This window comes from Mytilus trossulus, chromosome 11, assembly GCF_036588685.1.
Source record: "Mytilus trossulus isolate FHL-02 chromosome 11, PNRI_Mtr1.1.1.hap1, whole genome shotgun sequence".
In the NCBI taxonomy this organism is placed as follows: domain Eukaryota; kingdom Metazoa; phylum Mollusca; class Bivalvia; order Mytilida; family Mytilidae; genus Mytilus; species Mytilus trossulus.
In genome coordinates this window covers 28750968-28823056 of record NC_086383.1, presented here as the reverse complement: position 1 = coordinate 28823056, position 72089 = coordinate 28750968, and the positions used below count along the sequence as shown (strand labels likewise).

Here is a 72089-nt window from a genome sequence, read left to right as displayed (position 1 = left end):
AAACAATACGGTTGCTTTTTGAAATTACCCGTCTGTGTTTATTTAGTTCTTTAACATAATCAATACTTACTGTTGACCATATGTATATTAACAAAAATGAAGGAAACGAATAGTTGTGTCCCATAAAATAGTAAACATGCTGCCAATTTTACTCCCCTCATTCTGATGATCATAACAGAAATCGAATGAATCTTCAACACTCCTCCTAAAGTCGAACTAAAATTACAGAACTAATAAGGGTTGACATCAATTTCAATAAATTATGAAACGATGCATTTTAATTAGAATGACACGAGATATCAATACCTTTGAATGTCAAAGAGTTAGTTTGTTCAAATTCAGCAAATAAATTATTTACAGATAGACTCAAAAATGCATGGACATCAGCAATTATAATTTTTCCTGTTAAAACATTAAGACCAAACAGAGAGTGATATATATATATATGTATATATAATCGAATGTATTTAAAAAGCCAATGTGCAAAAGCAAAGGTAAAAAAACAAAAAACATGTTTCAATAAACAAGACTAACAAAGGTCAGAGGCTCCTGACTTGGGACAGGCGCAAAAATGCGGCGGGGTTAAACATGAAACTATTCAGTATTAAATGGGAGTAAATGTGATATTATTTGGTTTTTAAAAATGCATGGAAATTAGTAGTAATCCTGTTAAAAAGAATAAGGCCAAATAAAAAGAGATATAAAATCGAATGTATTAAGGCCTATTTGCTAAAGCAAAGAGAAACAAAAACAGAGCATCAATAAACGTTGTACAGGTTCGTACCACTTCAGAAAGTGTTGTTTTTTTTTCGATCCTTATTCGGCTTACTATACTAAGTAAACGATATGTATCATACTTAAGACATCGAAAATACTGGAATTTAAAAAAAAAAGATTTTTTTTTTCTCATTTTCAGGGTAATTTAGAATTGTCTATTTTAATGAATTTTAGTATAATCCGGGAAAGTAAAAAGATATTTGTAAAATGATTAAGTATATGTTATTCAAGTTTATTTTCAATTTCTGAGAAAAGACTTGATTATCTCAATCCAATGACATAAGGATATTCACACATTAATGGAAACACAAATTTCTTATTCTTGATACAACAGGCAAGTTAAGTCGTCACTTCCTGATTAATAAAACATTATCGAATGGTTCTTTGGACTGCTAATAAAATAATTCACAAGTGGAGACATCGATTTCATGGAAATAACTATGAGACACAAATATATAATTCATATAAAGTTTGTTCTAAATTTCTATACATTTTGAAAATAATTATAGTTTTCTAGCATTTTGTCTCAAAGGATTTACGTTGCATGATAAACTGTTAACCGACAATTAAATGTTGTGCGATAAAATCTGCAAATCATCGAAATCATCAATTTGGAATTATCTGTCAAAAAAAGCAAAGGCATAGTTAATTATCGGGCCAATTTTAGAAGATAACTAGTAATAAAAAAGAAATGTTTTGTACAATTTACTACTATTTCTTTACTTTAGAATTATTTATACTCGTATTTTTCAGTACTTGATTTGTACTCAAAATATTGGTACAAAAATGATTCTAACAATGATCACAGTATTCCATATTTGAACATTATAACTTCATGAGATTTGAAAAAGACAAACGTTCAAAATGCTGAAAATGGATCAGGGCAACCAAAAATATGTTGTACTTAAATCCGCCTTTTGTATAGTATAGCAGATGCGAGAGCTGTTTTCCCCCAATATTCAACATGCTTCTTCTTACTAAGCGCTATGCTTTGAAAGTCATAGAATCGATCGGTCGACTACTTAGAGTCAGAACAAATATACCAGTAACCACATTATACTATACATTAATATACAAAAGAAAAAGTGGTATGATTACCAATGAGACAACTATCCACAAAAGACTAAAATGACACAGACATTAACAATTATAGGTCACTGTATGGCCTTCAAAAATTAGCAAAGCCCATACCGCATAGTCAGCTATAAAAGCCCCGATAAGACAATGTAAAACAATTAAAACGGGAAAACAAATGGCCTCATTTATGTAAAAAAAATGAACGAAAAACAAATATGTAACACATAAACAAACGACAACCACTGAATTTAGAAGCTCCTGACTTGGGACAGGCACATACATAAATAATGTGGCGGGGTTAAATATGTTAGCGGGATCCCAACCCTCCCCTAACCTGTGACAGTGGTATAATAGAACAACATAAGAACGAACTATAAAAATCAGTTGAAAAAGGCTTAACTCACCAGCTGGACAAAATTAAGACGGTTTGCACGGGGAATTTTACCTTATTTGATATTTCCTTGATAATTTAAGTCGACGTGTCAGTTAATTTTGTACTCAGAAAGACATGTCTTTCTCATTCATAGTTTGTTAAATCATCGGAATTTACTAAACTTTTAAAGGAAATATAATTCTCACTTATGTCACATTGTAGTCTATTGTTTACACAAGAAGACATTCATTGTTTGTCAAATAATCGGAATTTATTAAAATTTATGAAAGAAATATTTTACCCACTTATGATTCGGTATTTTAAAAAATAGCATATCACATATTCTATGAATTACATCATTATATTCTTGTTTTAAAATTGTGTCCACGTTTCATCTACAAAGGACTCATCAGTGACACTCGATTAAGTAAAGGCGAAGGGCCAAATACAGTACAAACATAAAAATCAGTGAGGACACATACCTTACAGTCATTTCTTACACAAATGGGGGAGTTATTACAGTCAAAGGAGGAAAGGGTTGAACTCTTATTAAAAATTTATTGAATTATTTTCAAACAAAGGCCGGAAACTATGGTCACATTGACCACCTTCCCTAACCCCAAACCTCCGCCCATACAGAAAGGGTGGGGGTAATGAATTATATTTTAATTGCTTATGCTCAGTCATAATATTTTCTTTTCATGGTGATATAAAATGTAGTTTAGACGTTTCATGCAATGATATCTTTGAAAAAAGATAGTCGTCAGTATGATATATGAGTGGATGTGATAACAACTGGTTTTAAAAAATGAAAAGATACGAAAGCGGTAATAAAACCTATGTCAAACAAAGTATTTCCCTTAAAACTTTCGCGTTTTAAATTGTCTACCATGATATAAGCTACTATATTTTACTTTATTATCAAAACATAGTATGTTTGACATATTGAAGTTGAGGTTTATATTTTGATATAATTTGCAACAGACGACGGACTATATAGATGGACAGATCTATACAAAATATGATTTGAGCTATTTACTGTCCCTGTTTTATAACACATTATTTAAAATCCCGAATATCATGATGTCCTTAAATTTAGTTCAGGGTCTGATGAAAATTTTACACATCCAGTATATAAAGTAGTGCTTCTGTGCCACTTCTTTGATTTTTCAAACCAAAAATGATTTTGAAATGGTATTAAACAGGTTTAAAAGAACTCAACACACTTTTTAGCTGGACAAATATCTCTTCATTGAAAATTCCGCTGTTTCACGTTGTGATAATAATGCACAGCTACAATGCATAGCAATGGAAATAAAACCGGTTAAACTACTTTTACAAAGCGAAAAGAAAGTCGAATAGCGAAGCTAGTAAACATTTTTTTTAATCTGCGTATGCAAATTAAAGACTCTGTTATATTATTTACATTTAACCTATTCGCAGAACAAAATCATTTATTATGAGAGTCCCAGACACTATATTAGATGACAGTTTTCCGACTATTTCCACGTGTTCTCAAATTGTAGTAATCTCTTAGAAGCCCACCATGCACTGTAGTTCATTGAGTCGATTGGTCAGTTTTCAAGTCCATGTTGACCTTGTGTTTGGGAAATTACTTTGCAAACATATTTTGACGTCAAGAAATCTAGAGTTCCCGACCTGTATGACTATAAAAAGTAAATATTGAAGCAAATTGTTGAAACACTTAGTATTTTAGAAAATTAATTTTTATCTTTTGACATTGCGCGTATATACAGCAAAGGTAGACTCTTTTTTAAAATATAAATAGCGCTAAAAAGGACTGTTCTAGAAAAGATATCGTCGACACTAGATGAATTTCCAAGTCTCGTATGGTCTTGTTGGGTAGTCACTTGATGGACTTTTAACCTTGCCGTTGCAATATTTTCTCCGTCGTTTAGTGACGTCATATACTTTAAAGGGTGTTAACTCTAGATCAATGAGTACGACAAGTGTTATTCGCTGGTGAATAATAGGATTGTTTAATGGAAGATTCAATTTGTCTGGGTAATTAGAAAAAAATAGGGTTGTTCTATAGAGGCTTCAATTTGTGAGGTATTTTATCGCTGCTGCTAATTTTGGATGATGCAGAGTGAAATTATTGTCTGAGAATTTTTTATTTAACATAACAACGTTTTTAAAATTTGTCTGTTTTAATTCTGGATCAATTATCATTTCCTATTTAAACATGCAGTACTCTTTTCTTATGTACATTAACATGATGAGTGTTAGTCTGAAATTGTCATTTTGAACTTAAAGTAATCTAACCATGATACATCTTACAGTCATTTACAGTGTTTCGGTTATTTTCAGACATATCCACTGCTGCAAATTTATAATAATTGGGTTACAGGCAATGAAGAAGTGTTTTGAAGCTTTTAGATACTTCAGTATGTTGTTGATGTCTACATGTTAGAATAACTATTAAATGAAGGCAACAGTAGTATACCGCTGTTCCAAATTAATAAATCGATAGAAAAAAAACAAATCCTGGTTACAAATTAAAACTGAGAGAAACGTATCAAATATAAATAAACTACGACACAACAAAGACATAACACCGAAATGTGACACACAAAATTAAACAATCTGAACATAGACAAACCATATTTTGATTGACGGAATCTACTGAATAGTATTGAGTTAACGACAGTGTTAAACGTTTAAACATCAATAAATAAAACATAGGTCAAAAGGTTTGGAGATGTACAAGAACAATATGAAGTGGATTGGTCTCAAATGTATACAATATATCTAATTTTGAAATTTCAAAAATAGTATATCATTAAAAATAGTGAAATATAGGGTATCAGTCTATAAATGCATGTTTTAAAATTTGTTCAGTTATTGTAAAAAAAAAAGAGTGCAAAGCAATTGTCTTATTTTGGAAAATACATGTCACAGATATAAGCTAGTTGTTAATACCCTTCAAATTGTTCATAATGTTCTGGCTTGCCTTTAATTATTTTTAGAATGTTAAATTGTTATATTGATACATAATATATGAGTGCCAATGGGACAATTTCACATCCAAGTAACAATTCGTGAAAAGTTTACAATTAAAGGTAGGTGTACATCCTTCAACACGGAACATTGGCTAATACCGAACAGCAAGCTTATATATTTTTCTCCCTTTCAGTTATGTTTGGTCTTTTATCTTAATCTTTGGTGTTGATTACTGGTTCGTAAGGTGACATTACCCTGTAAGCGAGTACGGTCGATTAAACCATGCATGTTTTATTTTCTGGATTCTAGTTTTATCTTTGGTTTCAATTACGGGAAATAAACATATTAGTGCGTGTGTATCAATTTCAGCGCTCGACTGATACCCTGTATCTTATTCGCTCCTAATTCGTTCCTTGTTACTTTTCATACGTTGCATCCTTTAAATAGTTTCTTTTCTTTTCTTGTCAATGAAGTAGGCTCTGGTTTCGTTAACTGAAAATAAAAATCTTAGTGCGTATCTACCCGTATTAGCGCTCTCCTGAAACCATGATAATCATTAGCTCCTTATTCGCTGCATGTACATGTTTGATACAGTTTAATGCTTGATTTTCTTTTATTTTCTTGTCTCAGGTGTTAGCTGTGGGTTAGAAGATAGGAAATAACATTTTTAAGTGTGAATATACATGTTCTGCGATTGACTGATACTATTACTTATTTGAATTACTCGTTTACTATACACTTGTCATACATTGCACCTTTAAGACACAATCCTTTTATTTTCTTGTCTCTGGTGTAAGCTTTATATTTGTAGATGTGAGATCTAACATTGTTGGGTTGATGTTTAGACGAGTTGTATATACATTATGTACACAGCCATGTATCACCATCATTGATGGCGATCCGATGGATACATCTGTTGTAGGGTTGTCACTGACTCAGACGTACTTATGAATATAATTATTTTCTGTGACTGTATCTTACATTAATTTGTAGGATCCTTTACTATAGATAATTTAGCTGATCTGTAACAATAACATCTTCATGCCTTATATATCATGTACTGTAGTACGCCGCTAGATTAAAACTGATGTGGAAAGGTAACATATGGCCACCGAAAGCTCTTTTTTTGAGAGCCCAGGTGGTCGTGTGGTCTAGCCGGACGGCTGCAGTGCAGGCGATTTGGTGTCAAGATATCACAGTAGCATGGGTTCGAATCCCGGCGAGGGAAGAACCAAAAATTTGCGAAAGCAAATTTACAGATCTAACATTGTTGGGTTGATGTTTAGACGAGTTGTATATACATTATGTACACAGCCATGTATCACCATCATTGATGGCGATCCGATGGATACATCTGTTGTAGGGTGGTCACTGACTCAGACGTACTTATGAATATAATTATTTTCTGTGACTGTATCTTACATTAATTTGTAGGATCCTTTACTATAGATAATTTAGCTGATCTGTAACAATAACATCTTCATGCCTTATATATCATGTACTGTAGTACGCCGCTAGATTAAAACTGATGTGGAAAGGTAACATATGGCCACCGAAAGCTCTTTTTTTGAGAGCCCAGGTGGTCGTGTGGTCTAGCGGGACGGCTGCAGTGCAGGCGATTTGGTGTCAGGATATCACAGTAGCATGGGTTCGAATCCCGGCGAGGGAAGAACCAAAAATTTGCGACAGCAAATTTACAGATCTAACATTGTTGGGTTGATGTTTAGACGAGTTGTATATACATTATGTACACAGCCATGTATCACCATCATTGATGGCGATCCGATGGATACATCTGTTGTAGGGTTGTCACTGACTCAGACGTACTTATGAATATAATTATTTTCTGTGACTGTATCTTACATTAATTTGTAGGATCCTTTACTATAGATAATTTAGCTGATCTGTAACAATAACATCTTCATGCCTTATATATCATGTACTGTAGTACGCCGCTAGATTAAAACTGATGTGGAAAGGTAACATATGGCCACCGAAAGCTCTTTTTTTGAGAGCCCAGGTGGTCGTGTGGTCTAGCGGGACGGCTGCAGTGCAGGCGATTTGGTGTCAAGATATCACAGTAGCATGGGTTCGAATCCCGGCGAGGGAAGAACCAAAAATTTGCGAAAGCAAATTTACAGATCTAACATTGTTGGGTTGATGTTTAGACGAGTTGTATATACATTATGTACACAGCCATATATCACCATCATTGATGGCGATCCGATGGATACATCTGTTGTAGGGTTGTCACTGACTCAGACGTACTTATATAATACCGTTTCGATCCCTAACATCACTGAAGAGACATTTATTGTCGAAATCCGGATATGGTGTACTAAAGAAATATTGACACCGAATGTTTGTGGCACAACATCCTGTCCACAAGTTAACAATTTTTTTTTCTTTCTGTGACGTATTAAATTTATAATAAGATCCATTTTGTTACAACCTGTGATCAATTTTATTTGGCAATCGCCAATGGCAGTCAGCAGGGTTAAAGAACATCAGTTGTTCGACCTGTTAGTCAAATGCGTTTTGTTTAAATATACTTTTTCACTCTTTTGGTCTTTTGGAAAATGTTGTTTGTGCTGTTTTTAGACCTTCTACAACGAAATTTGTTTGACATGCACACGTATAAAAATTGCGGTTTTTATCCAACGCAGTCATAGGTTTGAACGTAGTTTTCAATTTAGACTCGTTTATATTTTTTGTTTGGGCATGTATCATATTTTCCCTCCGGTTTATATGATCCGTTCATCCTATATATTGACTCTTAAAATTCAAGAGTTAATCTAAAAATGAGGGTACTTTCTCTAAAAATGAGGGTGCTTTTTATATGGCCTTCCAAATACCGTTTCGATCCCTAACATCACTGAAGAGACATTTATTGTCGAAATCCGGATATGGTGTACTAAAGAAATATTGACACCGAATGTTTGTGGCACAACATCCTGTCCACAAGTTAACAATTTTTTTTTCTTTCTGTGACGTATTAAATTTATAATAAGATCCATTTTGTTACAACCTGTGATCAATTTTATTTGGCAATCGCCAATGGCAGTCAGCAGGGTTAAAGAACATCAGTTGTTCGACCTGTTAGTCAAATGCGTTTTGTTTAAATATACTTTTTCACTCTTTTGGTCTTTTGGAAAATGTTGTTTGTGCTGTTTTTAGACCTTCTACAACGAAATTTGTTTGACATGCACACGTATAAAAATTGCGGTTTTTATCCAACGCAGTCATAGGTTTGAACGTAGTTTTCAATTTAGACTCGTTTATATTTTTTGTTTGGGCATGTATCATATTTTCCCTCCGGTTTATATGATCCGTTCATCCTATATATTGACTCTTAAAATTCAAGAGTTAATCTAAAAATGAGGGTACTTTCTCTAAAAATGAGGGTGCTTTTTATATGGCCTTCCAAATACCGTTTCGATCCCTAACATCACTGAAGAGACATTTATTGTCGAAATCCGGATATGGTGTACTAAAGAAATATTGACACCGAATGTTTGTGGCACAACATCCTGTCCACAAGTTAACAATTTTTTTTTCTTTCTGTGACGTATTAAATTTATAATAAGATCCATTTTGTTACAACCTGTGATCAATTTTATTTGGCAATCGCCAATGGCAGTCAGCAGGGTTAAAGAACATCAGTTGTTCGACCTGTTAGTCAAATGCGTTTTGTTTAAATATACATTTTCACTCTTTTGGTCTTTTGGAAAATGTTGTTTGTGCTGTTTTTAGACCTTCTACAACGAAATTTGTTTGACATGCACACGTATAAAAATTGCGGTTTTTATCCAACGCAGTCATAGGTTTGAACGTAGTTTTCAATTTAGACTCGTTTATATTTTTTGTTTGGGCATGTATCATATTTTCCCTCCGGTTTATATGATCCGTTCATCCTATATATTGACTCTTAAAATTCAAGAGTTAATCTAAAAATGAGGGTACTTTCTCTAAAAATGAGGGTGCTTTTTATATGGCCTTCCAAATACCGTTTCGATCCCTAACATCACTGAAGAGACATTTATTGTCGAAATCCGGATATGGTGTACTAAAGAAATATTGACACCGAATGTTTGTGGCACAACATCCTGTCCACAAGTTAACAATTTTTTTTTCTTTCTGTGACGTATTAAATTTATAATAAGATCCATTTTGTTACAACCTGTGATCAATTTTATTTGGCAATCGCCAATGGCAGTCAGCAGGGTTAAAGAACATCAGTTGTTCGACCTGTTAGTCAAATGCGTTTTGTTTAAATATACTTTTTCACTCTTTTGGTCTTTTGGAAAATGTTGTTTGTGCTGTTTTTAGACCTTCTACAACGAAATTTGTTTGACATGCACACGTATAAAAATTGCGGTTTTTATCCAACGCAGTCATAGGTTTGAACGTAGTTTTCAATTTAGACTCGTTTATATTTTTTGTTTGGGCATGTATCATATTTTCCCTCCGGTTTATATGATCCGTTCATCCTATATATTGACTCTTAAAATTCAAGAGTTAATCTAAAAATGAGGGTACTTTCTCTAAAAATGAGGGTGCTTTTTATATGGCCTTCCAAATACCGTTTCGATCCCTAACATCACTGAAGAGACATTTATTGTCGAAATCCGGATATGGTGTACTAAAGAAATATTGACACCGAATGTTTGTGGCACAACATCCTGTCCACAAGTTAACAATTTTTTTTTCTTTCTGTGACGTATTAAATTTATAATAAGATCCATTTTGTTACAACCTGTGATCAATTTTATTTGGCAATCGCCAATGGCAGTCAGCAGGGTTAAAGAACATCAGTTGTTCGACCTGTTAGTCAAATGCGTTTTGTTTAAATATACTTTTTCACTCTTTTGGTCTTTTGGAAAATGTTGTTTGTGCTGTTTTTAGACCTTCTACAACGAAATTTGTTTGACATGCACACGTATAAAAATTGCGGTTTTTATCCAACGCAGTCATAGGTTTGAACGTAGTTTTCAATTTAGACTCGTTTATATTTTTTGTTTGGGCATGTATCATATTTTCCCTCCGGTTTATATGATCCGTTCATCCTATATATTGACTCTTAAAATTCAAGAGTTAATCTAAAAATGAGGGTACTTTCTCTAAAAATGAGGGTGCTTTTTATATGGCCTTCCAAATACCGTTTCGATCCCTAACATCACTGAAGAGACATTTATTGTCGAAATCCGGATATGGTGTACTAAAGAAATATTGACACCGAATGTTTGTGGCACAACATCCTGTCCACAAGTTAACAATTTTTTTTTCTTTCTGTGACGTATTAAATTTATAATAAGATCCATTTTGTTACAACCTGTGATCAATTTTATTTGGCAATCGCCAATGGCAGTCAGCAGGGTTAAAGAACATCAGTTGTTCGACCTGTTAGTCAAATGCGTTTTGTTTAAATATACTTTTTCACTCTTTTGGTCTTTTGGAAAATGTTGTTTGTGCTGTTTTTAGACCTTCTACAACGAAATTTGTTTGACATGCACACGTATAAAAATTGCGGTTTTTATCCAACGCAGTCATAGGTTTGAACGTAGTTTTCAATTTAGACTCGTTTATATTTTTTGTTTGGGCATGTATCATATTTTCCCTCCGGTTTATATGATCCGTTCATCCTATATATTGACTCTTAAAATTCAAGAGTTAATCTAAAAATGAGGGTACTTTCTCTAAAAATGAGGGTGCTTTTTATATGGCCTTCCAAATACCGTTTCGATCCCTAACATCACTGAAGAGACATTTATTGTCGAAATCCGGATATGGTGTACTAAAGAAATATTGACACCGAATGTTTGTGGCACAACATCCTGTCCACAAGTTAACAATTTTTTTTTCTTTCTGTGACGTATTAAATTTATAATAAGATCCATTTTGTTACAACCTGTGATCAATTTTATTTGGCAATCGCCAATGGCAGTCAGCAGGGTTAAAGAACATCAGTTGTTCGACCTGTTAGTCAAATGCGTTTTGTTTAAATATACTTTTTCACTCTTTTGGTCTTTTGGAAAATGTTGTTTGTGCTGTTTTTAGACCTTCTACAACGAAATTTGTTTGACATGCACACGTATAAAAATTGCGGTTTTTATCCAACGCAGTCATAGGTTTGAACGTAGTTTTCAATTTAGACTCGTTTATATTTTTTGTTTGGGCATGTATCATATTTTCCCTCCGGTTTATATGATCCGTTCATCCTATATATTGACTCTTAAAATTCAAGAGTTAATCTAAAAATGAGGGTACTTTCTCTAAAAATGAGGGTGCTTTTTATATGGCCTTCCAAATACCGTTTCGATCCCTAACATCACTGAAGAGACATTTATTGTCGAAATCCGGATATGGTGTACTAAAGAAATATTGACACCGAATGTTTGTGGCACAACATCCTGTCCACAAGTTAACAATTTTTTTTTTCTTTCTGTGACGTATTAAATTTATAATAAGATCCATTTTGTTACAACCTGTGATCAATTTTATTTGGCAATCGCCAATGGCAGTCAGCAGGGTTAAAGAACATCAGTTGTTCGACCTGTTAGTCAAATGCGTTTTGTTTAAATATACTTTTTCACTCTTTTGGTCTTTTGGAAAATGTTGTTTGTGCTGTTTTTAGACCTTCTACAACGAAATTTGTTTGACATGCACACGTATAAAAATTGCGGTTTTTATCCAACGCAGTCATAGGTTTGAACGTAGTTTTCAATTTAGACTCGTTTATATTTTTTGTTTGGGCATGTATCATATTTTCCCTCCGGTTTATATGATCCGTTCATCCTATATATTGACTCTTAAAATTCAAGAGTTAATCTAAAAATGAGGGTACTTTCTCTAAAAATGAGGGTGCTTTTTATATGGCCTTCCAAATACCGTTTCGATCCCTAACATCACTGAAGAGACATTTATTGTCGAAATCCGGATATGGTGTACTAAAGAAATATTGACACCGAATGTTTGTGGCACAACATCCTGTCCACAAGTTAACAATTTTTTTTTCTTTCTGTGACGTATTAAATTTATAATAAAATCCATTTTGTTACAACCTGTGATCAATTTTATTTGGCAATCGCCAATGGCAGTCAGCAGGGTTAAAGAACATCAGTTGTTCGACCTGTTAGTCAAATGCGTTTTGTTTAAATATACTTTTTCACTCTTTTGGTCTTTTGGAAAATGTTGTTTGTGCTGTTTTTAGACCTTCTACAACAAAATTTGTTTGACATGCACACGTATAAAAATTGCGGTTTTTATCCAACGCAGTCATAGGTTTGAACGTAGTTTTCAATTTAGACTCGTTTATATTTTTTGTTTGGGCATGTATCATATTTTCCCTCCGGTTTATATGATCCGTTCATCCTATATATTGACTCTTAAAATTCAAGAGTTAATCTAAAAATGAGGGTACTTTCTCTAAAAATGAGGGTGCTTTTTATATGGCCTTCCAAATACCGTTTCGATCCCTAACATCACTGAAGAGACATTTATTGTCGAAATCCGGATATGGTGTACTAAAGAAATATTGACACCGAATGTTTGTGGCACAACATCCTGTCCACAAGTTAACAATTTTTTTTTCTTTCTGTGACGTATTAAATTTATAATAAGATCCATTTTGTTACAACCTGTGATCAATTTTATTTGGCAATCGCCAATGGCAGTCAGCAGGGTTAAAGAACATCAGTTGTTCGACCTGTTAGTCAAATGCGTTTTGTTTAAATATACTTTTTCACTCTTTTGGTCTTTTGGAAAATGTTGTTTGTGCTGTTTTTAGACCTTCTACAACGAAATTTGTTTGACATGCACACGTATAAAAATTGCGGTTTTTATCCAACGCAGTCATAGGTTTGAACGTAGTTTTCAATTTAGACTCGTATATATATATATATATATAGTAAACACTTAATGTTTGGACTTTTGTTTTTAGTGAAAATCCTAAATAAGACAAAACAAAAACATATGTCTCTGACACATGCGTTCATCAACAAACAAATGATATGCGTATAACTATTTAATATGTATTTTTACTAATTTTAATGGAACTCTTCGATTGATAGTTTTGAAACAGTTTAAAAGTCATTTAATTGGAAACTCTTAATATTCCCAAAGGAAAATATAATCATGACATACATTCTATTTGATTTTAATTTATTAATAAATTGAAACTGCACGTGCGTATAAAATATTATCACGACTTGTTTTAAGTATATAACCTAGTTAAATCTATGCAATGAATACTGTTGACAAGCTTGCATGCAATGCTTGTCGAAAAAAGAAAGAAACATAACTACTTTTCGTCATGGTTCAGTTAAAAGAAATGTATCCATTGAAATTTTTATTAGTTATCATTTTTTCTTGGACTTTATGCGAAATTGTAGTGATCAAGAAAGAAGAAAATAAAATATATAAAGGTCATGTGCTGTTTGAAGTAGAAATGCCGATGTGGTCAATATGTGCTCAGTACTGTTCGAGAGTAAAAGTTTGCAAATCTATCAACTTTATAGCATGGAATAAAACTTGCCAGATAAATGATGCTGAACCCGGGATTAGTGAGTGTGAACTCCGTGAGAGTTTCGGAAACAGCTTTATTGCAGCGTCTAGTTTTCCACAGGTGAATACAATAAAATATGTTTAAGGAGGCTAGAGGGTACAAACATATCTTGTTTAACTCATCGGTGACCTATATTCTTTATTGCTTTCTGTAAATAAGATGTACTCAAACTAAACTATTTTAAAATTTAATGATTTCGGTACTTTTTTTTTCTCTTTTTTTACCTCTATTTCTCTAACAACAACAAAATACGTGTTCAAAAATGTATTTTTTATTCGAAGGCAGATTGTGAGCTTCAATGAATGGTGACCCCATTTTTTTTATTTTATGTTTCTTTTAAGTATATGATCAAGTTCATTTAAAGAAAAATGGAGCGAAATCCTATATATAAAAAAAAGATTTATACCTGCAAGCCTCTTTAAAATAATGTAGCAGAAATGTCGCCAAACATAACATCTGATAACAGCGGTATCCTATTGCTAGCCTTTAGTTGATTTCCAAAAGTTTCCAAAAAGTATGTTTTACTATCGATTGTACAGAGCTATACAAAAAATAATTTGTGATTTGTTTTGTATTTGGCACATCATTCGGACAAAAACAAATATGTTATTATCGCTGGCAAATATTAAAATATAAACCAAAAAACAATGCGAGTGTATGGCATATCTTTTTTAAAGGGAAACTTCGCAAAAAAATCAAAAATGGATATTATGTTTATTCTGTATAAAAATGCTCAAATTCATAGATATTAAAATTTTATTCTGCTAGATAAAAGATCACCATCGATTTTAAATTTAGAGTATCAATTCTCTGCGGTCAGCCATTTTGTTACCTTCTCCGATTTGCAGTCCCGATATGTCTAAGGACCAAAACTACAGTAACCCGACGTAGTCGTAATTTCGTGTCGAAATCTCGTCAATCGTACGGTTGTTTTATCCGACTAGTTAACTAGTTAACTAAGTTGATACGGAAAATGTTCTTCTTTTTTTTTAAATAACCATGATCTGTTATTTTAGACTGATAATATAGGAAATAGTGAAAAAGTCAAAATTTCAAATCATAAATAAGTCTTCCCTGAAACTTGAATTGTTTTCGGAAATCTAATTAGTTCATAATTCTTTTATGTAATAAACTGTATTCAAATAAATTAGGATATTCGCTCAACTGATCACCCGAATGGCTAAAGGTATTACTCCAAAAGGGATTGTAGGGGGTGTGAGGTGACAAGTCCAGGTATTTAAGCGATTTCCTGTCGAGTTTGCAAATTCATGCATCGTTTCACTTCTTAGTGTATTGATAAGTGTACACGGCCGATTACTTATAATTTTCCATTTTGAACTATTAGATGTATAATATACATCTCTATCTTGCGTGTCCGAAAGTGATATTACAAAACTCATACGTTTGTTTATGAATAACATTTCGGGTGGAAAACAAAATATTTATAAAAATAAAAATAATACCAAAAAAAAACCAAACAGATTTGATGAAATAAAAATCTATATACGTAATTTTTCCAAGGGTAAATTTGGTAAAATGTAATATATGCTCATTGTCAATGTTGAAGGCCAGACATATTGATTTAAAAAAAATGTACGCACTTGTCGACCATTCGTATATACGCCTGGATTATAAGTTACGGAACTATAGCGCAAATTAAAATATATACATGTATACATAGAACATAAGAAAGAAACATACATTTTGCGTAAATTGGGGTAAAAGTTTTGTAAAATGACAAGTCCACGTATGCCAACAGTATGTAATCATGAAATGTCGATAGACTATAGTATACAAAAAAGAAGAAGAAGAAGAGATTCAAATACAGGTTGATATATAACTTTATTTGGCTCATCGAAGTTATTTACATTTATATATCAATTAGATTGTTCTCGAAAAAAGGAAGACATTCGCCATTATCACAATTGCTCCGACATGCATGTAATAAATACTCAACTGGAAGTACACTAATACCGAGGGATGTGAATATTTTCCAGGAAAACTATAGAGTATCAAAGTTTCAAATCAATTTCGGGATTTATTTTCTCTTTTGATATTCAATGACAGCAATTTTAAGGATAAACTGCTTGTCCGAATTTTAGTGGTATTCTTGTCAGTTGAAGCAAACTTATAATTACATTAAAAAATAGGGAAAGATGACATTTAATTCGTTCATTTTTTTGTTAATACATCGTTGGTCAAATAGCTAAAGTAGTATATATATAGTTACGGTGTGAGACGAAGAGTATTTTAAGAAGGACATTCCCGATTATGTATACATTTTGTTGATGTTTTTCACACTGTTCGTAATTTGTTGATTCCATTCCAATTAATTTCCTGTCAATTTTTTTTAAACAACTTTTTTTCAAATATCTGAAGTATTCGTGTGTTGTGAGATTTAAAATATTTTGATGAGCAGTTTAATTCCTAAATAGGTAATTAAAGATCACTTTGCATGGACTAAATTATATAATTGCAATTGTTAATGATCTGTTGAAATATTTAAGGCTACCGTTCCTAATTTGAAATAGTACAATTTTTAGTTCATAAACTCGCGTTTTACAGGCTATTTTTATTTATAAATTCTTCAATTAAAATAATTCAGTATTTTATCGTTACTTAAGTAATCAAAAGTCATAATTCATTAAAAGTGGTCTTATGCAAAATATGAAAATTTACAACAGCTATCCAGTTATTGTGCGATCTTATTATTCCCGTTAATTTTATTTTTTTTACACTCATGTTTCTGAAACTTTGTCTGACTCCCGTTTACAGTTGATACGGAATGTTGTTCACACCTGAAATGCCAGTAAACCGTGACGCCTAGATTTCACTGAATGAGGATCAAAAGATTAGAATTACATAATGCTAATCTTTTAATTACCTTGAGTTAAACTACGCATTCCACATTCCTTAGGTGTCACAAAACAATACACATTTTATTGTTTCCACCGTACAAGCAAGTGAAAATGATAGCTGGAGTGAAGCAAAAAGGTCAGAATACAAACATGTATTTTTAATACACTATCGATCATGTCAGTTTCGTATGTTTGTTTAAAATATTTTTAGAAAAAAAATCATAAAAATGTTATATTGTATGATTTACTTTTATTATTAAAATTCGTTTTAAAAATCCACACGATCTTATTTTAAAAGTTGCATGGCTATCACTTATTTTTCGCTGATTAATAGCTACACCAAAAGTCGTCGATGCGCTTTAAATCGCGTTATTAGATGGTTAACGAACAAGACTTAAATGTTATATTTTCACTCCCGGCATGCATCAAAGACTAAAACTACGTCACATAAGTCAGGAAGTTTAAAAAAATAAAATCAATAATTCCCAATGTTCTTCTTTATTAGATTTCATATCAAAATAAAACTTGGTGAATATGTTTTTTTATGGTATTATGAACATAATAAGATAAAAAGTGAAAAATCGCGAATTATCCCTTTAATACCTAATAAAGAATATTTTACAGTTTCATTGATATTTCTATGTCATAAGCTAATTCTCTGTCATTTTTTTGTTCCATGGTCTATTGCACTGGAAATTATCGTTCTATTGCACCTGTGTGCAGTCTTTTGCACTGTCCTGTATTGGCCTCTCATTCTGAAATCTGATTAGTTGAAAGGTATTCATGTTGTCCTATCAAATTGGGTCTGTAAAATGTTCTTGGATTTATTGTTTTGAAAAGACTTAATGTTTCCAATAATCTGGTGTTTCATAATGTGAAAAAATTACGCATTAATTACCATTAAATGTGTATAGTCGTTAAACTTTTAAGAATATTTAATATGTTGACTTTACTGATTTCTTGTCATTTAAATTACTCTGATATTATGTCCGTTTTATTAAATTTCTTAAGTATTGGTTGTACATGCATGCTACTTAAATATTATAATTGATACAGTTGTTACTTTCATGTGTTTTATTTCTAAGGATTTGTTACAACTGACCCAGCATGTATTAGATAATAATAGTTATCAAAGGTACCAGGATTATAAAACAGTTATTGAATGTGTAACAGGGCAATATATCAAAATATTGTTCCCTCGGTATGAAGATCAGCTCATTGGTCTATTGCACTCATCCGTTGGGAGATATGTTTTGATCTATTAACATATTGAATAACTGTATATTTTTTTTTTACTTTTTATTTTAAACATATTGCATTAATAAATACCTGTTAAATCAACCCTAAGTTGTCTAGGGAAGCAACTAAGGGGCCTCCGATTTTTACAGTCTCGTTTGTCGGGGAAAACAAATGAGAAAAACAACTCCAATTTTTGATAATCATGCAAAACATCTATCTTTGTACACATGTACAATTAATATGATATATTTATGGAATATATACCTATACCTTACACCAAATATTAAACTTATTTAAATAAATTTGGACTTTCCCTCATCTGACCATCAGCTTATATGGATAAAGTAATTGTTCCCAGACGCATTGTGAGGTGACACGTACAGGTATTTTTTCGAATTCTTGTCGGGCTTTAAAACTCTTATTACACAAATAAATAAAGCAAGTTCGTGCACCACTTCACTTCTGAGGATATCAATCAGAGTACACGGTCTATAACTTGTAACTTTTCATTTTGAAACAATCTTGTGTAATATACAAGTTTGTCTTGCGTGTACAATAGTGATATACTAGTCATAACTTAAGTCACACGATTGTTTATAAGTGACATAAATTTCGCGTATCAAGAATGATATCTATGAAAATCTAAATTATTCGCCTAAAACAATTTAATAAAATAAAAATCTATTTACATACATTCCAAGGGTATATTTGTGTATTTACTCATTGTCAATAACAATGAAACAAACAATTGATACTGATTTAACCAAATGTACGCACTTATCGATCACTGTCGGTAGTTTGCATTTCATTAAACCGAGTTGAAAATACATGTCAAACAACGAATCATTTCTATCGAAAAACGTGACAATATTTATCTATAATTAATGTGCTTGTACTTTCATGTATCAATAATAAAATTTAATGGTCACGTTTATAGAATACATGCATTTGTTTAATGAAATGAGAAACAAATTTACTTTTAAACGGCTTAAAAGTGTTCATAATTTGCTAATTTCTAAATGTGATTTGAAAGTATAACTTTAAGCGAGCCAGTCAAATATAGTAAAAATTTCGACAATGTCAAAATTCCCAAGTTGTCTCTCTATGAAATGAAACATAGAGATAATATTTGTGAACCAGAAAGTCAACAAAACAAAAAAGTCTATGAATATTATATATTTCCCCAAATGTTTCTAAATTAATCTATGGCATCAGAAAATAACTTTTTAATTCATATTAAGTATTCATGCTATGTTTTAATAATGTTTGCAAATAAAACTCATCATAGATACGCGGGTCAAATTTTTATATTGACGCCATACGCGCGTTTCATCTAAAAAAAAAGAAGAAAAGACTCATCAGTGACGCTCAAATAAAAAAGACTTAAAAGGCCAAAAAGAGTACAAAGTTGAACGTCCACCATCAGTGGCTTCGACCCGAAGTATAGTTATGGTTAGGATTACTATTTGAAATATCAATTTCAATTGTATACCAGCTGCACTTCTGTAAATAAAGACAATGTTATTTCAAGTAAGAATCCTTTAACCGCCTAAACCTTTTTATACAGAAGACTTGTAAAAATTATATCCTGTAAAGGAAAGGTCACATGCATAATTATGTTTTTAAAGGTCAAAACATAGGCTGTGCATAAGTTCAAAGCAATGTTAATGGGTTTTGTTTATACCCAAAAGATTATAACAATAAAATCATAGCCTTTAAAGTAAGTAAAGTTTGATTGATCTGTTTAATGACCCAGAGGTTACATATTTTTCTAACTGTTTGCCTCCTGGGCATCAAAATTGACAAATTGTTTTGCTGTTTCTCTGAATATGGAAAATTTAGAATGTGGTTAGGATAGAACACACTATTGTAAGTTTTAAAGATATACTATTGTACCGGTAGCTTGTTTGTGTTTTTGCTTGGGTCAAAATAAAGCAGAGTCAGGCTTATCTGCTTATTTATTGGTTTTCGACACGACAAAACTACCCAACAATAATAGTCATCAAGATCTTGAAGTTTAAATGACTGTGGAGAGTACGTATAAGCATTCAAGGGGGTTCGCGGGTCTAAATCATTTATATATGATTTCTCTATATTTTTCTACAAACGAACTTTATCTTATAGTACATAGAAAAATAAAATAAAAAGTGAGGTCACCATTCATTTGCATTCACAATCTGCCTTCGAAAGATGCGTACATTTTTGTAAAAGATGTTTTTTTTTCTGTGAAGTAATAGGGAAAATAAAGGTAATATCGAAATAAAAAAAAAGACATTTATTACAGAAATCGCTCAAATTTTACAATAATTTAGTTTAAGTACAGCTTTTATGGAAATTATATTAATAAATATAGGTCACCGATGTGCTGAAAAAGAAATTTCATTTTTAAAGCCAAAAATGGCATTTTTCCACCAAAGGGAGATAATTTGGAATTTTTTCAATGATGTTTACATTTTAAAAGTCATCTGGGGCCAACACAAATTGATTGTTTTGAATAATTTTTGTCCGATATGATAAAGTAACAACTTCAAAAGGCAACAAATAAAATTTGTAATGAAAATCATTTTTTTTATATTTTTCTGAACTTTTTATATCCTCGAGCCTCCTTAATATAAATGGTACTATACGCATTTGCTTTCGGAAAACATTTATAAGAAAGAAATAATACAATAAGTTGCAGTATTCCAATGACAAACTTAGTCAACGATATTTTTTTCCGTCTTAAGTTCATTCAGAACAATCTGAGAACTGCTCTGTAAACCTTCATGGGAAAAAATGTTCATCGGTATAAACGATCGTACCTGGCAGTAATTCGCAAAGGATTGCGTGGTCAAAATCATATAAATTTTGTGCTTTTTAATTTCAGAACTTAGCTGGCCAATGCACAGGTAACGATTGTAACCTCGATGAGGTCTGTATGCCTAACGGGAAAAAATACTTTTGCGCTCCATTACCTTTGAAGCTGTTTGAAAGAAGCACACGTAAGTTTAATAGATCATAACAGATGAGTTAATACCATGAAATCTGAAATGTATTACTTTAAATGCGTGAACACTTGTTGTTTTAATATAATGAAACCACATATTTAACGTGATTTTACAGCTGATCAGCAGCTTCTTTTAAGGTAATACCTTACACTACAGGGAGATAGCTCAGTAAAATCAGCTGAACGTTTTAATTACGTTGCGTTGTTAAGAGAATATTAAGCTTCTCAATGATTAAAATTTGTGTTTGTCAAACTGCTATATAACTAGTAAAATTTTTCTGATAAAATAGTTGGTTCAAATTTTTTGAAAGTTTAATATTTTTGTCAAAGAGGCAAAGTATATACTTTGTCAAAATTTTATGAAAATTAAACGAGCCAAATTGATTTTAGTGAAAGTATTAGGTACAGCCTTAATTGCTGTATTTTCATTTAAATTTTAAACATTATTTAAAAGAATTTTGATATTTTCGCGCTTTATAATATTCTATTACTACATGTTCTAGTTTTCGAGTTGTTGGTTGAAGTTTAATAGTTTTCACATCTTTAAATGCTTTGTTACTTTTTTTACATTTTTTTTTGCGCCGCTCTTTAATGGGTCCAAACAAATAATGGAGTTATGCATGTCTGTTAGTTATTATAACAATAAAACAAACAATAGTTTAAAGTTCGATAGGTATATATTATCTGATGTATAAGATGATTATTAAGTCATCAACAAAAAAACTTCCACTATTTAAATGTTATCCAGATATTCGTCCACGTGACTGCAGTGATCTTCCACAAGGAAGCCAATCAGGTGTATATACAATATGCCCAACAAATGAGACGTTTGATGTTTACTGTGACATGAATACAGTAGGATTTGGTTGGACTGTAAGTATAGTGGAAGCTTATATCTAAATATAACTATTGTTATAATGTAGTGTATTATTTTATCTAATAACTAATGTTTAGATAGGCAGTGATGATTCAGTAAGCAAATATGCATATAACTATGATCTTTTGCTTTATAGTGGGGTTTATGGAAATATAAAAACAATGATCTTTAGCCAAATATGTCAATTGTTCTCTTCTAAATAAAAAGTTATTCACCATTGTATCATCTTTCCAAACATATGCGTTTTCATAATAAAATATTCTTTCGGAACTGCAAGAGTTTTTTTCTCTTAATAAAGGAGGCAGTAAATGCAACTTTTAAATTATGAAGCGTCGGAAATGTTTTACATTTACCATCATCATGAACGCTATAAGTTCAAAATATGAAAGCTTGATATGTATATATAATTACATTCATATAGTCATCATAGAACACGAATTAAAATTGTGTACGCCATACGTTATTGACTCTAATCAAAGACGGGACCTATATTACTAACAACGCATTTTGCTCTCTGCAATCGAGAAGAAAGTATTTTATAAATTATAATACTTTTCATGCATTTTTTCCAAAGGTTTTCCAGAGCAGAATGAATGGAACTGTCGATTTTTTCAAAGGATGGTGTGAATATGAGATTGGTTTTGGAAATTTGAAATCTGAGTTTTGGTTAGGTAAGCTTCTCTTCATAACCTAAAGAACACTTTTTTCATATAAGTGCAGATAGTTGAGGCAGATTTTTTCACTTTTGTTTAATCCTAGTATTTGAATACATATTCATCCCGGCTTTGTAAAGCAATACAGGAAAGATTTTTCCTTAGTATAAGAATGTTAACAAAAACTTCATGTTTGATATAAGTTATATTATACTTCTTTTTATTTTAATAATCATACAGCTGAATGTGATCAAAATTGTTTTAAAAGTGTTATCAAAAGTTTTTATTCATTTATTTCATCTCACATTATTGTAACAGTTAACTATTAGAACTTGCGCTATTTGCTTTAACGACGTTTTTGATATTGCAGTAAATAATGGTTATTGCTACCTTAAACTTTTAAAGCAAATGAAACTATAAGATGGAACTTTGTACAATAAAACCCAGAATAGCCACAGCACAAAATAACTATCACATAGAATAAATGTTTTAATTGATGTTTGATTTGTATCCTTGCTAAATACAGCTCATCCACAAATAGTAACAGGAGGAAACACAAATATGCTTATACATGTGTACAGTATGTGTGTGCATACTAAACCGGTCGAGTTGAACATAATACAGATATAAAACATTTGCATACAGTAATTGTTTCTATTTAACACAATAGATTGACAGCCGACAGATTGGGCCCGTGTGGATCTTTGTAAGTTATTCAACGATGTAGACACAGTATAGTTTGCATTGCCAGTGGGTATAAACTACTGCCTTGAAGCACATCAAATTCAAACCTGTTATCGGCCGGGTTGCTTCCTGAAAAATGAGACGTATAGTTCTAAACAAAAATTTTGATACTAATATCGATCATTCAATATAAATAAAGAATTCAACATCCATTCAAATCAAAAATGTACTGCGATTTACTAAATAATGACTTTTTCACAACACCATATTCGCTAGCCAAGGGTTACGATCCACTCCCGCTCACTTCACCACTGACGGATTGAGAAAAAATGTCGAAGACACAAGGTAAGGATTTGTATTGGTTGCAGTAGAAACTCGCTCTATTCAAACAAGTCTTTACACTAAACATACGACTATATTTAGGGACAACTTGAATGTTTTAATTCACTAATAGAAGTCCCTGTGTATGTGCCATGCACAAATGCATGAATATTGACGTATATTTTAGTTTCCGGCTTTCACAAGTGTGTAGAATCTAGACGCTACCGCTTGTTTTAACTTCAAATTGAAGAGTTCAAGTTCTATCATTGGACAAGAATAATGTATTCGGAACGGGCGTGACTTTAATCTTCAGCAACATTGATATCACAAATGTAACTCAATCTGTCAAGGGCGAAGAGAGCGGGAGTGTATCGTAACCCTTGGCTAGCGAAGATGCTACAAAACATAAAAATAGGAATCAAAGAAGAAAGTCATTTCTGTATATTGTCATTTGCTGTTATGTGATGTTTGTTCTAATAACAAAATTGCATATACATTTAGTAACTTTAACAAATTTCATTTTTACATGAACATGTATAGACATTATACGTGCAGTTAAAAATTAAAACATTGAAAAAGAAATTAATACTCGATAGATTTGCAGTCTTTTAGAGATTTGAACAATTATTTCACTTTGCACAGGAAATAAACTCATTAATCTTCTGACGTCTTCCGGAAACTACAAGCTTTACATTCACCTTGAAGATTTTAATGGGAATTCGAGATATGCAGAGTATAGTGAATTTAGTGTCGGAGATGACACAGCAAACTACACCTTGAAAATAAGTGGATTTAGCGGAAATGCAGGTATACCATTCACAATGATTGTGCTTTGTGTACAATATAATTAACGGTACCAATTTTCTTGCACCAGACGCGCATTTCGACAATACATGTCTCTTCAGTGATGCTTGTGGCCAAAATATTTGAAAAGCTATAATCAGAAAGGTCCAATAAAAATATAGCCAAATCCGTGAAAGGAATCAGAGCTTTGCAAGAGGGAGATACATTCCTTAATTTATAATATTTACAAAATTCCTTTAGAATTGATAGAAGACCGCGAAAACTGTTCTCACATGTGTAGAAACACGGTTATCGTTTAGGTCAACAAATTCATGATGATCAAAATAAAAACGACTTATTTGTCCTGTTTCGTTATCCTAAAGCATCCGTTAATGCTGTATGAGCACATCTAAAAATAGCCAGGTAGGGTATTTAGTCGTATGCAAATTCAAATAAAATTCAAGATAGGACGGGTGTGTTCTTATATTGTATCATAGAAGAACACAACCAAACTAGAATTTTAGCAATACATTAAATTTTGTGACAGGAATGCAAGTTATTTGTAAATCAAATCATTTAAATAACTCATATATTGAAAACAAATCAACAATAGCTTTCGGATCTTGTATCTTGTTTGTATTGTTGTCTCATTGACAAATTCCCATTTTCCATTCTCAATAATAATCCATGGCAAAAAAATATTTTACTAATTTAGTAAATAAGTAAATGTCATACTTATACTTTTGAAATACATGAAAGCTAAAGGGTAACGCTTCTTTTTCTTTTTTTTTTATTTTTTATTGATCTTTTTGGTGTTCAAGCTACAGTGCATACATACATACATACATTTTTACAATATATAAGTGAATGACATATGGCATAGTCATACTATTGATATTTTACGAATAAGACATAGTAAAATCAAATACAAGTAAATGATGTGAATAATCGGTATATGATACAAGTAAAAGATACTTTGGAATACATTAAATATACATGATCATATCGAGAATAAAATTTAATTAATTAATAACTTCCATAAATTCCCCCCATCTGTCGACAAATGACTCGTGCTTGTCTTTAGAAAGATATAAATATTCTAATATCTCCAGACGTCTTTTCAAAAATTTGAGAAAAGCTTGCACAGATATAAACAATCTGTCTAATTGTGTGTACTTTACATAATGAATGTAATATTTTGCCTGTAAAATACAATAGTTTAACACTAAGTTATCAGAATTCAATATACCAAAAATGACACTGTCTTTATTTAAAAATATTTTTACTCCAAAAACTAAATGCCACCAATTAGAAAATTCTCTCCAAAATCGTTTTATTTCTATACATTCAAAAAATTTATGCTCTATAGTTTCTATTTCTTTACAACTGGCACACTCATTAGTTAAAGAAAGTTTATATTTTTCAAGGAGATAATTATGTGAGACTATTCTGTGTAACACTTTATATTGAAAAGCTTGTAGTTTGCTTTCAATAGTACATTTAAAAGCTAGTGAATAAATATTGTTCCACTTTTCGTCACTAATTTCTATATTAAAACTTTCTTCCCACCTTTGTTGTGAAATAGGAGAAACACTTACCCGATCGATAAAAAGTGAATATACATCTTTAGTATATAATTTGCTAATAGGCATTTTTTTATTCTCATGCTCAAAAACGAATCCAAAAGAGTTGCTCTTAGGTGACATGTGTTGTTGTAATAACAAATCTTTCCAGTCACGTGGTATAGCAAGTTTAATAGAAAGAATGTCTACAAAAGTAACATTTAAATTATATTTTTTGTTAATAGCGTCATGAGACAAAAATTCGCCTTTATCATCTACAATATCATTAATGAACCTTATGCCTTTCGTGTACCAAGATCTGTAAAAAATACTCGTTCTGTTAACCTTGATAAACGGATTGAACCAAATAAATTCTTTTCTAACATGAAATGCATTTAACGGGATGAAAATACCCTTGAAACGTTTCCAAGCAGATAGCACTTCTATATAAAAAAGAGGTGCTTTTAAATTTAAAAACTCAAATTCACATCTGCTCATAAATAAATCCTCTAAATCAAAAAGGGGGAAGAATGCTTTGGAAACATGTTTCCATTTAGAGTCATGTTCTGACAAAAAACGTTTTACCCACATGATACGAAAGGATAACAGCTGTACTTCAAAATTTGGTGCTTTCAGTCCCCCCTCGCTAGGAGACTTTTGAATAACTTCCGATTTAACTTTCGGAGTACTATCATTCCATAAAAAGTTATTAATGTCCCTTTGTATTTTAATTACATAAGATCTTGGTACATGTGTAGATGAAATGACATAAATAAGCTTCGATATTGCAAGTGATTTAAGAATTACGATTTTACCGATCAAGGAAAGGTTTCTGATCCTCCACATTTTAATAATTGATTCCATTTTTTCTATGCATGTATCTAAGTTAGAACAAACCATTTCATCAAAAGCGTTAAATTTTAAACCTAAGGTTTTAAAACCATCTGTCCATTTAATAGGAAGGGAACCTTCTTTGTTAAATTTATTTCTTCCAATCCATGTTGCTTCGGTTTTCGAAAAATTAACTTTTAACCCTGAACACTTCTCAAAATCATTAAAGGAATCTAATAAAATTTGCGCAGAAAATACATCTTTCAAAAAACAAGTGGTATCATCAGCCAACTGTGAAATTTTTATTTCAGTATCCCCAATTTTTATACCTGATATATGGTTGTTCTTACGAATATTTATTGCCAGCAGTTCAACGGCCAAAATAAATAAAAAAGGAGACAAAGGACACCCTTGTCGAACACCTCTCTCAATTTTGAACGGACTAGAACTAAATCCATTATTAACGACAAGACTAGATATATTTGAGTATAAAGTTAAGACCCATTTCCGGAACTTGCTACCAAAATTAAAACAAGCCAATGCTTTTTGAATAAAATTCCATTCTAGCGTATCAAACGCCTTTTCGAAATCGACTAGTAATATAAGCCCCGGATAATTTTTAAAAGTAGTAAACAATATAATATCAGCAATTAGTCGTAAATTTTCACCAATATATCTACCAGCCACATATCCTGTCTGATCCGGATCTATAAGTTTCGGAAGAAATAATTTCATTCTTTCCGCAATAACTTTGGCTAATAATTTGTAATCAAAATTTAAGAGAGAAAGAGGTCGCCAGTTCGACAAGAGTGTTCTATCTTTATCTTTCTTTGGAATAAGAGTCAAAATACCCCGTCTTTGGTCTATTGAGAGGGTTCCGGTCTCGAAGGAATATTCATAGCTTTCCAAAACATATTTTTTTACATCAATCCAGAAAAATTTGTAAAACTCAGCGGTCAGCCCATCTGTACCAGGGCTTTTATTATTTTTAAATGTTTTTAAAACTTTAACGCACTCAGATTCTGAAATATCTGCATCGCATATATCCTTTTCCAGATCAGTTAGCTTAGGAATAAAATTTAAATCAAAAAAGTTAGAATCACCTGAATATTTATCAGGGTCTTCTTTTGATGAGTACAGATTTTCGTAGAAATTTCTCTCTTCGTTTAGAATTTTTTCTTGTGACAATATTTCAATGTCGTTTACAACTAATTTGTTAATACATTTATTTTTATAATTACGTTTTTCTAATGATAAGAAATATTTTGAATTTCTTTCATTGCCTTCGCAGTGCTCGGCATGTGATCGTATAATAGCCCCTCTTGTTTGATTATTTACTATTTGGTCTAAATCTTCTTTAACAATATCTAATTCAATTAAAAGTGTATTTATATCTTTATCTAAATATGTACGAGAGAGATTTTTCTGAATTTCGTCTAGGCGTTTTTTTAAACTGGACTCTCTTTCCCGCAATTTCATGTTTTTATATTTGGAATATTTGACGGTTGCGCCCCTTATTTCACTTTTAATGGTATCCCATTTTAAATTTTTATTTTCTAAATTTTGATATTTATCATCACATTCTGATAAAGTATTTTTGACTATATCCACATAATCTTTGTCTGTCAATAAACCCGAGTTGAATTTCCAGAAACCGGGACCTCTCTCACTAAAGTTGTCGCCTGACAGTGTCAACTTGATAAGACTATGATCAGATTTTATAGACGGAACAATGGATGTTTTTGTAACACTGCTTGACAAAAAATTCGATATCAACCAAAAATCTAAGCGACATTGTATGAGCGGGGTTCTTTGGCGCCAAGTATATAATCTAGAGTCAACATTTTTTGTCCTCCAAATATCACATAAGTCAAATTCTTCTATAAAATCTTCTAATTTACTCGTATATTTGACAGGTGTGTTATATTTTGAACCACCCATTTTGTCTAAAGATGGATTTAGTATAGTATTAAAATCTCCACCCAAAACGAGATTTTGTTCTAACTTTTCATTTAATAAAATCTTTAATTTTTCAATATATTCAATTTGGTCATTTTCAAAGTTTTTGGTCGGTGCATAATAATTCACAAAAACAAAGTCTGTGTTATCAATTTCAACAGTTAGAATGAGATACCTTCCGTTTTCATCTGCAATTTTTTCCTTTAATATATAATCTGTTGAGCCGTTAAACAAAATAGCAACACCTTTAGAGTTCGTTTCCCCGTGCGAAAAATAAATATCTCCACCCCATTCCCTTTTCCATAAAGTTTCATACGATTCAGTACTGTGTGTTTCTTGCAAGAAAATGATGTCGCTTTGAAATTTTTTTAACCAAAGAAACATGGATTTGCGTTTAAAATCGTTTCCAAAGCCATTTACATTAAGAGAAGTTAAATTGATACAATAATTAGCCATTATCTAGTTTTGGCTTTACAGTCTTATTAATTTCATATGTGATACACTTAACGTAGTTGAACATTATATAACTAAGTAGAAACAAAATACAGAAAAACATATAAAATATACAATACAATACAAAAAGAGAGAGAATTCTCTCTGTTCGGTCTGCCTGACCTAAACCATATAATTAATGTTAATGTTTGTTATATTCATTGTTCATTCTCAATAAAACGCATGTAACTTTCATTCATTAATAAAAACAATACACTATAGGTTTACCAGTTACGGTTTAAAGTACATGTAACTTTCATTCATACATAACAACATTACAATTTACAACCTTTACTATAAATGACCCAATTACAGATTGAAATACACGTGCACAGGTACACAGACATTCTTGTTGATAATTTTGTTTACCTTTTCTTGCCGACGTACGAATATGGGACATAGTTATATAATGGCAAATATGTATTTTGATAGAACTGTGGATTGCATTGCATATCACTGGATTTATGTTTTTGCATATATATATATCGGATAGTTTTTTAAGATTTGCATTGGGTGCAAAACGTATAAAAAATGTTTAATTTATACATTTTTGTTCGCCAACATTGCTGGGGATCGAAAGGATATTCGCACTTTACAAAAAAGGAAATGAGAATTCATTTTATAGAATACCAGTATATTGGATTATTCTAACGTGTGTATGTGCAATTTATGTAAATATAGTGTCAACAACAACAAAAAAGTGGGATTTTTTTTTCTCCCGGGATTATAGTAATACACAGGATGATTACTTTCATGATGTCTGCGTGCCGGTACCGTGAGTAAATTTTGTTATATAAAATTACAATATACGCTGCATGTATTTTATTGACTTGTTTTAATTCATGGTGAAATTATTTCGGATAAAGTTGTATGTAAATTTAAAATTCATAAAAAGTAGTTTTATCTACAGATTACCTATTAAGGTAATTCATTTGAAATTTGCTTCTTTATAACTCACTGGAATAATGAATACTCTTTTTAAAAATAAAATAGAGAATTGAAACTCTTAAGATACTTTGAAAATAGTAAACATATAGGATTTGAAAAGAGAATACATGAAACTAAATATATAATATCTAACAAATTATAAACCTGAAAGAAGAAAAAAAAATGACATTCAGCATACTTTACTGCATGTTTATTGTCTATCAAGATGAGTTCAAACAACAGTAAATTAGTTTAAAGTTTTTATTGTTTACATTTTGCGGAGAACCGATTTTACTCCCTCCAAGATAATATTGTTTTTTCTTGAACCTATCTTTGCTGTACCAGATGGAGGTGTACGTGAGGAAATGATAGTTATGTTGTGTGCATCTATTTCTTTTAAATAGTCAAGTATCCTTGATCCAATTCCGTAGTCTCTGTCGTCATCGTACCCGTCGTGTGTATGTCCGTCTTTGTCTGTAAACCGATATACCAATGTGTTGTATGTACATGCAGATACTGGGCCCTGCATTATTTGTCGGGCAGCTTCACGAACTTCTGCGTATGTTGTGGTGACAGCAGCTGTGACACAATAAGTATGACCATTGTCACAAACTTCATTAGAACTAGTTTGCTCAAATGTACCAAATTTAGACTTGTTACTGGCATCAAAAATAGCTAAAGCTTTTGGTGTTGACACTTTTTCCACATATTTAGATCCACTTTTGATGAAGAATAAACTGTTACCTTTAATTTTAGTGCCTACATCTACTTCTTTGTACTCCTTTTGTTTTTGTACTAGTCTTTTTCTGTTTTCACGCATATCGTCTGGAAACTGTGGAGTTATGTATATGCCATTTAGTAACTCTTTGTTTTGTTTGCCTATTGTTCGTGCAGTGTTTATGACATGCTCCCGGTCATTGTAGTCATGGAATTTAACAACTATAGGACGGGTGCTGTTTTTATTTGTCTGGGTCCCTATTCTGTGGGCTCGGTCAATTTTAATATTTTCAGTTATTTTCAAAACATTTTTGAAAATCAATTTTAATTCCGCTATTACGTTTTCGTCATTTCGTTCATGAACCCCTATTACTATAGCATTTTCCCTCATGCTGCGTTCAACCAGGTTTGCTATTTGACTTTGTTGACAATCAAGTCTAGTTTCTAAATGTACCACGTATGACTTCATTAGATTTAATTCCGTTGTCAGTTTTGTATTTTGATTTCTGACTTCGGCTATCATAGTTGTTTGGTCTTCAGTTTCTGTTGCCACAGCTTGAAGTCTGTCTTCAATGCCATCTTTGGCGTATATGTCATTTTTAATACCATGTATTTCTTCATTTTGGTTTTCAAATTTTATTATAAGACTGTTTAATGTTTGTTGTATGCCTACTATGCCACTTAGAAGTTTGTTATTGAATGTTTGATCCTCAGAGTATTCACCGAGGTTTTGTTCGAGTGAGCTCTCTGTCTCCGTCATGTTAGTATCCGCCATTTTTATACCTGTGGTTTGTTTACTATTAAAAGTTTCTGTCTCTATTTCTCTTTCACGCTTACGAGTATTTTGTTTTTCACTCATTACCTTTATTCATTACTATCAAAGTAAGTTTGTTATGTGTTGGTTTCAGAAAAATTCACTGTTTCACCATGTTTAAGTTGAAATTATCAGGCAGGTCGAGCAGAGAGAAAAAAAACTCAACCATTCATTTCCAAGGGCAGATAAAATTTATATCTTGTATCTTGTTTGTATTGTTGTCTCATTGACAAATTCCCATTTTCCATTCTCAATAATAATCCATGGCAAAAAAATATTTTACTAATTTAGTAAATAAGTAAATGTCATACTTATACTTTTGAAATACATGAAAGCTAAAGGGTAACGCTTCTTTTTCTTATCATATACTTGAAGTTTATTTTTTTTTATCAATTACGTGGAACATATCTAACTTATTTGATTCTTGCACAGGAGATAGCATGATGTTTGGTGGTTCCTTCGACCACAACGGCATGATGTTTTCTACCAAAGACAGGGATAACGACAAGTCTGCATCAATCGACTGTGCAACAGATTGTAATGGTGGATGGTGGTACAATAGTTGTCATGGAGCTAATTTAAATGGGGCTTATTTAGGACCCATTTACTCTAATCTGTGTAATGGAGTTATTTGGTATGCATGGAAAAGAGAATATATTTCACTAAAGACAACGAAAATGATGATTAAACGACAATAATATTGATAAGAATCATCTATTGTATAAAAAAACATACAATTTAAAGTAAATTTTCCCAAAACATGTTAGTGGTTTAACATCATTTATTGATCATTTAGAAATAGGCACGGGGCATTCAGTTATAAATATTTAATAAAATTAATTAAATGAAGAATTAAAGATGATGGTATCTTAATTTTTTCAATATGAATATCCAAACACAAAATATATTTACCCGTTTTGATTGTTCATTGTCACTTTTAAAACAGTACTTGATTCCTAATGTAGTGTTACGGCAGAATATTTATTTCCAACAAGACTACGCTGCTTTGCACTGTATCCAAACCAACAGGAAGGCCGAATCAAATATGGAGCAGAATAACCATTACGTAAACACATTTTGTTTTGTTATAGGGATTATTATTATAACACAATGATGACTGCTGTACCCTATTTTTACATTTTCCCTGAAGTGCCTATATGTGTTGTTCACACAACGATGTCAATATGATGTAATGTTATGCGACTGTCAGTAAGAGGTTTAGCTAGCTATAAAACCTTCTTTAATACACCATTTTCTACATAAGAACATACTTGTACCAAGTCAGGAATGTCTTATCCATTCGTTTGATATATTCGAGCTTTTGATTTTGCCATTTGATTAAGGACTTTTCGTTTTGAATCTTTTTCGGAGTTCGATATTTTTGTGACTTTACTTTTGTTAAAGCATTTGGCACAATATGCTAGAAATTTAACATCTGAAAGTCCATGCCCTCTATTTTATTATATTTATATAACATACACTATATAACATTGATGCTACCAGCTTCACCACACCATATCCATATTTCGACAACAAACGTCTCTTTAGACTTTAGTAATGTTCTAGGCCAAAATGATTGAATAAAACATACTTCATATACACATAGACGAATCTGGACATAGAATCATTAATTAAAGCGTATTAATTTTATAAATAAATAAAATTGCTTTTTTTCTTTAATTGCTCTACAGCTGTTGTTAAAAAAAGCCGTCGAGCGATTTACACCTTCCGTTTGGTCATGGCGGTCTTTTGTTTCGATTTATAAGTTATAACTGCAGTAGTATAGATCGTTCATGTAACCCCCTCCCCCACCCCACCCCTAAAAAATCTGCGCGCTAGGACCACTCATATATGGGCATCTTCCGCCCCAATATTATATATTACCCAAAGGAGGTCACCACAAGGAGGAGAAGATTCATCTTCAAGGGTAGAAGTTTGTCAAAATAAAGATAGTCGGCTACAGAAAACAGTAAAAAGACGACAGAATACGAAATCATATTCAAGTTATGTCGTACAATTCTGCTTGTATGCTGAAATCCTTGGGTACATGGGCCATTCTTCGCCTCTTGCAACAAAAACATTCCGTCCGTACAAGCTTCCTGTTGAATCGGTTTTCCAAATAAGGAAAACAAGCCACACCACCGTTGCGAGATCGACAAGTAGGATTTTCATACAATACAAGTTATGGCTTGTAAAATATTGTTACATATTTATTTTTATTTTCAACAAGTTATCACTATTTATCTTATTCTGCATAGTCTATCAATAAAAGATCCAAAAAAAGAGCGATTGACGACCAAAGAAATAAAGAGGACAGCGTCGTCACTATGGAGACTCAACGTTACTCATTAATATTCATGAGCATCAGACGAGTTTTTTGCCCGTGACAAAAATGCCTTAACATACCCACGAAGTAATATGAATCACGACGGATGCATGTTTATCATATTTGGATATGAATAAAGCAGTATGACTCACGCGTAGAATCATGCCAATTCGATGAGTCAATCCAAATGCACTTTGTCAACTACAGGAGGTGTCGGCATTGTAGATACGTACGTTAAACAAGGGTATGTCCACCAATTTGGAATCTTAAAATATTAAAAAAAAATGAAAAATACTGAAATTAAACAAAAATCAAACATTTATATGAAATTAAATTTAGAAAAATATTAAAATTCACAAAAAATCAAACTTTCAAAAAATCAAACAAAGAAAGGATCTCCTTTGGGTGGCCTTTTTTTTCTATATCGTGACGCGCACAAAACACATATCGGCAAACTTTAAGAACGAAGTCGTCGTTAACGGACCCCAGTACTGTTTTCCGATGTCATATACATTTTCCGATTTCAAACACAAACTGTCTATTCGGAAACATATGGACATGATTGCGCATATTACGTGATGATGAAATGTCAGAGTTTCATCATGGCAGATGTCTTGAATGACATTTCATCGGACGACCTGGATGCCGACGGCAGAAAACTGATTGCCTTATTTTCATCGTTAAGACTGCTGAAATATGAGATATTATTGAACACAATTCATGTTTTCTATGTTATCTTAATCAAAATAAAATTATTGCATGTTTATTAAAATTTGTTTATTTTTTTCGATTTGGTTCATTTGGTTTAAACGATATATATACGATGCCTGCGATATCTTCGTTCATGAACCCTGCCGATTGAGCAGGATCTGTAAATTCTTTGAGAACGCCTGAGATCACCCCCAGTTTTTGGTGGAGTTCGTGTTAACGTTGCTAAGTCTTTAGTTTTCTATGTTGTGTTTTGTGGTCTTTGATTTTTCTGTTTGTCTTTTTCTTTCGTAGCCATAAAGTTGACAATTTATTTTCGATCTGTGATTTTGACTGTCCCTCTGGTATCTTTCGTCCCTCTTTTTGAAGTATCGGCAGAGCCATTTCCCATGCGAACGTGTTGATCACAAAATCCGAGCAAAAGATGACATGCATCGTTGGTGACAGAAATTTCGAAACGAACGATATATCTAGCAGTGCACATTCCTACTCTACGTGTAATGTGTAGCTTTTTATGAAGCTGAACCCAAACTTTACCATCGTTGTTACTATCAAAAAGCTAAAGAGAATCCTCGCTCAATACGTTAAGATAATTATCGTTTTGCTGAACAGTTTTACTTCAGGCATTCATATAATCTAAAATTGTATGCAGTGATTTATTTATTTCTTTCAATTTCTACATTTTGTTTTTCGATATTTATGAATATTTGAACTTTTTTGATTTTTGCTTTATTTTTTTTTTAATTTTCCAAATTGGGGTACATACTCTTGTTTAATAGATATAGGAAGATGTGGTATGAGTGCCAATTAATATGAGAACTCTCTATTCAAGTCACAATTTATCAAAAGTAAACCATTAAAGACCAAGGTACGGCCTTCGACCTTGAGCCTAGGCTCAAACCGAACAGAAAGCTACAAAAGGCCCACAAAATACTAGTTTAAAACCGTTTAAACGGGAAAACCAACGGTATAATCTATATGAAACGAGAAACTAGAAACACGTATAAATAACATATTAAACAGTCGACAACAAATATACATCAGATTCCTGACTAAGGACAGGTACAAACAATGGCAGCGGGATTAACGGTTTTAATGGTATCAAACCTTCTTCCTTTTCTGAAATAATAGTATCACATCACAATATAAAGAGACTTGCCATAAAATAGCAATTGGAAGACTAAACTCAATAAAAAAAATCAAATAACATATTATATTACGTACGTATCTACAATGCCGACACGTCCAGTTACGGGCATGCATTCGGGTTGACTAATGTAATTGGCATGGTTCTATGTGAGTCATACTGATATATTCATATCCAAATATGGTAAACACGCATCCGTCGAGAATCGTCTTCCTGACTTCCGGTGACGTTATTTGGGCCGTATATAATATTGGGGGCGTCGCATATCCATATTGGAGTCGCCTTATCGCCCTGTTTTTTAGGGGGGACAAACTGAACGATCTATAATACTAATTGCCACTTTCATATCGTCTACACTTTGTTTTTAATACAAGATAGTAATTGTCTTATACATTAATATTTCATTACAAACATGTGTTTATTAAATGCGAAGATTTTTAAAAATAGACGAAAACATTGAATATTTCTACATACAAGTATAATCTCTCAAAGTATCTTTGGAAAAAAAATGTCTGTGAATCAAATTTTATATAGAAAGCAGGAACACATCTCGAATGATGCAAAAATGATTATTCATTAGAAATCCTTATCTATTTATAAATAGCGAAGAAGTAACATGCTATCAGTCGTATCTTAAACGGGTACATTCGCACTAATGTATTTACATTTGTATTCCCCGTCAACAAAAACAGAGATTACATCAAAGACAAGAAAAGAAAAGAAAAGAAAATATTTAAAAAGATAAAAAGGAACGGATAAGGGGCGAATATGAAACATGGTTTTACTCGAGCGCTGGACTGGGTACACACACAATGATATGTTTATTTTACCTCTCCAAATATAAAGCTAACACCAGAGACAAGAAAATAAAAGGAGTGTTTTTTAAAGGTGCAAAGGATACATGTGTATAACAAACGAGTAATAAAATAAGTAATCGGGTATCAGTCAGTCGCAGAACAGGTATATTCGCACTTAAAATGTTATTTCCTTTCTTGAAACCTTTAGCTAACCCCTTAGACAAAAAAATGAAAGAAAAAAAGCATGAAATTGTATTAAACTTTTATAAGCAACGATAAGTAGCGAATAAGTACCATGGTAACAGTCGGGCGCTTAAACGGGTACATACGCACTAATCTTTTTATTTCCCGTTAACGAAACCAGAGCTAACATCATTGACAAGAAAATAAAACAAAACAAAATATTTAAAGCATGCAACGTATAAAAAGTAAGCAAGGAACGAATAAGGATCGAATAAGAAACAGGGTATCAGTCGAGTGCTTATACGGGTACATACGCACTAATATGTTTATTTCCGGTTAACCTTACCAGAGCTCACTTCATTGACAAGAAAAGAAAAAAATAATTAAAGGATGCAACGTATAAAAAGTTAACAAGGGACGAATTGGGAGCGAATAAGAAACAAGGTATCAGTCGAGCGCTGAAATGGATACACACGCACTAAATAAATATGTTGATTTCCCGTTAACGAATTCGAAACCAGAGCCAAATTCAGAGGCCAGAAAATAAAACATGGTTTCAGTCGACTATACTCGCCTACAAAGTAATGTCACCTTTACGAACCAGTTATTAACACCAGATATTATAAAAAGGCCAAAAATCATTGAAAGGGAGAAATATATATAAAATCGAGTACATTCGCGCTTACTGGGTACTCTTACCTCCTCGAACCAATTGCAATATCTTTACTCAAAGAAGGAAAAAACGTGAACAAACAAAATAGAACGATTAAGTAATAAGGAATACGTAACCAATAGGTAACGTATAAGAAAAAAGTCAAACATATGTTACGTATCAGGAAAAAGAAATAAGCAATAATTTAAAAATAAGTAACGTTTAATGAATAATGAATATGAAAAAAGTAACGAAAAAAGAATAAACAAATTGAAAACAACTCTTTCAATAATTTCTTGCGTCCGACACACTAAAAAATTTCTGGATTACCTTAATCAGGAACGCTCAAAGCCAAACATGTGAATTCCGAAGTTATATAAGTACCGAAACCTTTGAAGAGCTTTATATAAAAAATACCTGAAATAAATAACCAAATACATCAAAGGCCAGCTTTGCCGGAGAGAGTTAAAACCTTAGTTTCTTAATAATTTCAAAATGTACTAACGGACAATTTTAGTAAAGTTTATTAAATCATGTCAATACCGAAGTACTGACTACTGAACTGATACCCTCGAGGAATGATAGTCCACCAGCAGAGGTATTGACCAGGCATAAGTAACCAACATGATGAACCTGGTTTTTTTCCTCGTTTAATTTATTAAATATTTTGTCATGTCGGGGTTTTTTTTACCTGACAATACAGTAGGGGTTTTGTCCTTTGTCGAGGTCCATGTGCTGACGTAAAATTGCTAACATGCACGTGATTTTATCGACTTTTGATAGTTGTCTTATTGGGAATCACAAACCACTATTTTTTATTTTATTTTACAGAGAAACAATACTAGTAGTTTGCATTGCAATAAAAAAAAAAACATAGAGTTAACGATGTTCGCTTCTCTGCTTAAAAAAACAAGCTTTTTAAAATGCAATTATAAATTGATAGTGCAAAGTGCATATGTTTTTGAGATCTGTCAGTTATTGAAAATTTGACGGGAATTAATACACTCTAGACCTTCGTTTATCTAACATAAGCACTCTTTTTCTTTAAAGAACTATGCAATAATAACAAGGGTAATTTATAGCTTTCGTAAATTGATCATATGAAATAAAATAAATAAAAGAAAAGTAGGGGTTAGTGGGAGGTTTTTTTAAAAGGCACAACATATGTATAACACTAGAGGAATCCGAATATCTGAAAAAGGAGAAACGAACATACTTAAAGAAGAAAATGTAACTCAGTGTTTCCTTTTAATTATCTCATTATGCTTATCAGAAGATTATTGCTAAATAAAATACAGTCTATAAGAATTTCAAAATTTGGAGTTTAAAAAAACAATAATTTAGATTCCTTCTATCATTGTGTATCGTAGGGTAATATCAAAACTGTCTCATTATAAAATGTCATGATTCATGTGTTTAATGGATTTTCAATACTTAAATCCAAACATACTTTTGCAAGCAATCTTTTTTCATGACATCAGCGGATTGGATATATTTCGAAGAAGACAAAAAAAAACGAATATAACAAACTTTAATAATTTCTAAATTAATACGAATAATAGTTTTTGAAAGTGATTCGTCGACAATCAACACCAAATAACATATTCTCCAAAAATAAACATCGATTTTATCAGCAATCAAATCCGGGCTTTTAAGAATTTGTGAAACTACATAGTCTAGAGGCCGTGTGAATTAGTTGTGAATAAAAAAAAATCTGTTAGAGAACATATAATCTAAACCCTTTCACCTTGTAATGATGTCAACAAGTTTGACTATTCTTTACCATACATCAAGGGAAATATGTTCCCCAATCAAAACTAAAGGACAAATTGATATAGTTGGTTCTGCTTTGTTTCATAGGAAATAATGACTAACGTAGATACAAGTACGAAAGGAAAGATAAATCGTACTTTTAGAAAAAAGTAATTTTGATTCAATAAAAAAATATTCTTTTGAAACTGATCTTATAATGATGTTTGAATGCATTTTTGAATGTCAAAATACTGTTACAGTAACATTTATTAGACGTGTTTTTCAACAAACAGTTGTCATTTCCATAGGATCCAACGTTGCTCAGTTGTCGTTTTATAATTCATCAGAGGTTGACTTACAGTACAGAAGCGTCTTGAGAAGAATGAAAAGAATCTAGTTTTAAACCTTTAAATTCTCTGTTCGCAATATTGATGATGTACTTCCACTAAAAAACAGCTTCATTTACTATGTTGGACGCATCTTTCCCATCGTATTTAAAGGTACGTCAGATACAGTTAAGACTGCCTTATATTTTGATTAACCATTATAAATGCCAAAGAAGGCCGGTTTAGAACATAACTATACGTTTATAGATTTTAATCCTTCCTAATTGTAAACTGTCCATTTCTATGTAGCAGAATTATTTGATAACAGGTGCTGCTCACCATTTGGTTATTAAGCAAAGAGTTCCAAGTGATGAACTTGAAATCTTCCCTTGTCATTTAATTAGGGCATTTCCTTTTGAAATATTTCTTGGAATTCAGTATTTTTTATTGATTTTACTTTTCTGGTATTTGATGCAATTAAATTTAGAAAAAATGCATTTATAGGGAGCGTTTATGTGATGTATTGGTTGATATCATGAATTCTCGTTTTAATATAGTTACGCTTTGTTGAAAACATGAATCGAAAATATGTGTACACAAACATCATGTACATTCTGCACAGGAAATTTAATTATTAAATCAAGTCAAATTTCTGTAACGAGTAGGAGTGTTTCCGTCGAGAGTAAAGGTATGTGTAAGAAACGAAGATTGTTGGTGATCATAGTTTTAGTATTTAATTACAATAAAGAAAGGAATACAAATTTTTCGGCGAACTTTTCCAGAACATCAGAGATCAACCCCACCTTGTAATGAGGTTCGTATTACTCAGTGTTTAGTTTTCCAGTGTTTTGTGTATCATTTGTTTTTGTTAAGATCTTTTTCATGATTTGCAATATCGTTGTCAATTAATTTTTGGCATATGGTTATGAAGGTATCTTTGGTATCATCTGTCCCCTTTTCAGAATTATAAAGCTGAATTAATAATTACATATTCATGTATGGTACTTTGATAGATTCGAATATTTAAATTGAGAGTTATGTTTAGTTAGACCTGTGTCCATGATTCACCAATTATCTATATATAATATGTATTCAAATGAACTATGATTTAAGAAACCAGTTTAAAACATTCAAATGCCACAATGACTTATAGACAAAAACAATAACATACAAAGCTGCTGGTCATTAGTCATGTTAATGTCAAACTGGATATTAGACAATTAAATAAATGCAATGTTTACTGTCTTTTATTAAAGTATTGAACAGAGCGACAAATACTTAGCCGAGCTATAGAAGCTCAAAATACTGAATAAAAGATAATAAAATGATATACAAATACTTAAATAACAATTAAATAACAGTTAAATAACCTATAACATCTGTTTATTTGTTTGAAACAATAATCTTGTTACAATTAAGTTATAAATGCACCAGAAAACGATTTTTATTGTATTTCAAATATTTGCAATAGCTAACTGCATTTACAATTCAAATATTGTAATGCAAATGCCAGATGTTAATTTGAATTTCAAAGAACGGCATTGATTCAGATTCGCTTTTCAACTATAGAGAACAAAACAGAAGGGTCCTGAGTTTTTATTGTGTCCAATACAGCGTGGTTTTGGAATTCTCTGTCGTACCATTTATCTTCAAAATTGTTTAAAATGTGATATTAAAACACTCTAATTTGCATCGAGCAAAAATCGTTAATAGAATATACGAAGAAATTTGTAAACATGTCTCAAAATCATACATGGTCACCTTATGTTTTACTTTGTACTTTTTTGTTCAGAATATATACACATCCATACAAATGAGGTCAAGGTTAAGGTCAAATAAATCAAGCCAGATAGACAGTCACACCATGCAATATATTCATAAACAAAATAGAGTTGAATGGAGAGTTGTCCCGTTGGTCATCATACTACATCTTCGTGTTTCTATCGACCTACAAGAAACCGACAATCCGTAATGATACTAACAAATGAACCATACAAATGAGATCAAAGCCTGATGAACATTGCAAGACAGACATGTTTACTCTATAAGCAATATGCGTTTCAAATATTACTTATGCTATTCCTTATAGAATCTCAGAACCAGCCTTAACATAAAATCATTGCATTGTTCAATGAACCATTCAAAAGTAGTTTAGCACCTAGTTTTTGGTGGGGTTCGTGTTGTTTATTCTTTAGTTTTCTATGTTGTGTCATGTGTACTATTGTTTTTCTGTTTGTCTTTTTCATTTTTAGCCATGGCGTTGTTTTACTAAATTTTAATTTTCCTGTAGAAATTACAAAAAATAGAAAAGATTACACATTTCAAACAAAGGTATCACATTTTTAATTTTTGGTTTATAAAATAAATAAGCTAACTATATATACCAGCTTCGATAAATGTTTTGTAAAACTGTAAATTTTCAATTCTGTTATTATACTATGAACAACAACATTATTTATTTTGCGAAAGAATATTTCCGTATTCCATAACTGTATACCTTTTAGTTATTATTTTCATTTACGCGCGTACATTATCTTATTTGGCCTCTGTTTGTCCAAAGTTATGGTTGTCTTTGTGATATTGTTTAAGATCTCGCTCCTAGCTTTTTTATTAATAATTTTTTCACATGGTGTCATAGATCAACTTTATTCGTTCAGTGTTTGATCATTTGTTTGTTTTGATATGTCTTTTGATTGCGTCAAGGCATTCCAATTGAAATTTTATATGTTTTAATGGTACACAAATGTTTCAGGTAAGGATGTATATTTCTACCATGAAACTTTAAAACCAGCTGCATTTGTTGGCACCTGTAATAAATCAGAAATCTGATGTTCTGCGGATGTCGTTTGTTGATGTGGCTCATAACTGTTTCTAGTTTAAATAAGAGTGAGTTAAAAAATTGATATATACAAGACCTTTATAAAAGATATACGAAGTATTGAAGTCTACGAAATTCAGTATCAATCTGATTTATCTGGGGCATTTGGAACTCAGCAATTTACACTTAAAATAATAAATACATGTCGTCGAATGAGCCATTTTAATAAAACAAAATTGGTATTCTTCTTACTACGTGTAATCATAAAATGTTGATATAATCATTTGAAAAGGATGTCTGCAAAGCAGTAATTTTGGTTTGAACTTTTATTATTGAATAGAAAATAGCATATATTCATAGATTTATTCAAGCCTTATTATTCGATTGAAGGCTATGTAGTCAAAACTCAGTGAAGCATTCTTTAATACGGAAATATAGTATGGTTGTTACCAGTCATTTTTGTATACAATACAATGAATGTCTGGATTTCTTTTTTTAAATTTTCAAAATTTTTCATTGAATTATAATACAATCTGTATGAATGAGAGTTGCATGTTACTCTTTAAACGCGCATATCTTACAACGACGATCTCTGGATCTATATAAAATGCATACATTTAAAAAAAAATATTATATGTACTTGAGACCTGCAACAAGTAACGTGATCAAAGTGGACGAAACAAATATTGTCAGACAAACCCAGAATAAAACTTTATCAAGAGCTGAGATCGCTTCTTTCCATGTAACACAGACTTCGTCTTCGCACAAACACAGACCCTCATGGGTAGCCAATGTCGTTACACAACCGCTATCCAAACACATGGAATTTTCCGGGTTTGATTGTACGATTCGTTTTCGGCATTTTTTTGTAAGTCTTCTTAATATGTAATACACTGATTCATGATCGGATCGATGTGCACATCCGGATTCTATTGCTGAAATGATAACAATCACAGTTCCGATAAAAATTTGTAGCATGATATAGATAGAAACAATCGGAATAGATTCTGAACTCTGTGGTAACGCATCACTGATAATCGTTAGAAACACAGCAAATGCTAGCCACACTGTTATAACATATCCTATGCGTTCCCCAGTGTCAACTGGTATTTTAAATGTAAAAATGTCCAGTATTGAAAGTAACAAAATCGGTATAATGTAATTCATTATAGCGTACAATGATTTTCGTTGAATCATGATCGTAAACCGAACTTTTGTCTCGTGAGATTCCGCGAGATTCACGGCAGATGAAGATACTATTTTCCATTCACCATGTTTCTGTAGATCATCGGCCAATACTATTCCCTTGCTTCCTTGTGTTATATGAACATCTGCACTAGACAAACTCCAAGCCTCAAAATCTAAATGACACGTCTGTCTATCAAACGGGAAGTATGTTGAATCAATATCGCATTTGGACTTAAAAACTTGGAGGGGCCTCCAATTTACCAATCCATTTGAACCAATATACACCGATATGAATTTCGAACCGAGCTCATCCAGTTTTGAAAACCCATTTTGTAAAGATATGTCAGGTTTCCATACGTTGCCTTGAGGATAATATATATACCTTAGCCCTCCAAAACTTGACGGTCTCCATGACAACAATTCATCTGTCCATTCAATTTCAAGCCATCCAGTAGTGGTCAGTTTCTGGTGGATTTCGTCCACTCCTGATATGCCGTAAAGTGTAAAAATGACATGTACTGATATCGGAACCGACTGATTTCTACTTGGTCTGATAAGCTTGTTATAATTATTTGTAGTAAACAAATGTGTATATAAATTTTGAACATCCATGTTGGTCTGTGAAATGACTGATCCATATAGAAATGTCAACGAAGTTATCAAACATGTCAAACACCAGGTAAAATCCATTTTTCTTAAACTGTGGAATTACCACATTTAGTCAAAAAAGCACACGTTCCGTCGTTATTGAGTTCGAGGTACTTTTGATTCCACTCTTTCTGATTATTAAGTCCCTATATAACATCAGCTCTCTAAGGGAGATAAAAATTCAATTTTCACAAACTAAATACTAGATAATTATGTAAAGCGCTATTTTTTAAGTATCCTGTTATAAATGTAAATGCATTTTTCTTAAACTATTCAAACATGTTAAATATCACTTTTAGTAAAAGGAGACGTCCACCTTTAGTCGTTGTCGAGTTCGAAGTACTTTTTATTCCATGCTTTCGGATTATGAAGTCCCTGGAATATGATATCAGCTCTCTATGGGAGATAAAAACCCGATTTTTACAAACCAAATAAACAATTCTGTAAATCAGTATGTTTAAGTACCTGTTATAAATAATGCTCGTAAAATATCAAAACGTTGTAAAATTAACAGCCAATGAATGCCAATGTCTTAAATCTGTTACATTACATTACGCATTTGTTTGAACATCTTTTATAATAAATGTCCAGCATTCTTCATTGGTTTCATTGTCTTGAACTGTCAATAGATAGGTTTTATTCATCCGCATAGCAATATTTACGTTAAAATATTTGATGTCAGATCAATTAAATAATTGTTCTTGAAATAATTGATAATTATTTCTTCAATTGTGTTTTAAAATTTCAATCAAGTTATTGACATTAATTAAGATCGTGACATTTCTTCTAAAACATGTTAAACACAGACTACTTTTGATAATGTTTTGTCTTGTTGCAATGTACCTTTCTTGAAATAGCTTTTCAGTGACATATATTTATTGGTTTCATTACGTCTGAGAATCAGTTACGCTTGCAAAAACTCATGTTATTTAAGTTCAATATAATTATAAAAACGTCTTCGGTGAGTGTTTTGTTACCATTTTGATTAAATAACACAGTAAGGGATGAAATCCATTAGCACGAAATGAAAGTGAGCTAGCGTTATGTCAGTCTATTTCTTGTTAAGGTACAATCACGTTTCGCATTGACATGTTATCGTTATGAATATGAATGTATTATTTTATGATTTCTGATATTTGATGAATATCAATATTTAATTGTCATACTTTTTTTTCAGTTTACTACATTCTAAACACTTTCATGTTAAAATCACGATTGCATGCAATGTACGTGCTTGATTGTGCCATTGTGACTTAAATTTGATTGCTGGTCATTAAATCTATATGTTTATAAAAATAGTTTTGCTATGTGGATTTTTTTAATTTTTTCATTGGAAATAGGTCTGGTGACCTTCAAACGGTGACCATCAAATTTTGCATGAGGTGCACGAAAGTGTACGTATCGTCACGTTGTTTGTATTTTCACAGATTTGAAAACAAACATTAGGAATGTTATATCATTGAATCCAAAATCTGTATGAATTGCTTATAAAGATAAAACAAAACTAGCATATGAATTCAATGTGACACTTCTGCTGAACTAGAACTGTTACTACTTTTTCGTCGTTTCTACCATGTATTATTTAGAACAATTTATTATATATTTATAATTCAATTCATTTTAAAATTGCACAAGTAAATGTATAAAGAATGTAAGCTACATGTGTTTCATTACATAATAATTACATTAAATGTATGTTTTATTAGTATTGGTTATCATGATACACTTACATCAACCTCTGGCGTTATATGAAATCATTCTTCATTTCCAAATAAATATAAATTTCATGATGACGCGAGCTTTGTCAAAAAAGTGCACATGTAAATGAAAAAAAAAATTGACAGAAATCGTGTTTGCATGGTCCTAGCGATTAAATGTGATTATAAGTATTGAATGCTTCTTTAAGTAATTCGAGAGGGGTGTAAAGAGTTGTCCGTGCGCACATTTGTAAAAACGAAGCGCTAACACGATTCATACAAAATGTACGATCAATGCTTTTACGCCAATATAGATTTACAAAAAGAGGCATTCAGTTATTAATTATAACAAATGTTTACATCTATTTGCCACTATACGTAAAGCAAACAACAATCAATCAATGGTAACATGAATCAGATACATTTGCGTAATATATTCCCGTTCGCGGAACTGATGTCATATTCATTTATTGTTCTTAGTTTATTTTTGGTCACTTAATTTGTAGTCATCAATCGTTTATTGGTTCATAACACATATTCTTCAGTTTTTGTACGCAAGGTTGTTCAGACTGTTTGCCTTGTGTTCTTTAGTTCGTGTCTTTTATGATCTCTTTTCGGTTTTTATTTGCCTCTTTGTATATCCCGCTTATTTTTTGTAACTTCTATCTCCTTTTGTTCTTTTGCAGATTTGTTAAATTTCTTTATGATTAATATTTCATGTATTTGTTACCAACTTTTTATTTCTTATCTAATGGGATAGGATTAATGGGATACATTAAAAAAAAGTTAAAGGAGATGAGTTATAATGCAGCAACCAGACGACAAAACAGCAAGCTATTAAGGGCCCCAAAATGACTAGTTTAAAACAAATAAAACAGGAAAAGCAAGGATTGTATTACAAAGTTTTTAAAAAGAACAAAACTAGTATTACGTTTTTGTAGATAATCGTTTATTTTTTGCACATTGCTTAATGAAAAATTATAGAAATAAGGTCATGGTATAAATTTGCTGTATTCAAAACGAACGTCGAACTCCCTTAATCAATAGTTATGATAGTTGTGATTTGTTGTACAGTATGACCATATAACGGGGACCAATGACTGCTTAACGTACTAGTTAGCTTAAAGTTATGCAAGATGTATAACGATTGAAAATTAGAACATGTACGGTTTAAATCTATAATCTTTAATCCCCATTATCCTTTAAAAAACAAAAACATAATAATTAGAAACTTCAAAAAGTTCATGACTTAGGACTTACGTTAAGAATATAAAATCTGAAACTACATTTCAAACTTTGACAGTCAGCTCTATGAAACATGCAAGTAACACAGCTGTGGGTATTTTTCTCTCTGTTTGGTTTAGCTACATTGCAGAGTAATACAGATGTTCAGAGCCTGCTAACACAGCTGTTTACAACTAACAACTATAATACATTGATACGGCCAAGTACCAACCAATCGGAACCAAAGGAGATTGATATCAGCTTTAATCTATATGGAATAACGGATGTTGATGAAATTGAACAAAAATTAACAACGACAGGATGGCTGGTAATAACATGGCAAGACGATCTGTTGACATGGACACCAGCCTCCTATAATGGAGTAGAAAAAATATATTTACCGCAGGGTAATATTTGGAAACCGGACGTGTCCTTGCAAAATGGATTTAACGAGTTGGAAGAACTAGGGTCTAAGTTTATTCAAGTTTATGTCCACAATTCAGGCTTGATGATGTGGAGACCTTTTCAGGTATTTGAGACTAAATGCGATATGAATTCAAGATACTTCCCTTTTGATGAACAAAAATGTCAGTTGGTGTTTGTGTCATGGAGTCACGCATCTGACGATATTACGTTGATACAGAGCAGTAATGGTATAGATCTTTCTGACGAATTGGATGGTCATGGTGAGTGGGAAATTATTTCCTCGTCTGCAACTAGTGAGTTAGATGGTTTTATATCCAGAGTTAAATTCACAATTGTAATTAAACGAAAACCTTTGTATACGATAATGAATATCGTTCTACCAATTATTTTGTTAGCGTTGTTAGACATCTTTACATTTAAGATTCCTGCGGATACTGGTGAACGTTTAGGCTATACAATAACTGTCTGGTTGTCATTTGCTGTATTTCTGACCATCGTCTCAGATTCTCTGCCAAAAACCTCGGACTCAGTACCAATTGTATCAATTTATATTATTATACAACTACTCATGGGAACTTTAATTGTTTTGATATCGACAGTAGAAGCTGGCCTTGTTGCAAACCAGGAAAGTGTACCAGTGTATAGCATTCTTCGATTTATTGCATTGCGGTTGCGTCGGAACAATGTAAAATCGTCTGAGGATATGGTGATGAAAATAGATCTGGAAAAATCAGAAGTCACGTGGAAAGAAGCCATCACTGCATTAGACACGTGTTTTTTCTTGATTTGTATGGGGATCTTTTTTATTACTACTATTATTTGCTTTTTGATTGTTGCAATATAAGGAGACAATTGATTGTATTGATAAAATTATTGTAATAGTTAGCGGAATAGTAATTTGACGACTTTATTGTGCATTACATGCAGTAAAACAAACCTGCAGTAATATCAAACGACATCGAACAGATTTATTGGAACTTTTTGACAATATTAAAAAAACATGTTTGGTCATTAGCTTAGACAATAAAAAAAAACTTTTTACAGAGTTACTGTATAATAATAATAAAAAATATGTGACACTTGTCACTGCAGTTTAATGTTTGGTTTAATGAGTGGTGAAATCAGTTAAAATACAAAAAGAAGATGTGGTGTGATACCCCATGAGACAATAAACGACAAGAGACGAAATGACACAGAAATTAACAACTATAGGTCACCATATGGCCTTCAACAATGAGAAAAGCCAATACGCAAGCGCATGGTCAGCTATAAAAGGCCTCAAAATTAAAAATGTAACAAAATTCAAACAGGAAACTAACGGCATAATTTAGGTACTAAATATGAACGTTAAACAAAAATGCAACACATCAACAAACGAAAATCACTGAATTACATGCTCCTTACTTGGGACAGGCACACACATACAGAGTGTGGTGGAGTTAAACATGCTAGCGGGATCCACACCCTCCTCTTACCTGTGACAGTGGTGTAACAGTTTAACATTATAGTTATCAAATATCAGACGGGCGTTTCGACTACATAAATCTCACCAGTTATTGTGAAACTACCTATTCTAAAGGTGGCGTGAATCAGATGTGGATACTTAAAAATTCCAAAGATCTTTTAGAGTATATAAAATCTAACTCTCTTTCATCTTGTAACAGTATAAAAACATTTGACTTTTCTACTCTTTACACAAGTATTTCACATTCCAAACTAAAAGACAAACTGAAAGAGTTGGTATTGCTTTGCTTAAAAAAAAGGAATGGCCAACGTAGATACAAGTATCTTGTCCTAGGGAGGGATAAATCATACTTTGTTAAGGATCACTATGGTTCAAACAAAAAATTCTCTGAAACTGATATTATCAAGATGCTTGATTTCTTGATTGACAACATATTTGTTACGTTCGGGGGACGTGTTTTTCAACAGACTGTCGGCATTCCAATGGGAACAAATTGTGCCCCTCTACTTCCCTTCTTGTTTCTTTATCATTAAGAGGCTGACTTCATGCAAGAACTTAGGAAGAAAAATAAGAAGTTAGCAATATCCTTTAACTCTACTTTCCGCTATATAGATAATGTTCTTTCACTAAATAATTCAAAATTTGGTGACTATGTGGAACGCATCTATCCCATCGAAATGGAGATAAAGGATATTACAGATACAGTTAAGTCAGCTTCATATCTTGACTTACATCGAGATATTGACAATGAGGGTCGGTTGAAAACAAAACCTTACGACAAAAGAGATGATTTCGGCTTTCCAATTGTGAACTTTCCATTTATAAGAAGCAACATTCCAGCAGCACCGGCATAAGGGGTATATATCTCCCAATTGATACGATATTCCCGTGTTTGCATTTCTTATCATGATTTTCCTGATAGAGGGTTGCTGCTCACAAGGAAGCTATTAAACCAAAAGTTCCAAATGGTGAAAATGAAATCATCCCTACGTTAATTTTACGGACTCTATCACGAGTTGGTTGACCGTTATGGAATAACCGTTTCACAAATGATATCGGGTATGTTCCTTACGTCGTAACTACAATCCACCCCCCTTCCCTTTCATGAATGTGACCTACTGAATTAGACTATTTACCGGATGTGTTATCACATAAGCAACAGGACAGTGCCACGTGTGGAGCAGGATTTGCTTACCCTTCCGAAGCACCTGAGATCACCCCTAGTTTTTGGTGAGGTTCGTGTTATTTATTCTTTAGTTTTCTATGTTGTGTCATGTGTACTATTGTTTGTCTGTTTGTCTTTTTCATTTTTAGCCATGGCGTTGTCAGTTTGTTTTAGACTTATGGGTTTGACTGTCCCTTTGGTATCTTTCGTCCCTTTTTTACTAGAAAAACGACCCATTAAATTTAGATAAGTAACCAATTAACTTATTAAATATAGATACCAAATTTATAGCACATTCTCTTGCATAAAGATTTAAACCAATATTGCATAAACTTATTCATAGTGATAAAAACGGTTATGTAAAAAATATATTGGATTTAATATTATACAAATTCAAGATATTATAGATTATTCGGAAAAATTCAATGAAGATGGGAATTTATGTATTGTTCTTTAAAGAAATTTGTCCTTCATAACTATCTTTTGATATAAAAAAGAAGATGTGATATGATTGCCAATGAGACAACTATCCACAAAAGACCAAAATGACCAAAACATTAACAACTATAGGTCACCGTACGGCCTTCAACAATGAGCAAAGCCAATACCGCATAGTCAACTTTAAAAGGCCCCGATAAAACAATGTAAAACAATTCAAACGAGAAAACTTACGGTTTTTGTTTTTAAATATGAACGAAAAACAAATATGTAACACATAAACAAACGACAACCACTGAATTACAGGCTCCTGACTTGGGACAGGCACATTAATAAATAATGTGGCGGGGTTAAACATGTTAACGGGATTCCAACCCTCCTCCTAACCTGGGACAGTGGTATAACAGTACAACATAAGAACGAACTATAAAAATCAGTTGAAAAAGGCTTAACTCATCAGATAGACAAAACATAAAAGTGGACGTGGCCGGGTACTTACATCCCGACCCAAAAAGACACAATGAACAGATCTGAGAGTACTCGCAGTTATCTGACAGCTAGTTCAAAGCCACTAACAACTAATAAAAAAAATCATGCCTCTAAGACTAAACACTCAATTAGTACAAATCCAACATACAATGGATTTAGTGTAAAGACGTCATAAACAGCCAGAGAAGAACATAACCTTGTGCAATGCCAAGTTACAGGTATCGACAGATTGTAGATCCATGAAAATGTATATGTATATAACATGCTAGTAATATTTAGTTAGCTTTTAATCTACTGATAACAAAATCAATATTTATACCAATAAAAATAATATTCAATGATCTTATTGCAGTGTTGAAAAGATAACCTTTTAGAATAAGTTTATTTAAAGGAGCAACAAGTTTAAATGGATCATTTCTAAATTTCCGGGCACGGTTAACAACATTTTCGTAAAAATGAGGATGTGCTATCCCGTTTGAAATAAGTTTTCTTCAGGTACAACCAAACTTCAAAACCAAATCTTTATATCTATGGAAAAATTTAGTAGAGGTTTTAAGTAAATTATGGTAACGATATCCCTGGTTTAATAATTTACCAGTAATACATAGGTTGCGTTCGTTAAAATCAAAAACGTCACAACAGACACGGGGCATAGCGAACAAGTTGTGAAATATAAACACCTTAAGATGGTGTCAAAGGAACACCACCATCTAAAAATGGAAAATTAACAATAGGGAACGAAAAATCGTCTCTTTTGTCGTAAATTTTAGTGTGTAGTTTCCCGTTTAAAACCGAAATATCTAAATCCAGGAAAGGACAGCTATTACCGAATAAATTTGATTTATTTAAAGTAAGTTCCTTTGGGTAAATGTCAGCAGTATATAGAGAAAATTCTTGATTATTTAACGAAAAAATATCAGTAAGATAACGGTAAGTGTTGTTGAACTAATCAATTAAATGCAATTTCGACGGGTCTTTACAATGAGGTGATACATTGTAAATACTTTGTTAACAGATGTAAAAGGTTGCATATTAAATAATAGTTGGATTTCAAGACCCTTCAGCATGAAACGCGGAATCCGTCAAAGATGTCCTCTGAGGTCTATAATCTTCGTTATTGCTGTTGACACTTTAGCAAGTACATGATACAAAATAAAAAAAAAATACAATTAATTTTAAAACAATAATTTCCAAAAACAATGAAAAGTTAGATTAAATCAATCAGATTAGAATGCCGAATAATCCTGTATCTTACATTCTGGTTTACTCTCTGTTTGAAAGATCTTTCGTGATCCTCAGGTCTTGTCGAATCAATGTCTACCTCCTTACTCCCTGTTTGAAAGATCTCTCGTGATCCTCAGGTCTTGTCGAATCAATTTTTACCTCCCTACTCTCTGTTTAAAATATCTTTCGTGATCCTCGGGTCTTGTCGGATCAATGTTTACCTCCTTACTTTCTGTTTGAAAAATCTTTCGTGATCCTCTGATCTTGTTGTATTTATGTGTACCTCCTTACTCTCTGTTTGAAAGAACTTTCGTGATCCTCTGGTCTTGTCGGATTAATGTTTACCTCCTTACTCTCTGTTTGAAAGATCTTTCGTGATCCTCTGGTCTTGTCAAATCAATGTCTACCTCCTTACTCTCTGTTTGAAAGATCTCTCGTGATCCTCAGGTCCTGTCGAATCAATTTTTACCTCCCTACTCTCTGTTTAAAATATCTTTCGTGATCCTCGGGTCTTGTCGGATCAATGTTTACCTCCTTACTTTCTGTTTGAAAAATCTTTCGTGATCCTCTGATCTTGTCGGATTTATGTGTACCTCCTTACTCTCTGTTTGAAACATCTTTCGTGATCCTCTGGTCTTGTCGGATTAATGTTTACCTCCTTACTCTCTGTTTGAAAGATCTTTCGTGATCCTCTGGTCTTGTCGAATCAATGTTTACCTCCTCACTCTCTATTTGAAAGATCTCTCGTGATCCTCAGGTCTTGTCGAATTAATGTTACCTCCCTACTCTCTGTTTGAAAGATCTTTCGTGATCGTCGGGTCTTGTCAGATCAATTTTTACCTCATTACTCTCTGTTTGAAAGATCTTTTGTAATCCTTTGGTCTTGGCGGATTAATGCTTACCTTCGATACTCTGATGGCTTGATTTGCATACATAGTTACAAGAACAGTATTTAAAAAGGAGCGTTTCTAGATCCTGGTAGGCATAGCTGTGAGACATGTTATGTATTGTATAGTATTGTCCCCTTTTAAAATTGTTATACGATGATGACTGATGTACCCATAGTTTGACTATTTTATTAATTGTGACTGTTTATTTAAGGCATCATGTAAATATTTCGGAATTTGATTAGACTGTTATTTAAGTGAGAGGGTTAGCGCTATAGAACAAGGTTTAATCCACCATTTTCTACATTTTAAAATGCCTGTACCAAGTCAGGAATATGACAGTTGTTGTCCATTCGTTTTTGATGCGTTTTGTCATTTGATTTTGCCATGTGATTATGGACTTTCCTAATTGATTTTCCTCTGAGTTCAGTATTTTTGTGATTTTACTTTTTGGATAAACATGATGGTGTTATCAACTCAGTAGTCAGTATTTCACTTTTTTTTATTTACAACAAATCTTTCTAAAATCGCCTTTTTATAAATTAAAAAGGGTAAGTAAGGTTTCAACAAACTCAGGCAAAAAGTAAATCAGAGGAAAATAAAATTCGAAAGTCCCTAATCATATGGCAAAATCAAGTGACACAAATACATCAAAAACGAATGGACAACAACTGTCATATTCGTAACTTGGTACAGGCATTTTCAAATGTAGAAAATGGCAAAGTTCACCATAGTTATATCAGAGAATTGTGTTACGTTCATTTTCGTCAAATAGGTCTTTATTTTTAGATAATCAGCTTTGTGTAATTTCGATGAGGCTTAATACAGAAAACAGCCTTTAACGCGTACAATATGTTAAGGGATGATTTGTTTTATACTTGTTGGGGTTGTTTTAGGAATGCAACTAGAGAACAGAAAACAATTACCTGTTTTGCTACTTTAACAGTAAAAAAAAAAGGTCATTCAAGACAAAATAGATATCATCGGAGTTCTTCAATTATAGAAATCGATTTCTTTTAGGTAAAAATGCGGTGAAAAATATTCCGACTGATCAATATATTAAGTCATACACAACTTATTACCATTGTCATTGTCAGTACATAATATGTGTAATCACGCCTGGTAAACCATCTAATCTCAACCAAAATGTTGAGACGGAAAAAAGTATTCTGGCACTTCCTGTTGAGTCTCTCTGGTTCAAAATATACAAAATAAACACAGGGTAGGTCGACTTTTCGTCAATATACTGAAAATCGATGAGTTTTTTGTAAAATAGGAGAATGTCATGCCATAGATAATTGAATTAGGATTTGTTTCGTGTATAACACGGACCAATATGATTTAAAATGACATCGGATTGACTTTTTTCCTGCAGGTAAATGTGGCCAGTGCAGTCAGCTATTGACAAATGACAGTGAAATCATTGATAAAACTAACGTATATATTAGTAAATTAGTATTTTTCTAAAACCTTATAAACATTAAATTACAGTTTGCACTTTTTCTTTCTAATATAAATTCATTAAGCTAAATATGATACAAAGTAGATCATGTTGAGATATTCTGGTATCGGTTGAGATATTCTGGAACAATGTTGAGATCTTCTGGTGATTGAAATTTTCAACTAGCTTAGTATCAATTATACATACAAATGTACAACCGCCAAAATTCATAAACTTGCCGTATACTGTTTGACATTTCAACTGTCATTTTAATCTTGTCTTTTTCAACTGTCAAATTAATCGTGTCTGTATAGTTATGACAGAAGCTTCTAAAGAGACCTTTGGTTTTAATAAAGTGAATACTGGTAGTGAATAATGAATAGCTGTGTTTTTCTGTATTAAAGTTCTAGCGCTGGAGACTAATAGCCTAGCGCTGAATATTAATAGTCTAGCGCTGAAGATTAATAGTCTAGCGCTGGAGATTAGAAGTCTAGCGCTGAAGATTAATAGTCTAGCGCTGGAAGTTAATAGTCTAGCGTTTGAGAAGCATTTTTGCACAGAAGCTATAAAGTCAATAATGTTGTAATTGATATCTCTAGCGCTAGAATTTATTCCTGTATCGATTAGCTTGACATCTCAATAACTAGCTTTTCGAAATCTACATCGCTATACTTTACATTTGCAGTGCTGGGGTTAACATCTGCGCTAAACTTTATCTACAGAACTGAGTTTTAAAAATCGTTAAAACTGAACAATTTGCATCCCCTGTGCTATATTTACATAATCAGTACCTAACCTTGAATCTTCAACGCTAGACCTTTATCCTGCCGACTCATACCGTGATAAAGGATTCATTCTTTATAAAGAATACATAGACGTGCCGCAGGAATGTCTCTTTATTAATAGTCAAATTATATATCAACGGGTAGCAATTTCACAAAGTAAAATGGCAGTGGGTCAGTTATTTTTCTATTACGTTTTTTTCTATGTTTATAATCAACATGAACAGCAGTAAAACTGCGCAGATTGTAGTATTGATGTTTTTATGAGTCATTAAAATAGTCATTGTCTAACTAAATGCATATTCAGGACGAATACATGAAATGTAAACATGAATGTTATATGAAACATAAACTCGCCTTTGTACTAGATCGACACGCCGTGTGTGCTTTTGAAATGAAATTAATATATACGTCCACTTGTATTTTTGTCTATCTGATAAATTAAGCATTTTCCAACTGATTTTTATAGTTCGTTCGTATGTTGTCCTGTTATTCTACTGTCCAATGTTAGGGGAGGGTTGGAATCCCGCTATTATGTTTAACCCCGCAATATTATGTATGTATGTGCCTGTACCAAGTTCAGAGCCTGTAATTCAGTGGTTGCCGTTTGTTTGTGTGTTACATATTTGTTTTTCATTCATTTTTTTTATATAAATAAGGCCGTTAGTTTTTTCGTTACAATTGCCATTTCGGGGCTTTTTATAGCTGACTATATATGCAGTATGTGCTTTGCTCATTGTTGAAGGCCGTACGGTGACCTATAGTTGTTAATCTCTGTGTCATCTTGGTCTCTTGTGAAGAGTTGTCTCATTGGCAATCATACTTCATTTATATATATATATATATATATTTTTTTGGTATACAAGGTATTATCCCGCAGAAAAGATTTGTCACTTTAAGAACGTATGCACATCCGTAAAAAACGGATGACTACCGGATGTACAACGGACACTTCATCCGTTGAATGTACGTTAATTCAAAGTTTTGAACATGCTCGAAATTTTCCAACTGACAGAAGTGACATCGATGGATATCACAGATGTTGAAGGGACATTGATGGATATCACGGATGTTGAACGGACATGAAACTAAAATTAACGGACGACTTACGGAAATGAACGGATTGTAAAAAGTAGTCCGTTTGGAGTCCGTTTGCACTATCCGTTAAGGTGTTATATGTGCTTAAATCTCCGGTCACACCTTACCAGATAGCACGAACGGACGCCATATCTGTTTCATTTCTTTCAGTATCCATTTTATCAGTCGACGTCCGGTTGGTCCGGTGAAAAATTTTGAGCATGTTAAAAACCTGTGAACGGACTCGTCGGATTTTTTTTACAATACTCGTCAATTCTGTGTTCGTTTTGTATCTGTTACTTGTCCGTTATACATCCGTTGAAGGTCCGGTAGACAGGTTCACTAAAGGACTTTATCGGACATATAAAGGATAAAACGGATGTGAGACGGACATGAACAGAAGGATAACAAAACGATAATTGATTATAAAAAGGATACACACCAATTGAAAATCGTGTCAGAAAAAACAATTATTGGTATGTTGGTTTTCTTTAGTATCATGATTTTTTATTGCTTTTGATAGCTGACTACATGTATGCGGTATGGACTTTGATCATTGATGAAGGCCGTATGGTTACCTTAAGTTGTAAATTTCTGTGTCATGTTGCTCTCTTGAGGAGAGTTATCTCATAAGCAATCATACCACATCTTCTTTTTTATATGATCTTCTAAATATGATCAGGCAAAGTTATTGGCTTTTTATTCTTACATTTGTTTTTATTTCTTTTCCACCCCTGCCATTTCTCGGCATACTACACTTCCGTTTTTATTTGTTCATTACATGACGGACTCATAACGGATGAAAATGGTGTAAATGGAAAAGTTTTGTCCATCCTTTCGGCGTCCGTTCGAGCTATCTGGTAAAGTGTGAGCACAGTTTTAAGCAGAAATTGCATGCTAAGCATAGACACAAACACATATGTTAAACTTTTTCTGTACCATTGGAACAAAAACATACTAGTAGAAGTAGTAGTAATATATATATTGTGGTAGAGACAGAGGTCCTCGGGCGTTATCCGCCTGATCAAGTAAAAATGTTGGACCGACCAATCCAACCTGAATCACAACATATTGCTGGTCAATGTAGATCAAATAACGATGTTTTAATGAAAGATAGTGGAAATGACACAATGAAATGTGTAATGCATGGTTGGGCCTGTTGGATAAAAGAGACAAGAGGTCCAAAATACATACAAACAAAACCTGGAGAGCTTTTATATCTTTATGTGAAAATGACAATGAGCACGTCGTAGTCAGGTCTTAAGAAGAGCGTGATGAAGACACTGGGCTTGATCGTACAAGAATCGACTTTTTTTATCTGCGACTTGAATCGCGCTCAAGATACGATGGCACAAGGATCTATGTGGACCACGACCTTAACGCGCTCCTACTTAGATATGATTTCGCAACGACATATCACGATTGTTTTCAACCTGTTGGCTACTCTCAATACGATCTTCAAGACCTCAATACCGTACCACGACAATACTTACACAATCGCAGTACAATCATCAAAAGCAATTTTTTTTTATAGAGATCGTAGTACGAAGTGGTACATTGAAACTTAATGTTGAAGTTGGTCGCTTCTCTGATATACCAAGAGAAATGCGTCTTTGTGTATGTTGTGATATGCAATGTGTTGAGAACGAATTTCATTTTGTTCTGGTATGTCCAGCATATAGGGCAATTAAAATCTTGTTTTTGCCACGCTATTATTGTTCATGGCCTACTATTTTTAAACTATCTTGTTTGTTGAAAGCTAATTCTAGATCTCTAACAATTAAGCTCTGTAACTATTTAAAGAGTGCATGGAAAGCTAGATCTGATATTATTGGTTAGCTACATTATGTATGTTATTATTGTATTGTTCTCTGTTGCCAGTCTTTTGTCACATTATATTATGTATTGCCATAGCATGTTCTATATGCTTTTGCAAATAAAATTCATTCAAATTCATTCAAAAAAAATATATAATGACAAAAATTACAGATTATCACCACCATTATGAAGTCATTCTGTATGAAAAATTAAACCTAGAAAAGGGGGTCTGTTCGATTGTTTAGTTTTTAACTATTTTCTTTCTTTATAAATGTAAGCATTTTCGACATTAAATAAATTCTGTTAGGAATCGAAATCATCTAAAACATAAAAATAAATAAATATCATAAAATAATCTTATTTATACTTGTAAAGCATGCATTTTTCTATCGGCAATTCTTGAAATTTTATCAGTATTTAGATTTTAACTTACTACAGACAGAAAACATATATCATGTTAACCGCAAAAATGTAAACTCGAATAGTACCGCTCACTGATATAGTTTCGTTGTTCATTTGGGCAAATGACTTTATTTTTACAATAGAAATTACATTTAGTTATTTAAATTAAACTTTAGCATAGCTATTTTAACAGTTTCTGTCTTTATATATTAATATTGCGCGCGTGTTGGATTGTCGTAGTTAATTTGAACTTTAAAACCTCAGCGCCCATATTTTAAAAATAATATACTTTATGACACAAAGTAACCAGAAAGACTCAACCAGTACCTTTATATCTCAACCATTTTTATTTTTTTTATTTTCCTGCTTAGAATAGTCTTAGTTGGAAAAATGTTTACAATTTACAGACGTGGTTATCGTAAAGCCTAAAAAAACACACAAATAATTGACATATTTTCTTGCTAGGTCCTTAAAATCATAGCAGTGTTATCGGATTCAAAGAAAGTAAACATGATAATCCGTAGGAGAAAAGTGATTGTGACTTTATTTTCAGATATTTTGAACCAAACAGAGACATATTAGCTACAATTATCATTTATCTATGGCATGACATTCTCCTTTTTTAGAAAAAAAGTAATTGATTTTCAGTAAATTGACGAAAAGTCGACCAACCCTTTGTTTATTATGAACATTTTGAACCAGAAAGACTCAACAGGAAGTGCCAGAATACTTTTTTCCGTCTCAACATTTTGGTTGAGATTAGATGGTTTACCAGGCGTGTGTAATATAACCGTTTAAGTAAAATAATAATATATAAATTACAAATAGCTGCTACAATGTGTGATAGAGCAGATTGTTACCCAGGTAAACTATCGTCAATGTCTGTTTGAGGGGTAACAATCCGTGAAGGGTGTAAAGTGTATTAACGCATCTTCTGATTGGATGACTGTGTTTTGTCCATAAGTTCATATACATAATTTTGTCATGAGACCGCGGCGTCATTAATGTTTTCAATGTTTTATTCAAGCTTTAAGGGAACAGAATGACTGTAACATTTTTTCTGTCTATTCCAAATATTATAAAAAATGTGGTAACACTTTCAAATGGCACGTTACAAGGGTTATATAGTGTGCACCACATATTTTATGTTATTTCGAATAGACATGAATAAATATTACAGTCATGTCTTAAAGAATTCGTGGTTGAAATATTAAAACCGTTATATTTTTGGTACAGAGTTTTGAAAGGTAGGCCCAGGTAGGGTTTTTTCAAATGATTTTGAAATTCTAAAAAGATTCTAGTTTTTCACTCTATTGCAAGTTAATTATAAAATGTACATTGTAACCAATATTTATTTCATCACAATGAGAAACATATATTTATTTGTTATTATCGATTTCCAAATTATTGATTTCCTAATAAATGGGTTTATTGAAAATGTCATATTTGTATTAAAAGATACATATTTAATAAGGTTCTCTAAAGATAATGATAGTTTTAAATTTTTACATCTAGTTAAAATGTTTAGTAAACATATAAAGGAAAATTTTTTGATGTCAAACAAAACTGAATCACAGAAAAATAAACAACGAATTATAACATGGAAAATGTAAAATAAGTTAAAGTGTTCCATGTTGATCATATGCTTCAATATATTTACATCAAAAGAAAAATGAACAATTCATCAGTTCATGTCAATAACTTATAAAACGTTTTCATTAATGTTCCATACATAAAATTAATCAACCAATCAAATGTTTCATAACCGAAAAATAAATTATTCAAAATAAAATCGTCGTCATGAGGATATACAAAACATACCACTGGCAATTCGCTGTTTCAGAATCTAATGCATCCTGGGTAATATTTTCAAAATTGCACACCAAAACGTCCTGATTGGTTAAAAATGTCATAAACAATGGAAATTTAACCAATGACGTAACACTATTTTTATTTTGGGGTACGAACAATGAAATTACCCATGATTCTTTAGATTCTGAAACGGTCAATTCAAAACTATACATACTCTGCTGAAACAGCGACGAAAAAACCTGTAGATGTTAAACAAATCTTATCGTAAAATAATTCAGTTAGAAGGGTCTGTTTTGGTTGTTTATCATTGCGTTTGTATATTTTTCAGTATATAAACTTACTTTTCGTCGATAAAATTATCACAGTTACCATAGTGAAAATGAAGTAAATCAGAAATTTATAATCAAATCATTAATAATAAAGCTCCGGACTCATTGGTGACTTTGGACTTGTTAGAACTGTTATTTGGATGTTCAAATTTTAAAATGTTTTCTATCTCGTGTTTTATTTTGTTGTTGACTTTTTTTTTGGATCGGTAATTTCACAGAGCAATGTCGATGTTCAAACGTTATACACTCATCTGTTTACTACTAACAATTATAACAAACTGATCAGACCAAGCAGAAATCAATCGTATCAGCAGCTTTTGTATGTCTCTTTTAATCTTTACGGAATATCTGGCATAGACGAGATCCAACAGAAGTTGACAACTACTGGATATCTTGAGATTGAATGGATAGATGAATTATTAACGTGGACACCCTCACAATATGGCGGACTTAGTTATATCTTATATCCTCAAGGCGACGTATGGAAACCCGACATATCTCTTCAAAATGGCTTTTCAAAGCTGGAAGAGCTCGGATCAAAATTCATATCGGTGAATATTGATTCAAATGGATTCGTTAATTGGAGGCCCTTCCATGTCTTTGAGTCTAAATGCGATATAGATTCAACATATTTCCCGTTTGATAGACAGACGTGTCATTTATATTTTGTAGCATGGTGTTTGTCAAAGAGAGACGTCAGACTCAAACCAGGCAAAGGCATAGAGTTGGCCGATGATCTACAGAGTCATGCCGAATGGAATATAGTATCTACTTCTTCTCTGAATCTGAGGAGTCAGTATGAAACTAAAGTTCGGTTTACAATAGTGATTCAGCGAAAACCATTGTACGCCATAATGAATTATATTTTACCGATTATATTACTTTCAATTCTTGGTGTCTTTACATTCACGATTCCTGTTGATACTGGGGAACGCATAGGGTATGTGATAACAGTCTGGCTAGCATTTGCCGTTTTTCTCACGATTATCAATGAATCGTTACCGAAGAGTTCAGAAACTATCCCAATTCTTTCCATATATATCATGATACAAATATCCATAGGGACTTTGATTGTTATTATTTCAGCAATAGAATCAAAATTCGTGCATTTATCTGACCATCAACCGGTTAATTGGATGTTAATTACACTTGCAAAGAAGTGTCGGACACGCCGTGTGCAACCTGAACCGGGAATTAAGAACTGTATGGAAAGAGACGAAACCTGTGTAACGTGGAAGGAAGCGATATCAGCTCTAGATAAATTTCTTTTCTGGGTTTGCCTATCATTTTTTGTTTTCTCCACGATGGTTTCTCTATCTATTGCAGGTTCCAAGTATATATAGTATATGTTTGCATGACACAGATTATGTTTTTCTCATTTATAGTTATGATGGTATGATACTAAACCCCTAACGGGAAGAATTGTGCCTGATATTCATATGATGAAATCATAATCTTTCAATCAGTTTAATTGAAGTCTGGAGCTGGCATGTCAGTTAACTGCAAGTAGTCTGATGTTATTTATGTATAATTATCATTTTGCTTATTTTCTTTGGTTACATCTTCTGACATCAGACTCGGACATCTCTTGAATTGAATTTTAATTGTACGTATTGGTATGCGTTTACTTTTCTACATTGGCTAGTGGTATAGGGGGAGGGTTGAGATCTCATAAACATGTTTAACCTCTCCGCATTTTTGCTCCTGTCCCAAGTCAGGAGCCTATGGTCTTTGTTAGTCTTGTATTTTTAAACTTCAGTTTCTTGTGTACAATTTGAAAATCAGTTTGGCGTCCATTATCACTGAACTGGTATATGTTTGTTTGGGGCCAGCTGAAGGACGCCTCCAGGTGCGGGAATGTATTGTTACATTGAAGACCTGTTGGTGACCTTCTGTTGTTGTTTTTTCTATTGTCGGGTTGTTGTCTCTTTGATGCATTCCCCATTTACATTCACAAATTTACATTTACTTAAGAATTATCAGCATACTGAATCTTTTGGCTCAAAGTTTTCCGAGGTTCTTCCGTTCTTTGGGAGCTGCGTGTGTCTAGTATATTATCTTTCGAGTAGTTCCAAAGACTATATGGTACTCATGCTTTTTTACCCGAATAAACATGTCAATATTACTCGTTACTTTGTATTTATAAATAACTGATTCAATCATCGAATTTTTTTTGGTGTCTAGATATCATGAAATCTTTCCAATACAAAAGGAACATGTACAATGAAAGGAAACAGTTTTTCTTATTAGTAATTGTCTTATTAACTGAAAAAAGTTCATGTTCTATTGATTGATAAGAAAATGTTTAGATGGGGTTACTGAAACAAAGAATTAAAAGAGAAACGTGTGCAGAATAGGGTGTCAAATAAATAACGAGTAGAGACAAAAGTAACAAAAAATTGAGATTAGTGGGCCACAAATAATAAACAATAAGAAAAAAAAACATTAAAAATTAATAATAAAGAAATAAAGAAATAAAGGAGTCCACCCCCTTTCTCTGACTTATTCAATATTCATCACAATACAAAGGGCTATTTCACCGTTTAATAAAATTTCAGGTTGATAATGATCTGATGAAGGTAAATTCATATTTGCTTTTCAGACATTTAAAATGTACTTAGTGTTTTTTTATGTTTAGTAACCTGGTGATAATTCCGCTAATTGTTAGATATAAATCGGAATTTGGATAAGAAAACTACTACAGGAAAAAATTGAATATTTAAAAATTGTGATAATAAGCATATCGCATTTCTCTATATCAATTGTAAATTATATTATCACATATTTGTTACGAAAACATTGGCTTTGGAATATGTTATAACCGCAGAATTGTCTTACTCATATTGATACCCAAACAAAAACTTGGCTATTGGTTAATGCGCTCTGGTTCAATATGATGTGGTGGCATTGCGTCAAAAACAATGGCAAACAGTGACGGTGCTTAATTTGTCGTAGACGAGGAAAACCATTACTTTGTTACACAAATGAAAAACGCTAACTCAAGGTAAAAAACCTAATGACAATTCTAAAGGGAGTGTTTACAAAGTGCTGAAGAGCTTTGTGATCAAAAGGATATTTCATTACAAAACCTGAACATTGTTTTAAAGATTGTTTAGCTTTACTATAAGTTATCTGTTAATTAAATAGTACAATTTTAAGTGTGTTTTTCTTTTCTGCAGATCTTAAATATGAGATAAATAGATTACAACATATTATCAAACTTAAATGTACTGAATGCAGCCTACTAACTAGGGACAGGCACAAACATACAGAATGTTATCAGGATCCAAACTCTTCCCTAACCTTGGACAGTTGTTAAACAGTACAACATAAGAACGAACTATAAAAATCCCTTGAAAAGGCTTTATTCTTGTTTTTTTTATATTAACTAATCAGATGGGTACAAATAGAAATACATCTTACAAAAACACAGTCTTATTTACACTACTGGGTCGATGCCACTGGTGGGAGATGTTTCGTCTCCGAGGGTATCACCAGCCAAGTAGTCAGCACTTGGGTGTTTACATGAATAAGTATGTGGTCATTTTAATAAATTTCGTCTTACAAAACTTGAATTTTTCAAAAAAACTAAGGATTTGTTTATCCCAGGAATAGATTACCTTAACGGTATTTGGCAAAACTTTTTGGAACTTTTGGTCTTCAATGCTCTTCAACTATGCACTTGTTTGGCTTTATAACTATTCTGATCTGAGTGTCACTGATGAGTCTTGTGAAGACGAAACGCTCCTATGGCATATTGAATTATAACCCTGGTACCTTTGATAACTAATTAGTGTTATTAGATATATATATATATATATATATATATATATATGTCTTATTTATATGACTATTTAGTTAGTGTTCGGAGATTTGCATCGCTGTATTTAAAGTCTGTTTTGTTTAGTTCTATAATCATAAACAATTAAAGTGGCAATTATGTAAGCGTCTGATTGCAAGTTCAAAATTAGTGACCAACAACTGTTGATAATAATATTTCTTGCATAACTAATATTTTATAAGTCATTTGACATTCAAACATTAATCTAATTTTATTAATCTTAATTCATTTCAGCAATATTCTGGTTACTTATTGTAGAATTATATATCTGATTTTAAGTTAGTTTTATTATTATTATGGACAAGGTCAGATCAACCTATTAATCATATTTAAATTTTAATCTGTTATATATGTATACTTTGTAAAAGCTATGTCATAGGATATATTTTGAGACAAAGCTTATGACCATATAATATGTCATAGAATGTAAATCAACGCTGTCCTAAAATAGTCACACCTGTGATGTTCATATTTCCTTTTATTTCAAATAATGACCCAAAAAAAGATAAAAAGAATATGAAAATAAAGAAATACGAACATAATAATTATGATCATTCTTATAATTAAAAATTTAAATGAAAAGGAATTAAATTCTGAGTGGATAATTTGTTTAAAATTAATTTAGTTTGCATAAAAAATATATTTTGAACATTTATGTACTACCATACATGAAGTGTTATTTGATTGTGAAGATCTTTTTGATTCGGCACATCCAGTACACGTTTAACGCAATGCCCCTGCAAATTCGTAAATAAAGTTCTATATAAAGCCCCAGTCACACTAGACTACGATTGTAGCCGGATCGTTGTAGAAGCGTAATGAGGACGTAGCATCAACGTGAAAGTAACGAAAAACATTTTCCTGTCGCTCATATCGCGACCTCACCACGATCTGAATCTATTTTACATCGTGGTGAGTGGGTGCGATCATGGTCTAGTGTGATTATGGCTTTAAGAGAGAAATTATAGTTATTATACAAAATCATGAGTATAAAGAAAGAGTTCAAATTTAACGTCGCATGGGATTGTAATTTTGGTTGCAAAGTGGAGAGAAGAATGAATCTTTACTATTTTGTCAATTGAACAACTATTATTTTTGTAGTTATGTACATTGAACTATACATCATATTAATCGTAACTTGGGACATATTCAAAAACACATCTTTTATTATCTTAGCCGTATTTGGTACAACTTTTTGGAATTTTTGATCTTCAATGCTTTTCAACTTTGTACTTGTTTGGCTTTATAAATATTTTGATATGAGCGTCACTGGTGAATCGCGCGTCTGGCGTACTAAATTATAATTCTGGTATTTTTTTTGAACTACTTACGACTATGACATGTCCGAAGACCATCAGAAGTTGATATAGAAAGATGTGGTATGAGTGCCAATGAGACAATTCTCCATCCAAATAACAATTTATAAAAGTAAACCGTTATAGGTCAATGTACGGCCTTCAGCACGAAGCCTTGGTTCACGCCGAACATCCAGTTATAAAAGGCGCTACAATAAGTGAAAAACCATTCAAACGGGAAAACCAACGGTCTCATCTATATATAAAAAACGAGAAACGAGAAACACGTATAAATTACATAAACAAACGACAACAACTGTACATCAGATTCCTGACTTAGGACAGGTGCAAACATTTGCAGCGGGATTAAACGTTATAATTGTACCAAATCTTCTCTCTTTTCCTGAAACAATTATAGTATAAGATAACAACATAGAAAAACACACGATAAAGTATCAACAGGAAGGCTGAACTCAATCAAAAAACGTTAATTAACACATGTATTAGTCATACGATACTATTCAAATCCAGGCCCTACGCCAGCCTTATAACTTTTTTTCTTTTCCATTATTTTAATGCTTTTAATATTACACGTTTCAAGTATCACCATCCTTATATCTAAGGACCTGGCATTTACATTGAAAACGTTCAAACAACGAAAATATCTAGCTTAAGGTGAAACACCACTAATTTGGGTCCACCCAGATAACACATACCAGAAAGTATAGTCCTACGCATGATTGTAACATTCAAAATTAGGTATTTTCAAATGAAAGCTGAATGACTGGGGATCATTGTAAAACACTTATTGACTTATAATTTTTAATACTAAAACAAAAATGAACCGAATTTTTAAAAGAGGGTACTTTTTGACTGTTTGTCAAATTTGAAGTACCTAGTTTGGTACATCGATGTTCCGAGAACCAGTTCCTTCTTATATGACATTCAAGGTATGTTGATTTGTTCAGTACAGGACACAATAAAGTGTTGCTTTGAAATGCAATGATTGTCACTTTATTAAAACTAAAAACAAAGGTATGTTGATTTGTTCAGTACAGGACACAATAAAGTGTTGCTTTGACATGCAATGATTGTCATTTATTTAAACTAAAAACAAAGGTATGTTGATTTGTTCAGTAAAGGACACAATAAAGTGTTGCTTTCAAATGCAATGATTTTCAATTTATTTAAACTATAAACAAAGGTATGTTGATTGATCAGTAAAGGATACCATAAAGTGTTGCTTTGAAATGCAATGACTGTCATTTATTTAAACTAAAACAAAGGTATGTTGATTTGTGCAGTACAGGACACAATAAAGTGTTGCTTTGACATGCAATGATTGTCACTTTATTTAAACTAAAAACAAAGATAACTGTTCCTGCTGAAATTGAGGGAATTAACATAGAAATAATTGGGCCATTAATAAGTGGTGTACTTTCTTACCAATCGGCAATCCTCGGATGACTCCGCTACACTCCTTCTAGATGAGGTACGGAATCGGCCGGGTTGTGACGAATGCTTCCTTACAACTGTTACAATGTTCGTTTGGGTGCTATAAAAAGTTTCGTATAAAAAAGGGGTTATCCCCCGACTAAAAATAGACATGGAGGGAATTCCCTTTTTATCAACATAGTTGGTGTAAAAGTATCCAGTTTTTTGTATGTGGTTGTAAAAATAGGTTGATTAACTACAATTAAAACAAGTTGAATGATTAAAATAATTTTACAAATTAGTTTAATATACATTTTTTAAAGGGAGACAACACTGTAAACATACCCTGTTTTTGGCAGTGAAAATTTAAAACTTATTTGCAGCCACTGTAGCTCTTTCGGAGCAGGCGAACGTACCCTGAAGCATGCATTTTTTGAAAGACCAGGTAAAAATCTATGAATTTCATACAGTTTTGATTATGAAAAATGTGCATGTATCATGTCTTCGTGGGTGTGTACATGACCTGATTTCAGTTTGTTTATGCTTGGATTATGCAATGTTTTTCCCATTTATTCTGAATAAAACTTTTCTATTCTATTAAAAGTACACTTCATTTTAATTTCGTTAAAAATTAGAGAACTTTTTGATTACAGTGATATCTAGTTTTATACAAGTATCTATATTAATCAGTCCACCACTAAGGAACACTTATGCATGGTGCCTCAAAATATGACGTCATAGAAAAAACTGCTGATTGCAACTTTCGAGACTATTTGCTGGAAAACAATGCCGGGTTTGGAACTGATAAATTACGGACGACGTAACAGTAAACAATATATAACCCCCATTTGTTTTTTATTCGAATAGAAATATGTGTGTTTGATTTATTTAAAATACGCTTAGCGTGGAATTCGAAATTGCATGAATTGAATTTAACGAAAATAGGTACGATGAGTACTTAGTAGGCGCTTTTAAATATTTTTCAGATTTCAGTACTTAGAAATCCTAAAATATTACAACTTAATAAATTTAAATAGCCAAACTGTCTAATAGGACATGTGAAAATCACTTCAATTTAACCATTTAAGTACATGTTGAATTAAAAATAAGTATAGATTTATTAAGAAATTATATCTCTCGATTTAAAAGGTCAATATCTGAATTGTATTTCACGCAAACTTTTGACCGAATGGTTGACATAACAGTGAACTATTATTCTAAATTAATTGTTCTAGCTTTTGAACTCGTTTTACCATTGAAGTGTGGAAATGTCTTTAAATGAGTTATCGAATTGTTTTATCTGATGTAAGACGGCGTGCACAAAGCTGAGTCTACAAATGTAACGTCTTCAAATTACAAAAACCATTTACGACGTCGGTATTTTCCCTCAGAAAACGTAAGCGTAACAAAAACACTGGACACTTAGTTTACCACATAATCCTAAACATTCACGTTCAACATATTTCTTTTTTTTTTCGAACAAGAAAGTGCAGCAAATGCACATTTTGAAAATATAAATAAATATTTGCTACGAGCAGTATAATGGAAATAATTAGCGACGATGTCGTGGATCCTTTTCAGAAAACAGCGTCAAAACGCCATTTCTTTAGATTGTAACATAATAGCTGGACATTTAAAAAAAATCAGGTGTTCAGTCTGGACTATCGAATCATTCATATGTTGCAGATTTTATTAAACCTCTGGTTTTGCACATTTCGAATACCAAGTTATTTTGGAAATAAAAAGATAGCAATAACATATTTTTTCTTACCGATTCTTCCATTTTGATTATTAGTCCTTCCAAATTACTACTTCTTACACATAACGAAGATCATTCCAAACTTATCTACTATGGTCGTTTTTGATTTTTTTGCGGTAAATTTCATATAATGTCAGAGTCCGAATCTGAACAATTCTATTATACGAAAATGTGGGATACAATGTTAAATTTGTATAAGTTTTAGGTCAAAAACTCTATTTTATGCTAATTTAATGTTACAAGTTACACCGATTTTTTGCCGTTTTCTATATGTCCGTTTCATGCTTTATAGATTAAATATTAATTTACCTTACTAGTAATGTGGATTCTTATGGCATGCATTCATCATTTTATCATGAAAAAAAATTCTTCTTCAAAAAATATTAAAAATACATATAAATATTATATGTTTAAAGCTATTGAAAAAGCGCATTTTACAGTTGCCGTCAACTTTGTGCACGCCGTCTAAACAAATCCTATATTTGTTTCATTAAAAGCTAATGAGTGAAAACAGCCATTATTCGATGATTTCGATAAATTATTTAAACAACACTTTTGATGGTGATGTCATTGGGTTTCTGTTTTCCTTTTTGATTGACCATAAAATAAATAATCACATCTTCTTTAATTCATTGATAGCAATTTGGAAAACTCAAATTAAAAGAATTATACTGTGGATTCATTATTTTTCGTTGGATACCAATTTTCGTAGGTACAGGTGAACCACGAATTTAATATTCAACGAATTACAAATTAACTAAAGACTTGTATGCAGGCATTACCAAAACCAAGAAATTAAATATTCACAAAAGTGTAAGTTTTCCGCAATCCCTGGAAATAGGTACGCACGAAAATAAATGAATCCACAGTATATCGTATCAAACGTTTCCGTTACCATGTAGCCTACAATCTATATAAATGTACATGTATGTTGTTTATAAGATGTAAGTTTGTACATCCGTGTCCTCAAACTGGAAATAAAGGACATTTCAATGGTTCAAATTCTATTTTCAACTATTCCTTTTAACCAACTCATATCTATAAAAAGATTTATTGCGTTCTCATAATGTTTTATGAATCAATGCTCAGTGTGGTTATACTGTATCATCTAGTCATGAAAATATGTCAGAAATATGCAAATCAAAACTCACTGTGTTTTCGCATCACTCATCTGTGTTAAGTGGTTCATTCAACACTGACAACTTGTACAGAACTTGTACGACATCACAACTTGTACAGAACTTGTATGACATTACAACCTGCATGTACAGAAATTGTACAACATTAAAACTTGTATACGGTGACTAGTATGCAGAGTTGTCTCATTGGTACTTATTTCACATCTTCTTATATTTTTGTATATATAAATATGCATTAATGACACATGTACAGAGTTAATTAAAAAAGACTTGATTCAAGTAGTTAACTTTTTTCTTGAATATCAGAATAAATAGATAAAAAACAAACTAATTAGGATTATTCATACATTAGAATAGTTTTATATGTCATACAAAATGTACTTCTGTCAACGCTTTTACACCCCATAAAATATATAAATTCATATATTTGGTTCTGATGTTATATTTGTTATTCTCGTGGTGTTTTGTCTGTTGCTTGGTCCGTTTCTGTGTGCTGTTGCGTTTCGGTGTTGTGTCGTTGTTCTCCTCTTATATTTAATGCGTTTCCCTCGGTTTTAGTTTGTTACCCCGATTTTGTTTTTTGTCCATAGATTTATGAGTTTTGAACAGCGGTATACTACTGTTGCCTTTATTTATACTTGTCTTCATACAAATTTTTTTTACATCAGTAGTACCAGAAATATATATATTAAATCCATAAGAATTAAAGTTAAAGAATTAATGCACAAAAAAATAACAACAATTATTTAAGAATTGAATGCTTCTTTTTGTAACTTCATTTGGGTGTAAAAACGTTGACCGAAGTGCATTTTGTATAAAGCGCGGAAGCTTTCAATACTTATAATTACACGAAAACACAAACTTATAATTTTTTTATTTAATTCACCTGTGCACTGTACTGTCGGACCTCGTGTTATCATGAATGATAAGTTTTATTGTATAATGCAGTTGATTTAGGATTACCACGTGATGTGCAGTGTGCCAATTAGTATAACATATTATAACGAAACATACATTTAATGTAATTATAAAGGAAAATCTTTCTCTGCAGTTCGGGGAGAAAAGTTATTTGGGCGGATGGATCGTATTTAAGAATTGAATGCTTCTTTTTGTAAATTTATTGGGGTGTAAAAGCGTTGACCGAAGTACATTTTGTATGAAGCGCGGAAGCGCTTCATTCTAAAAATGTACGCACGTTCAACGCTTTAACAACCCTATAAAGTTACAAAAAGAAGCATTCATTACTTATAATTACATTTTTTAGCTAGGATTATAAAAACACGATTTTCGTGAAGTTAAATTTTTAAATTCACCTGTGCACTTTATTGTGGGACCTCGTGTCATCATGAATGAAATGTTATTGTCTCATGATACTGCTTACGGAATAACATGTGATGTGCAATTAGCCAATCAGAATAACGTATTATAATGAAACATACATCTAATGTAATTATTGTGACATGTCTTATAACTTTTTGTAACTACTAAATATGTCTACCGGTCATAACGCTGTGTTTGAAATCTACAATCTGCCAGCTATCTATCTATCTATCTATAATACTAAAATTACGAGGTCCAATTTGTCAGCCGTCATCACGTAAAAACGATGAATCAAAGAATTCAACCTTATATATAACTAATATAGTACAATAGTGTTGATTAAAAATTACACCACTCCAGGCCCATTTGTTTTCCACGTAAAAAAGTTCCGAGTCGAGTCCGACACCGATACCAATAGTATATTCAACTGTTACCTATTCCTACATGATCTGTATGTTCCGCATTTGACAGGCGCACCACCAAACGGTGTATTTAGAATTTTGCTGTATACTGTTAAAAAGTACTCCACGGCCCTTTTGTTTTGCAAATTAATAATATTACCAATAATTGATAGGTTCCAGGTCGACGGGTTCAACATGTTCAAACAGAAAGATTTTGAAAAC

The 72089-nt window shown here is 32.2% G+C and overlaps 3 protein-coding genes across 3 annotated transcripts; 2 read left to right on the top strand and 1 right to left on the bottom strand.

Annotated features, from left to right (window-relative positions):
• The first annotated feature begins 16542 nt into the window (after positions 1–16542).
• Positions 16543–32181, top strand: LOC134690962 (microfibril-associated glycoprotein 4-like). The gene is made up of 6 exons (XM_063551141.1): positions 16543–16748; positions 20718–20832; positions 21586–21710; positions 22289–22385; positions 24015–24179; positions 31890–32181. Exons 2-6 carry the CDS (start codon positions 20769–20771, stop codon positions 32153–32155), a joined length of 717 nt encoding a protein of 238 aa, XP_063407211.1. The 5' UTR covers positions 16543–16748; positions 20718–20768; the 3' UTR covers positions 32156–32181.
• A 10615-nt stretch (positions 32182–42796) lies between these two features.
• Positions 42797–44044, bottom strand: LOC134689923 (neuronal acetylcholine receptor subunit beta-4-like). The gene has a single exon (XM_063549888.1). The coding sequence runs from the start codon at positions 44042–44044 to the stop codon at positions 42797–42799; it is 1248 nt and encodes a 415-aa protein (XP_063405958.1).
• Positions 44045–46955: 2911 nt separating this feature from the next.
• LOC134690961 (neuronal acetylcholine receptor subunit beta-2-like) lies at positions 46956–48446 on the top strand. Its single transcript, XM_063551140.1, has one exon. The coding sequence runs from the start codon at positions 47018–47020 to the stop codon at positions 48191–48193; it is 1176 nt and encodes a 391-aa protein (XP_063407210.1). The 5' UTR covers positions 46956–47017; the 3' UTR covers positions 48194–48446.
• The last annotated feature ends 23643 nt before the right edge of the window (positions 48447–72089 follow it).

Bases quoted from the DNA above. Each gene is read 5' to 3' on its own strand.
- LOC134689923 (XM_063549888.1), bottom strand. From the start codon at position 44,044: ATGGATTTTACCTGGTGTTTGACATGTTTGATAACTTCGTTGACATTT.
- LOC134690961 (XM_063551140.1), top strand. From the start codon at position 47,018: ATGCAAGTAACACAGCTGTGGGTATTTTTCTCTCTGTTTGGTTTAGCT.
- LOC134690962 (XM_063551141.1), top strand. From the start codon at position 20,769: ATGCCTAACGGGAAAAAATACTTTTGCGCTCCATTACCTTTGAAGCTG. The intron at 20,833-21,585 runs GTAAGTTTAATA...AATGTTATCCAG, and splicing joins GCTGTTTGAAAGAAGCACAC to ATATTCGTCCACGTGACTGC. The intron at 24,180-31,889 runs GTATACCATTCA...ATTCTTGCACAG, and splicing joins TGGATTTAGCGGAAATGCAG to GAGATAGCATGATGTTTGGT.